Source organism: Mobula hypostoma, chromosome 31 (genome assembly GCF_963921235.1).
Source record: "Mobula hypostoma chromosome 31, sMobHyp1.1, whole genome shotgun sequence".
NCBI classification, from domain to species: Eukaryota; Metazoa; Chordata; class Chondrichthyes; order Myliobatiformes; family Myliobatidae; genus Mobula; species Mobula hypostoma.
Window position 1 is genome coordinate 6,640,905 of NC_086127.1, and position 65,000 is coordinate 6,705,904.

The 65,000-nt window shown below is 56.6% G+C and overlaps 2 protein-coding genes across 2 annotated transcripts in view; one reads left to right on the top strand and one right to left on the bottom strand.

The window, feature by feature from the left end:
- The window catches only part of LOC134339928 (uncharacterized), a 67,071-nt gene extending 53,951 nt beyond the window's left edge, over window positions 1-13,120 (bottom strand). The window contains exon 1 of the mRNA XM_063036715.1: window positions 12,802-13,120. Within this exon, the coding sequence (XP_062892785.1) occupies window positions 12,802-13,120 (319 nt within the window). The remainder of the gene's footprint in view (window positions 1-12,801) is intronic.
- A 7,037-nt stretch (window positions 13,121-20,157) lies between these two features.
- On the top strand, window positions 20,158-52,580 carry p3h3 (prolyl 3-hydroxylase 3). Its single transcript, XM_063036677.1, has 15 exons — window positions 20,158-21,012; window positions 21,737-21,889; window positions 23,021-23,210; window positions 23,790-23,912; window positions 28,420-28,559; window positions 29,296-29,385; window positions 31,536-31,588; window positions 32,078-32,169; window positions 32,519-32,646; window positions 32,989-33,063; window positions 38,884-39,034; window positions 44,549-44,651; window positions 48,325-48,400; window positions 50,516-50,656; window positions 52,362-52,580. The coding sequence occupies exons 1-15, from the start codon at window positions 20,359-20,361 to the stop codon at window positions 52,521-52,523; spliced, it is 2,331 nt and encodes a 776-aa protein (XP_062892747.1). The 5' UTR covers window positions 20,158-20,358; the 3' UTR covers window positions 52,524-52,580.
- Window positions 52,581-65,000: the final 12,420 nt, after the last annotated feature.

Genomic DNA, 65,000 nt, shown 5'->3' on the forward strand with positions numbered 1-65,000 from the left:
ACGTCTCTACCCCTCCGTTCCCTATGTATCCAACCCCCCCCGTACTCCACGTCTCTACCCCTCCGTTCCCTATGTATCCAACAACCCCCCCCCCGTACTCCACGTCTCTACCCCTCCGTTCCCTATGTATCCAACAACCCCCCCCGTACTCCACGTCTCTACCCCTCCATTCCCTATGTATCCAACAACCCCCCCCCGTACTCCACGTCTCTACCCCTCCGTTCCCTATGTATCCAACCACCCCCCCGTACTCCACGTCTCTACCCTCCATTCCCTATGTATCCAACCACCCCCCCCCGTACTCCACGTCTCTACCCCTCCGTTCCCTATGTATCCAACAACCCCCCCGTACTCCACGTCTCTACCCCTCCGTTCCCTATGTATCCAACCACCCCCCCCGTACTCCACGTCTCTACCCCTCCGTTCCCTATGTATCCAACAACCCCCCCCCGTACTCCACGTCTCTACCCCTCCATTCCCTATGTATCCAACAACAACCCCCCCGTACTCCACGTCTCTACCCCTCCGTTCCCTATGTATCCAACAACAACCCCCCCGTACTCCACGTCTCTACCCCTCCGTTCCCTATGTATCCAACAACCCCCCCGTACTCCACGTCTCTACCCCTCCGTTCCCTATGTATCCAACAACCCCCCCCGTACTCCACGTCTCTACCCCTCCGTTCCCTATGTATCCAACAACCCCCCCCGTACTCCACGTCTCTACCCCTCCGTTCCCTATGTATCCAACAACCCCCCCCGTACTCCACGTCTCTACCCCTCCGTTCCCTATGTATCCAACAACCCCCCCGTACTCCACGTCTCTACCCCTCCGTTCCCTATGTATCCAACCCCCCCCGTACTCCACGTCTCTACCCCTCCGTTCCCTATGTATCCAACACCCCCCGTACTCCACGTCTCTACCCCTCCGTTCCCTATGTATCCAACCCCCCCCCGTACTCCACGTCTCTACCCCTCCGTTCCCTATGTATCCAACAACCCCCCCGTACTCCACGTCTCTACCCCTCCGTTCCCTATGTATCCAACAACCCCCCCGTACTCCACGTCTCTACCCCTCCGTTCCCTATGTATCCAACCCCCCCCCGTACTCCACGTCTCTACCCCTCCGTTCCCTATGTATCCAACAACCCCCCCCGTACTCCACGTCTCTACCCCTCCGTTCCCTATGTATCCAACAACAACCCCCCCGTACTCCACGTCTCTACCCCTCCGTTCCCTATGTATCCAACAACCCCCCCCCGTACTCCACGTCTCTACCCCTCCATTCCCTATGTATCCAACAACCCCCCCCCGTACTCCACGTCTCTACCCCTCCGTTCCCTATGTATCCAACAACCCCCCCGTACTCCACGTCTCTACCCCTCCGTTCCCTATGTATCCAACAACCCCCCCGTACTCCACGTCTCTACCCCTCCGTTCCCTATGTATCCAACAACCCCCCCGTACTCCACGTCTCTACCCCTCCGTTCCCTATGTATCCAACAACCCCCCCGTACTCCACGTCTCTACCCCTCCGTTCCCTATGTATCCAACAACCCCCCCCGTACTCCACGTCTCTACCCCTCCGTTCCCTATGTATCCAACAACAACCCCCCCGTACTCCACGTCTCTACCCCTCCGTTCCCTATGTATCCAACAACAACCCCCCCGTACTCCACGTCTCTACCCCTCCGTTCCCTATGTATCCAACCCCCCCCCGTACTCCACGTCTCTACCCCTCCGTTCCCTATGTATCCAACAACAACCCCCCGTACTCCACGTCTCTACCCCTCCATTCCCTATGTATCCAACAACCCCCCCGTACTCCACGTCTCTACCCCTCCGTTCCCTATGTATCCAACCCCCCCCCGTACTCCACGTCTCTACCCCTCCGTTCCCTATGTATCCAACCCCCCCCCGTACTCCACGTCTCTACCCCTCCGTTCCCTATGTATCCAACAACCCCCCCCGTACTCCACGTCTCTACCCCTCCGTTCCCTATGTATCCAACAACAACCCCCCCGTACTCCACGTCTCTACCCCTCCGTTCCCTATGTATCCAACAACAACCCCCCCGTACTCCACGTCTCTACCCCTCCATTCCCTATGTATCCAACAACCCCCCCGTACTCCACGTCTCTACCCCTCCGTTCCCTATGTATCCAACAACCCCCCCGTACTCCACGTCTCTACCCCTCCGTTCCCTATGTATCCAACCACCCCCCCGTACTCCACGTCTCTACCCCTCCGTTCCCTATGTATCCAACAACCCCCCCCGTACTCCACGTCTCTACCCCTCCGTTCCCTATGTATCCAACAACCCCCCCGTACTCCACGTCTCTACCCCTCCATTCCCTATGTATCCAACAACCCCCCCCGTACTCCACGTCTCTACCCCTCCATTCCCTATGTATCCAACAACAACCCCCCCGTACTCCACGTCTCTACCCCTCCGTTCCCTATGTATCCAACAACCCCCCCGTACTCCACGTCTCTACCCCTCCGTTCCCTATGTATCCAACAACACCCCCCCGTACTCCACGTCTCTACCCCTCCGTTCCCTATGTATCCAACAACCCCCCCCCGTACTCCACGTCTCTACCCCTCCGTTCCCTATGTATCCAACAACAACCCCCCCGTACTCCACGTCTCTACCCCTCCGTTCCCTATGTATCCAACAACCCCCCCGTACTCCACGTCTCTACCCCTCCATTCCCTATGTATCCAACAACAACCCCCCGTACTCCACGTCTCTACCCCTCCGTTCCCTATGTATCCAACCCCCCCCCGTACTCCACGTCTCTACCCCTCCGTTCCCTATGTATCCAACAACCCCCCCGTACTCCACGTCTCTACCCCTCCGTTCCCTATGTATCCAACAACCCCCCCGTACTCCACGTCTCTACCCCTCCGTTCCCTATGTATCCAACCCCCCCCCGTACTCCACGTCTCTACCCCTCCGTTCCCTATGTATCCAACCCCCCCCCCGTACTCCACGTCTCTACCCCTCCGTTCCCTATGTATCCAACACCCCCCCGTACTCCACGTCTCTACCCCTCCCCCTATGTATCCAACCCCCCCCGTACTCCACCTCTACCCCTCCGTTCCCTATGTATCCAACAACCCCCCCGTACTCCACGTCTCTACCCCTCCGTTCCCTATGTATCCAACCCCCCCCCGTACTCCACGTCTCTACCCCTCCGTTCCCTATGTATCCAACCACCCCCCCCGTACTCCACATCTCTACCCCTCCGTTCCCTATGTATCCAACAACCCCCCCGTACTCCACGTCTCTACCCCTCCGTTCCCTATGTATCCAACAACCCCCCCCGTACTCCACGTCTCTACCCCTCCATTCCCTATGTATCCAACAACCCCCCCCGTACTCCACGTCTCTACCCCTCCGTTCCCTATGTATCCAACAACCCCCCCGTACTCCACGTCTCTACCCCTCCGTTCCCTATGTATCCAACAACACCCCCCGTACTCCACGTCTCTACCCCTCCGTTCCCTATGTATCCAACAACCCCCCCGTACTCCACGTCTCTACCCCTCCGTTCCCTATGTATCCAACCCCCCCCGTACTCCACGTCTCTACCCCTCCGTTCCCTATGTATCCAACCCCCCCCGTACTCCACGTCTCTACCCCTCCGTTCCCTATGTATCCAACAACCCCCCGTACTCCACGTCTCTACCCCTCCATTCCCTATGTATCCAACAACCCCCCCCGTACTCCACGTCTCTACCCCTCCGTTCCCTATGTATCCAACACCCCCCCGTACTCCACGTCTCTACCCCTCCGTTCCCTATGTATCCAACAACCCCCCCGTACTCCACGTCTCTACCCCACCGTTCCCTATGTATCCAACAACCCCCCCCGTACTCCACGTCTCTACCCCTCCGTTCCCTATGTATCCAACAACCCCCCCGTACTCCACGTCTCTACCCCTCCATTCCCTATGTATCCAACAACCCCCCCGTACTCCACGTCTCTACCCCTCCGTTCCCTATGTATCCAACAACCCCCCCGTACTCCACGTCTCTACCCCTCCGTTCCCTATGTATCCAACAACCCCCCCCGTACTCCACGTCTCTACCCCTCCGTTCCCTATGTATCCAACAACCCCCCCGTACTCCACGTCTCTACCCCTCCGTTCCCTATGTATCCAACCCCCCCCGTACTCCACGTCTCTACCCCTCCGTTCCCTATGTATCCAACAACCCCCCCGTACTCCACGTCTCTACCCCTCCGTTCCCTATGTATCCAACAACCCCCCCCGTACTCCACGTCTCTACCCCTCCGTTCCCTATGTATCCAACAACCCCCCCGTACTCCACGTCTCTACCCCTCCGTTCCCTATGTATCCAACCCCCCCGTACTCCACGTCTCTACCCCTCCGTTCCCTATGTATCCAACAACCCCCCCCGTACTCCACGTCTCTACCCCTCCGTTCCCTATGTATCCAACCCCCCCGTACTCCACGTCTCTACCCCTCCGTTCCCTATGTATCCAACAACCCCCCCCGTACTCCACGTCTCTACCCCTCCGTTCCCTATGTATCCAACAACCCCCCCGTACTCCACGTCTCTACCCCTCCGTTCCCTATGTATCCAACAACAACCCCCCCGTACTCCACGTCTCTACCCCTCCGTTCCCTATGTATCCAACAACCCCCCCCGTACTCCACGTCTCTACCCCTCCGTTCCCTATGTATCCAACAACCCCCCCCCGTACTCCACGTCTCTACCCCTCCATTCCCTATGTATCCAACAACCCCCCCCCGTACTCCACGTCTCTACCCCTCCGTTCCCTATGTATCCAACAACCCCCCCGTACTCCACGTCTCTACCCCTCCATTCCCTATGTATCCAACCACCCCCCCGTACTCCACGTCTCTACCCCTCCGTTCCCTATGTATCCAACAACCCCCCCCGTACTCCACGTCTCTACCCCTCCGTTCCCTATGTATCCAACCCCCCCCCCGTACTCCACGTCTCTACCCCTCCGTTCCCTATGTATCCAACAACCCCCCCGTACTCCACGTCTCTACCCCTCCGTTCCCTATGTATCCAACAACAACCCCCCCGTACTCCACGTCTCTACCCCTCCGTTCCCTATGTATCCAACCCCCCCCCGTACTCCACGTCTCTACCCCTCCATTCCCTATGTATCCACCACCCCCCCGTACTCCACGTCTCTACCCCTCCGTTCCCTATGTATCCAACAACCCCCCCGTACTCCACGTCTCTACCCCTCCGTTCCCTATGTATCCAACCCCCCCCGTACTCCACGTCTCTACCCCTCCGTTCCCTATGTATCCAACCCCCCCCCGTACTCCACGTCTCTACCCCTCCGTTCCCTATGTATCCAACCCCCCCCGTACTCCACGTCTCTACCCCTCCGTTCCCTATGTATCCAACCCCCCCCCGTACTCCACGTCTCTACCCCTCCGTTCCCTATGTATCCAACCCCCCCCGTACTCCACGTCTCTACCCCTCCGTTCCCTATGTATCCAACAACCCCCCCCGTACTCCACGTCTCTACCCCTCCATTCCCTATGTATCCAACAACCCCCCCGTACTCCACGTCTCTACCCCTCCGTTCCCTATGTATCCAACAACAACCCCCCCGTACTCCACGTCTCTACCCCTCCGTTCCCTATGTATCCAACAACCCCCCCCCCGTACTCCACGTCTCTACCCCTCCATTCCCTATGTATCCAACAACCCCCCCCGTACTCCACGTCTCTACCCCTCCGTTCCCTATGTATCCAACCCCCCCCGTACTCCACGTCTCTACCCCTCCGTTCCCTATGTATCCAACAACCCCCCCCGTACTCCACGTCTCTACCCCTCCGTTCCCTATGTATCCAACACCCCCCCCGTACTCCACGTCTCTACCCCTCCGTTCCCTATGTATCCAACAACCCCCCCCGTACTCCACGTCTCTACCCCTCCGTTCCCTATGTATCCAACAACAACCCCCCGTACTCCACGTCTCTACCCCTCCGTTCCCTATGTATCCAACCCCCCCCGTACTCCACGTCTCTACCCCTCCGTTCCCTATGTATCCAACCCCCCCCCCGTACTCCACGTCTCTACCCCTCCGTTCCCTATGTATCCAACAACCCCCCCCGTACTCCACGTCTCTACCCCTCCGTTCCCTATGTATCCAACAACCCCCCCGTACTCCACGTCTCTACCCCTCCGTTCCCTATGTATCCAACAACCCCCCCGTACTCCACGTCTCTACCCCTCCGTTCCCTATGTATCCAACACCCCCCCGTACTCCACCTCTACCCCTCCGTACTCCACGTCTCTACCCCTCCGTTCCCTATGTATCCAACCACCCCCCCGTACTCCACGTCTCTACCCCTCCGTTCCCTATGTATCCAACAACCCCCCCCGTACTCCACGTCTCTACCCCTCCGTTCCCTATGTATCCAACACCCCCCCGTACTCCACGTCTCTACCCCTCCGTTCCCTATGTATCCAACCCCCCCCGTACTCCACGTCTCTACCCCTCCGTTCCCTATGTATCCAACAACCCCCCCGTACTCCACGTCTCTACCCCTCCGTTCCCTATGTATCCAACAACCCCCCCCGTACTCCACGTCTCTACCCCTCCGTTCCCTATGTATCCAACCCCCCCCGTACTCCACGTCTCTACCCCTCCGTTCCCTATGTATCCAACCCCCCCGTACTCCACGTCTCTACCCCTCCGTTCCCTATGTATCCAACCCCCCCCCGTACTCCACGTCTCTACCCCTCCGTTCCCTATGTATCCAACAACCCCCCCGTACTCCACGTCTCTACCCCTCCGTTCCCTATGTATCCAACCCCCCCGTACTCCACGTCTCTACCCCTCCGTTCCCTATGTATCCAACCACCCCCCCGTACTCCACGTCTCTACCCCTCCGTTCCCTATGTATCCAACACCCCCCCGTACTCCACGTCTCTACCCCTCCGTTCCCTATGTATCCAACAACCCCCCCGTACTCCACGTCTCTACCCCGTACTACTCCACGTCTCTACCCCTCCGTTCCCTATGTATCCAACAACCCCCCCGTACTCCACGTCTCTACCCCTCCGTTCCCTATGTATCCAACAACCCCCCCGTACTCCACGTCTCTACCCCTCCGTTCCCTATGTATCCAACACCCCCCCGTACTCCACGTCTCTACCCCTCCGTTCCCTATGTATCCAACAACCCCCCCGTACTCCACGTCATCTACCCCTCCTTCCCTATGTATCCAACCCCCCCGTACTCACTACCCCTCCTTCCCTATGTATCCAACCACCCCCGTACTCCACGTCTCTACCCCTCCGTTCCCTATGTATCCAACCCCCCCCGTACTCCACGTCTCTACCCCTCCGTTCCCTATGTATCCAACCCCCCCCGTACTCCACGTCTCTACCCCTCCGTTCCCTATGTATCCAACAACCCCCCCGTACTCCACGTCTCTACCCCTCCATTCCCTATGTATCCAACAACCCCCCCGTACTCCACGTCTCTACCCCTCCATTCCCTATGTATCCAACAACCCCCCCGTACTCCACGTCTCTACCCCTCCGTTCCCTATGTATCCAACAACCCCCCCCGTACTCCACGTCTCTACCCCTCCGTTCCCTATGTATCCAACCCCCCCCGTACTCCACGTCTCTACCCCTCCGTTCCCTATGTATCCAACAACCCCCCCGTACTCCACGTCTCTACCCCTCCGTTCCCTATGTATCCAACCAACCCCCCCCGTACTCCACGTCTCTACCCCTCCGTTCCCTATGTATCCAACAACAACCCCCCCGTACTCCACGTCTCTACCCCTCCGTTCCCTATGTATCCAACAACAACCCCCCCGTACTCCACGTCTCTACCCCTCCCTTCCCTATGTATCCAACAACAACCCCCCCGTACTCCACGTCTCTACCCCTCCATTCCCTATGTATCCAACAACCCCCCCGTACTCCACGTCTCTACCCCTCCGTTCCCTATGTATCCAACAACCCCCCCCGTACTCCACGTCTCTACCCCTCCGTTCCCTATGTATCCAACCCCCCCGTACTCCACGTCTCTACCCCTCCGTTCCCTATGTATCCAACAACAACCCCCCCGTACTCCACGTCTCTACCCCTCCGTTCCCTATGTATCCAACCCCCCCCCGTACTCCACGTCTCTACCCCTCCGTTCCCTATGTATCCAACAACCCCCCCCGTACTCCACGTCTCTACCCCTCTGTTCCCTATGTATCCAACAACCCCCCCGTACTCCACGTCTCTACCCCTCCGTTCCCTATGTATCCAACCCCCCCCCGTACTCCACGTCTCTACCCCTCCGTTCCCTATGTATCCAACCCCCCCCGTACTCCACGTCTCTACCCCTCCATTCCCTATGTATCCAACCCCCCCCGTACTCCACGTCTCTACCCCTCCGTTCCCTATGTATCCAACAACCCCCCGTACTCCACGTCTCTACCCCTCCATTCCCTATGTATCCAACAACAACCCCCCGTACTCCACGTCTCTACCCCTCCGTTCCCTATGTATCCAACAACCCCCCCCGTACTCCACGTCTCTACCCCTCCGTTCCCTATGTATCCAACAACCCCCCCCCGTACTCCACGTCTCTACCCCTCCGTTCCCTATGTATCCAACCCCCCCCCCGTACTCCACGTCTCTACCCCTCCGTTCCCTATGTATCCAACCCCCCCGTACTCCACGTCTCTACCCCTCCGTTCCCTATGTATCCAACAACCCCCCCGTACTCCACGTCTCTACCCCTCCGTTCCCTATGTATCCAACAACACCCCCCCGTACTCCACGTCTCTACCCCTCCGTTCCCTATGTATCCAACAACCCCCCCGTACTCCACGTCTCTACCCCTCCATTCCCTATGTATCCAACCCCCCCGTACTCCACGTCTCTACCCCTCTGTTCCCCATGTATCCAACAACAACCCCCCCGTACTCCACGTCTCTACCCCTCCATTCCCTATGTATCCAACAACCCCCCCGTACTCCACGTCTCTACCCCTCCATTCCCTATGTATCCAACAACAACCCCCCCGTACTCCACGTCTCTACCCCTCTGTTCCCTATGTATCCAACAACAACCCCCCCGTACTCCACGTCTCTACCCCTCCGTTCCCTATGTATCCAACAACCCCCCCGTACTCCACATCTCTACCCCTCCGTTCCCTATGTATCCAACAACCCCCCCGTACTCCACGTCTCTACCCCTCCGTTCCCTATGTATCCAACAACTCCCCCCCGTACTCCACGTCTCTACCCCTCCGTTCCCTATGTATCCAACAACCCCCCGTACTCCACGTCTCTACCCCTCCGTTCCCTATGTATCCAACAACTCCCCCCCGTACTCCACGTCTCTACCCCTCCATTCCCTATGTATCCAACAACCCCCCCCGTACTCCATGTCTCTACCCCTCCATTCCCTATGTATCCAACAACAACCCCCCCGTACTCCACGTCTCTACCCCTCTGTTCCCTATGTATCCAACCACCCCCCCGTACTCCACGTCTCTACCCCTCCGTTCCCTATGTATCCAACAACAACCCCCCCGTACTCCACGTCTCTACCCCTCCGTTCCCTATGTATCCAACCACCCCCCCCGTACTCCACGTCTCTACCCCTCCGTTCCCTATGTATCCAACAACAACCCCCCCGTACTCCACGTCTCTACCCCTCCGTTCCCTATGTATCCAACAACAACCCCCCCGTACTCCACGTCTCTACCCCGCCGTTCCCTATGTATCCAACAACAACCCCCCCGTACTCCACGTCTCTACCCCTCCGTTCCCTATGTATCCAACCCCCCCGTACTCCACGTCTCTACCCCTCCGTTCCCTATGTATCCAACCCCCCCGTACTCCACGTCTCTACCCCTCCGTTCCCTATGTATCCAACAACAACCCCCCCGTACTCCACGTCTCTACCCCTCCGTTCCCTATGTATCCAACCCCCCCGTACTCCACGTCTCTACCCCTCCGTTCCCTATGTATCCAACAACCCCCCCGTACTCCACGTCTCTACCCCTCCATTCCCTATGTATCCAACAACCCCCCCGTACTCCACGTCTCTACCCCTCCGTTCCCTATGTATCCAACCCCCCCGTACTCCACGTCTCTACCCCTCCGTTCCCTATGTATCCAACCCCCCCGTACTCCACGTCTCTACCCCTCCATTCCCTATGTATCCAACCCCCCCGTACTCCACGTCTCTACCCCTCCGTTCCCTATGTATCCAACAACCCCCCCGTACTCCACGTCTCTACCCCTCCGTTCCCTATGTATCCAACCCCCCCGTACTCCACGTCTCTACCCCTCCATTCCCTATGTATCCAACAACCCCCCCGTACTCCACGTCTCTACCCCTCCGTTCCCTATGTATCCAACCACCCCCCCCCGTACTCCACGTCTCTACCCCTCCGTTCCCTATGTATCCAACAACAACCCCCCCGTACTCCACGTCTCTACCCCTCCGTTCCCTATGTATCCAACAACAACCCCCCCGTACTCCACGTCTCTACCCCTCCGTTCCCTATGTATCCAACAACCCCCCCCCGTACTCCACGTCTCTACCCCTCTGTTCCCTATGTATCCAACAACCCCCCCCGTACTCCACGTCTCTACCCCTCTGTTCCCTATGTATCCAACAACAACCCCCCCGTACTCCACGTCTCTACCCCTCCATTCCCTATGTATCCAACACCCCCCCCGTACTCCACGTCTCTACCCCTCCGTTCCCTATGTATCCACCACCCCCCACTGTACTCCACATCTCTACCCCTCCGTTCCCTATGTATCCAACCCCCCCCCGTACTCCACGTCTCTACCCCTCCATTCCCTATGTATCCAACAACCCCCCCCGTACTCCACGTCTCTACCCCTCCGTTCCCTATGTATCCAACCCCCCGTACTCCACGTCTCTACCCCTCCATTCCCTATCTATCCAACAACCCCCCCCGTACTCCACGTCTCTACCCCTCCATTCCCTATGTATCCAACAACCCCCCCCGTACTCCACATCTCTACCCCTCCGTTCCCTATGTATCCACCCCCCCCCGTACTCCACGTCTCTACCCCTCCATTCCCTATGTATCCAACCCCCCCCCGTACTCCACGTCTCTACCCCTCCATTCCCTATGTATCCAACAACAACCCCGCGTACTCCACATCTCTACCCCTCTGTTCCCTATGTATCCACCCCCCCGTACTCCACATCTCTACCCCTCTGTTCCCTATGTATCCAACAACCCCCCCCGTACTCCACGTCTCTACCCCTCCGTTCCCTATGTATCCACCCCCCCCGTACTCCACATCTCTACCCCTCCGTTCCCTATGTATCCAACAACCCCCCCCGTACTCCACGTCTCTACCCCTCCATTCCCTATGTATCCACCCCCCCGTACTCCACGTCTCTACCCTCCGCACTCCGTGTAGATTTGCAATACAGCCAGCACTCTGCCTTGTTTGTTTCCTTTGACCGAGGCGCGTCGGGCAACGCTTCTTCTTGCCGCTTCCCCTGCCGAGCCTCCAGCCCTTGTGCTCCCTGGAATCCACTCGTTGGTCTGGCGAAACAGGGCGGAATAGGCCCTTCGATTCGCGCCAACTGGTTATGCCTTGATTTAACCCCAGCCTAATCACAGGCCGATTGATCAACTGACCTAGCAACCGGCACGCCTTTGGACTGTGGGAGGAAACCGGAGCACCCGGACGAAACCCAGGCGGTCACGGGGAGAGAACGTACCAACTCCTCACAGGCAGGGACGGAAACTGAACCCGGGTCGCTGCGACTGTAGAGCGTTGTGCTCACCGTTGCAATGCCACCACAATGTATTTATCTACATACATAAATCTGGCCCAATAACAGCCTCCGCCATCCTCTGTGGCAACAAATGTCACAACTTAACCATCCGTTAGCGAAAGAGGGCGTCGGGGTGCAGATACGTCCTTACCAAAGCAGGTGTGAGGTGCTCCTTCCCTCCACGAGCCTGCAGACCACCCTCGGGCAAGGTATAGCATCTACTTAACCCCGCTCCCCCCACCCCCACGGTCAAGGTCACGTGAAACCATGGGATCAGGTGGTGGATTGTCACATGAGCAGCCTGTGCAGATCACAGGTCCTTGTGCAGTTGAAACACTGCAACAGGAAGCCAGGGACACACGCTCAGTGGCCACTTTATCACCTACAGGAGGTACCTGGTAAAGTAGCTACTGAGTGCACCCTCCGTGTCCTTTCTGTCGAGGCTATTTAGTACTTGGAAGGTTTTAAATAAGATCCCGGCCATGCTTCAGAACTCCACCTCCGTTGATCAGAGCACAGAGCCATCAATCACTCCGCTTACACAAAACACATCGTCACGAGATTATTCTTGTGCACCACGATAAGAAACACCAATCTAACAATGATAATTCCAGCAGTACGTGACTATACTGAGCAGGTTTCTATGGGAAATCCTGTTTGCAGAACTAAATGGCCTATTGCAGCGCTCTTTCCCAATCCATTTGCTTGCATTCACAAAAGTTGCATACCCTGCACCCAGCTCCTCCTCCCAATCACTAATGTGGAAAATAAATCCTTAATACACAGAGCATATATTATTAAATTATACATTAATAAATATAGAGCGTAACTCATCGATGCTCGGAAAGTTACATTCTTTCAGGGAAATCAGCCACACATTTATCCTGAGGGAAGGAGGGAAAAAAATTAAAGGCGCGCCATCTTAAAGTGGAAGGTGGCTCGGAATTTATTGTTGTTGCCGATTGATGGCGACCGGACTTACCCAGATGCCCCCGGGCAAGGGGGAACGCCCTATTGCGGTCGCGGGGATGGGGTTCCGAGCATGCGTGGTGAGCGGCCGGTTCCCGACTCCCCCACCGGCCTCCGGTCACGGGAACTCGGCAGGCGGTCGCCAAGGGCCCGCCAGCTCCTCGCGCTGCATTCTGGGCGGCGAAGGGGGGCGCGTGGGGGGTCGTTGTACGCATGCGTTGGCTCATCCTCGTCCGGCCGATGGGGCACTTTCCACGGCGCGGAGGGTCCTGGGTGGGGATCACTACCATTGGGAGGCTGTTGGGAGCCGTTTGCAAACGGCCAATTATCATCCGACTGTCGAAATGATTTAATGGGCCGTTATATTAAACGTCGTTACTTCTTGTTGCAAACAGGAAGCGGGGTGTTGGGAGGAAGGCAGCTAACTTTATAATATGGCGTTAGAATTGGTATTGTTTTAATTGTCAAGTGTACCGAAGCCTTTCTGCTCGCTTCGGCAGCACATATACTAAAATTCTGTATATTGTTCACAATCTGCCGATGTTGGCCATCTACACGCAAAATGCAGGAGGAACGTAGCAGGTCAGGCAACCCTCACAACCATTGATGAAAGGTTGCCGTAGAAAAGCAGCATCCACCAGCAAAGATCCTCACCACCCAGGCCATGCTCTTTTCTCACTGTTGCCATCAGATAGAAGGTACAAGAGCCTCAGGACTCGCACCACCAGGTTCAAGAACAGTTACTACAGCTGAACCGTCAGACTCTTGAACAAAACTATACCCATTTAAGGACTCTGTTCTGTTGTTATTTCATGCTTTCGTTATTTCTTGCTATTTATTTATATTTGCATTTACACAGTTTGTTGTTCATCGATCCTGTTTACGGTTACTGTTCTGTAGATTTGCTAAGTATACCCGCAAGGAAGGAATCTCAGGGTTGTACGTCGTGGCACGTATGTAGTCTGATAAATTTTCTTTTGAACTTCTATGGAGGGTAATAGTCGACTTTTCGAACTGAGACCTTTCCAGATCTGGGAAGGAAGGAGCGGAAGTCTGAATAAGAAGGAGGAGGGAAGGCTGGCATAGATAAGAGAGATCAGGCAAGTGGGTAGCTGGGTGGTGTCAGGGGGAAATGGACCGCTTATTTTCCTCCATAGATAGTGGTTTACTTTGGGTTGGTCAACAGCTCTGCCCATGACTTCAAGAAACTGCAAATTCGTGCACCCGGCTCAGTAAGTCACCGGAAGCCAGACACTCCTCCGTGGACTTTTCCCGCTGGCTCAGTAAAGCAGCCGGCCTCAGCCACCTCAGGCGTTCGTTCTTCTTCCCTCCCACCATCGGATAGAAGATACAAAAGCCTGTACCAGCAGGCTTGACCAAATGTCAGCCCCACACCAGAGGCGGGGCTTCACCACCTATCCACGACCAGCTGACAGTGATTCGTCGGGGAGTCCCAGCTTTGCCCCCTGCCATATATCAAAGTTCAAAGTCAAGTTTATTATCACGGTACATACGTGTCACCACATGCAATCCTGAGATTCATGTTCCTGCGGGCGTACTTGGCAAATCTACAGAACAGTAAGTGTGAGACCGTCGGTTATTGGAACACCAGAAACAGAATGAGGGCATCCGGGACGACACCAGCCAAGTGGTCGGCGCAGATCCTCCGGACTTGGCTACGTACATCCGGGGCGGGGTTTCACCAGATGTCAGTCACAGATTAGTTGTGTACTTTCGCCATGTGAGAGTTGCTCGTGAGGGGCGGGGCCCTTCACCGGTCAATTATACATTAGGGGCGGGGACCTTCACCTGTCAATTATACATTAGGGGCGGGGCCCTTCACCTGTCAATTATACATTAGGGGCGGGGCCCTTCACCTGTCAATTATACATTAGGGGCGGGGCCCTTCACCTGTCAATTATACACTGGGGCGGGGCCCTTCACCTGTCAATTATACATTAGGGGCGGGGCCCTTCACCTGTCAATTATACACTGGGGCGGGGCCCTTCACCTGTCAATTATACATTAGGGGCGGGGACCTTCACCTGTCAATTATACATTAGGGGCGGGGCCCTTCACCTGTCAATTATACATTAGGGGCGGGGCCCTTCACCTGTCAATTATACACTGGGGCGGGGCCCTTCACCTGTCAATTATACATTAGGGGCGGGGCCCTTCACCTGTCAATTATACACTGGGGCGGGGCCCTTCACCTGTCAATTATACATTAGGGGCGGGGACCTTCACCTGTCAATTATACATTGGGGCGGGGCCCTTCACCTGTCAATTATACATTAGGGGCGGGGCCCTTCTATTTGTCAATTATACATTAGGGGCGGGGCCCTAGTAGTTGTCAATTATACATTAGGGGCGGGGACCTTCACCTGTCAATTATACATTGGGGCGGGGCCCTTCACCTGTCAATTATACATTGGGGCGGGGACCTTCACCTGTCAATTATACATTGGGGCGGGGCCCTTCACCTGTCAATTATACATTAGGGGCGGGGCCCTTCACCTGTCAATTATACATTAGGTGCGCGGCCCTTCACCTGTCAATTATACATTAGGGGCGGGGTCCTTCACCTGTCAATTATACATTAGGGGCGGGGCCCTTCTATTTGTCAATTATACATTAGGGGCGGGGCCCTTCACCTGTCAATTATACATTAGGGGCGGGGCCCTTCACCTGTCAATATACATTAGGGGCGGGGCCCTTCACCTGTCAATTATACATTAGGGGCGGGGCCCTTCACCTGTCAATATACATTAGGGGCGGGGACCTTCACCTGTCAATTATACATTAGGGGCGGGGCCCTTCACCTGTCAATTATACATTGGGGCGGGGCCCTTCACCTGTCAATTATACATTAGGGGCGGGGCCCTTCTATTTGTCAATTATACATTAGGGGCGGGGCCCTAGTAGTTGTCAATTATACATTAGGGGCGGGGCCCTTCACCTGTCAATTATACATTAGGGGCGGGGCCCTTCACCTGTCAATTATACATTAGGTGCGCGGCCCTTCACCTGTCAATTATACATTAGGGGCGGGGTCCTTCACCTGTCAATTATACATTAGGGGCGGGGCCCTTCACCTGTCAATTATACATTAGGGGCGGGGCCCTTCACCTGTCAATATACATTAGGGGCGGGGCCCTTCACCTGTCAATTATACATTAGGGGCGGGGCCCTTCACCTGTCAATATACATTAGGGGCGGGGCCCTTCACCTGTCAATTATACATTGGGGCGGGGCCCTTCTATTTGTCAATTATACATTAGGGGCGGGGCCCTAGTAGTTGTCAATTGTACATTAAGGGCGGGACTCTTCACCTGTCAATTATACATTAGGGGCGGGACCCTTCACCTGTCAATTATATATTAGGGGCGGGGTCCTTCTATTTGTCAATATACATTAGGGGCGGGGCCCTTCACCTGTCAATTATATATTAGGGGCGGGGTCCTTCTATTTGTCAATATACATTAGGGGCGGGGCCCTTCACCTGTCAATTATACATTAGGGGCGGTGCCCTTCTATTTGTCAATTATACATTAGGGGCGGGGCCCTTCACCTGTCAATTATACATTAGGGGCGGGGCCCTTCACCTGTCAATTATACATTAGGGGCGGTGCCCTTCTATTTGTCAATTATACATTAGGGGCGGGGCCCTTCACCTGTCAATTATACATTGGGGCGGGGCCCTTCTATTTGTCAATTATACATTAGGGGCGGGGCCCTAGTAGTTGTCAATTGTACATTAGGGGCGGGGCCCTTCACCTGTCAATTATATATTAGGGGCGGGGTCCTTCTATTTGTCAATATACATTAGGGGCGGGGCCCTTCTATTTGTCAATTATACATTAGGGGCGGGGCCCTTCACCTGTCAATTATACATTAGGGGCGGGGCCCTTCTATTTGTCAATTATACATTAGGGGCGGGGCCCTTCAGCTGTTAATTATATATTAGGGGCGGGGCCCTTCACCTGTCAATTATACATTAGGGGCGGGACCCTTCACCTGTCAATTATATATTAGGGGCGGGGCCCTTCAGCTGTTAATTATACATTAGGGGCGGGGCCCTTCACCTGTCCATTATATATTAGGGGCGGGGCCCTTCTATTTGTCAATATACATTAGGGGCGGGGCCCTTCTATTTGTCAATTCTACATTAGGGGCGGGGCCCTTCAGCTGTTAATTATACATTAGGGGCGGGGCTCTTCATCTGTCAATTATATATTAGGGGTGGGGACCTTCTATTTGTCAATATACATTAGGGGCGGGGCCCTTCACCTGTCAATTATATATTAGGGGCGGGGCCCTTCACCTGTCAATTATACATTAGGGGCGGGGCCCTTCTATTTGTCAATTATACATTAGGGGCGGGGCCCTTCACCTGTCAATTATACATTAGGGGCGGGGCCCTAGTAGTTGTCAATTATACATTAGGGGCGGGGCCCTTCACCTGTCAATTATACATTAGGGGCGGGGCCCTTCACCTGTCAATTATACATTAGGGGCGGGGCCCTAGTAGTTGTCAATTATACATTAGGGGCGGGGCCCTTCACCTGTCAATTATATATTAGGGGCGGGACCCTTCACCTGTCAATTATACATTAGGGGCGGGGCCCTTCACCTGTCAATTATATATTAGGGGCGGGGTCCTTCTATTTGTCAATATACATTAGGGGCGGGGCCCTTCACCTGTCAATTATATATTAGGGGCGGGGTCCTTCTATTTGTCAATATACATTAGGGGCGGGGCCCTTCTATTTGTCAATTATACATTAGGGGCGGGGCCCTTCACCTGTCAATTATACATTAGGGGCGGGGCCCTTCAGCTGTTAATTATACATTAGGGGCGGGGCTCTTCTATTTGTCAATTGTACATTAGGGGCGGGGCCCTTCACCTGTCAATATACATTAGGGGCTGGGCCCTTCAGCTGTTAATTATACATTAGGGGCGGGGCCCTTCACCTGTCAATTATATATTAGGGGCGGGGCCCTTCTATTTGTCAATATACATTAGGGGCGGGGCCCTTCACCTGTCAATTATACATTAGGGGCGGGGCCCTTCACCTGTCAGTTATACATTAGGGGCGGGGCCCTTCACCTGTCAATTATACATTAGGGGCGGGGCCCTTCACCTGTCAGTTATACATTAGGGGCGGGGCCCTTCTATTTGTCAATTATACATTAGGGGCGGGGCCCTTCTATTTGTCAATTATACATTAGGGGCGGGGCCCTAGTAGTTGTCAATTATACATTAGGGGCGGGGCCCTTCACCTGTCAATTGTACATTAGGGGCGGGGCCCTTCACCTGTCAATTATACATTAGGGGCGGGGCCCTTCTATTTGTCAATTATACATTAGGGGCGGGGCCCTTCACCTGTCAATTATACATTAGGGGCGGGGCCCTTCACCTGTCAATATACATTAGGGGCGGGGCCCTTCTATTTGTCAATTATACATTAGGGGCGGGGCCCTCATTGAACAGACGTTGGGGGCGGTGTTTCGCCATATGTCTGTCCACGCATCGGGGCGGTGTATCACGGCTGCTCGTCACGTCGGGCTCTGGGCTTTGCTTGCGGTCCTGCAACGTCGGCGGGATTGCGTGATGGAAAAACAATTTATATTCTCTACGCTACGGCAAAGTTAAAGTCAAAGCCGGTGACAAATCTGCATACCTTCAGGAGATTGAATATCTGGTTGAATGGCGCCACCGCACCCACTTCAGTAATATTAAAAAGGCTGATTATCGACTCCCCCTGAGCCAGTCCTCGTCAGGGGGTCAGTACCTTGAAATTCCTCGGTGTTATCATTTCGGAGGATCTGTCGTGAGGTATTCACGGAAGAGCCTTGACAAAAAACACACCACAGCGCCTCTACATTCTGAAAACACTTGCGCAGACTCGGCATGTTATCTGAAACTTTGACAAACTTCTCCTGATGTACAGTGGAGCCCGAATCAGACTCCGGTGTAACCACCAGTAGACGCCATGAAATGCGCCGGCGGTATATTGCAATATGGGCTAATAAACATCCGTAAACCGCTGCAAGAAGTTTATTTACATTATCAAGAGTTAAATTAAATCAGTAGCGCAAAGTCAAACGGCACAAGCAGAATAAAATGTTCGAGGGAGGGGAGAGTGTGGGGGAGGGGAGTAGAGGGAAAGGAGAGGGGAGTAGGGGGAAGGGAGAGGGTGGGAGGGGAAGGGAGAAGGTGGGAGGGGGAGGGGAAGGGAGAAGGTGGGAGGGGGAGGGGAGAGGGTTGGGGGAGAGTGTTTGGAGGGGAGGGTGGGGAGGGGGGGAGAGTGTTTGGAGGGGAGGGTGGGGAGGGGGGGAGAGGGTTTGGAGGGGAGGGTGGGGAGGGGAGAGGAGGGGGAGGGGAGAGGAGGGGGTGGGGAGAGGAGGGGGTGGGGAGGGGAGAGGAGGGGGTGGGGAGGGGAGAGGAGGGGGTGGGGAGGGGAGAGGAGGGGGAGGGTGGAGAGAGGAGGGGGAGGGTGCAGAGGGGAGGGGAGAGGAGGGGGAGGGTGTAGAGGGGAGGGGAGAGTGTAGAGGGGAGAGGAGGGGGAGGGTGTAGAGGGGAGAGGAGGGGAGGGTGTAGAGGGGAGAGGAGGGGAGGGTGTAGAGGGGAGAGGAGGGGAGAGGAGGGGAGGGTGTAGAGGGGAGGTGAGAGGAGGGGGAGGGTGTAGAGGGGAGGGGGAGGGTGGGGAGGGGAGAGGAGGGGGAGGGTGGGGAGGGGAGAGGAGGGGGAGGGTGGGGAGGGGAGAGGAGGGGGAGGGTGTAGAGGGGAGAGGAAAGGAGGGGAGGGTGTGGGGGAGGGGGAGGGTGTAGAGGGGAGGGGAGAGGAGGGGGAGGGTGTGGGGGAGGGGGAGGGTGTGGAGAGGAGGGGAGGGGGAGGGGGAGGTAGAGGGGGAGAGGGGGAGGATGTAGAGGGGAGGGTGTAGAGGGGAGGGGAGGGTGTAGAGGGGAGAGGAGGGGGGAGGGGGCGGAGAGGAGGGGAGAGGAGGGGGGAAGGGGCGGAGAGGAGGGGGGAGGGGGAGGGGGGAGGGGGAGGGGGAGGGGGAGGGTGGGGAGGGTGTAGAGGGGAGAGGAGGGGGAGGGTGTAGGGGGGAGGGGAGGGTGTAGAGGGGAGGGGAGGGTGGGGAGGGGAGAGGAGGGGGAGGGTGGGGAGGGGGAGGGTGGGGAGGGGGAGGCTGTAGAGGGGAGAGGAGGGGGAGGGTGTAGAGGGGAGAGGAGGGGAGGGTGTGGAGGGGAGGGGAGGTGGAGGGTTGGGAGGGGTGTGGAGGGCCAGTCAGACACCTTTCCCTGTTCCTTAACCACTCCCTACCCCCTCTGCCCTTACTCCCAGCTGCATCTGCCCCTCCCCTTCTCCCTTATCTCTCCCTCTCGCTGACCATTCCCCACTCCTGCTCTCTGCTTCCCTCTCACATCCCTCTCTCCACCCTCTCCCGCACTTCCCGCTGCTTCACAGACTCAGCCCCACAGTTCCCCTTCCCACCTTCTCCCTCCCCTTCCTTTTCTCCCCCTCCCATTTTCTCCGACGTGTCCGTCTCTGCATCTCCCGGCGATGCCTCGCTCACTCGCCGCCTCCCTCCGTTCCCTCTCCCTCTACCTCTCCCTTCTCCTCTGCCTCCCGCTGCCCCCGCTGCCGGGCGCCCAGCCGTCCGGCACCCCCGACCCGCTGCTCCAGCTGCCCTACGACCAGCTGTGGGCGGACGGCCTGCAGAGTTACGAGGCGGGCCGCTGGGGTGAGGCGGCGCGGCTGATAGAGCGCTCGCTGCTCGGCCGCTCGGCGCTGCAGCGGCTGCGGGCCGCCTGCTCGGGGCAGTGCGCTCCGGACCTTCTCGGGGAGACCCTCCGGGACGCAGAGATCCCAGAGCCGTCCCCGGACCCCACCGGCGACCCCCGCCCCCCAGAGCTCCGGGACCCCCTCGGCCCGCCCGGGGACCTCCCCCCGTCCAGTCAGCCCCGCGATGGGGCCGCCCCGTCTGGGGACCCGTCACCCCAGGCCGGCGAGGCACGGGAGCCCCTCGGCGCCCTCGCCAGCCTGTCGCAGTTGGACTTCTTCGGGCGCCAGCTCCGCCGCGCTGCCTGCCTCCGCCGCTGCCTGACGACCGGGCTGGGCCGGGGGGACGGATCCCGCCACCGGGTCACGGCCGAGGTCAGCGCCGCTTTTCGCCGCCGCGTCCCTTACAACTACCTCCAGATCTGTTACTACAAGGTATGGAGGGGCAGAGCGGGAGAGAGGGAGGGCTTGGTGGAGGGTTTTGGGGGGCGGGGGCTGCCGAGTGGAGGAGGGAGAGGCCACGGGGTGAGGGGTGGGGAACTGAGTGGATGTTGGAGGGAGGTAGGGAGGGGGAGGAGAGGAGGTTGTAGGGAGGTTGGAGGGAGGGCGAGGAGAGGAGGTTGCAGGAAGGGGGAGGGGGAGGAGAGGAGGTTAGAGGGAGGAGGAGAGGAGGTTGGAGGGAAGGGGAGGTGGAGGAGAGGAGGTTGGGGGAGGGGGAGGAGAGGAGGTTGGAGGTGGGGGAGGGGGAGAGGAGGTTGGAGGTGGAGGGGGAGGAGAGGAGGTTGGAGGTGGGGTTGGGAGGGTGGAGTGGAAAAAGGGAAGGTTTGGTGAGAGAGGGTAAGGGTACGGAATGAGGGAGGGGTGTAGGAGAAGTGTTAGCACTCAGTATCAGAGTGGGGGAGTCGGGTCAGGGGGTGATACAGGAGTGAGGGGTTGAGAGGAAGAGTGGACCGAGATGGAAGGGGAGTTTTGGAGGAATGATGGAGGGGTTGAGGGTGGGAAGAGAGGGAGGAGTGAAGTGGAAGGGTGGGGAGAGAGGGCGGAGAGAGAACTTGTGGGTCGTGTCCTTAGCTCCCTACACACGCCGGGGTCATCTGCCTCTCCCCGCATACGGCCCTGTACTGCGCACCTCCTCCGCGCTCACTCCCTGTCCACACAGACGGGGCAGCTGGACAAGGCGGCCGCCGCGGCCCAGACGTTCCTGGAGGCCAATCCGGACCACGAGGAGATGCTGGAGAACATGGAGATGTACCAGAGGATGGAGGGAGTCACGGCCGAGGACTTCAGGGACATGGAGCCTCAGGAGCACTGGGTGAGGGAGCAGAAGGGAGAGGGTGGGGGGACTAATCCTGCGTTAGAGAGGTACCCAGTCCCTGTCCCACTGTTCCCTGGGTTAGGGAGAGCAAGAGAGTGGTGTGGGGAGGAAGGAATGGATCACCCACTGGGTTCCACCGGCCGATCTCTGTCCCGCGGACCCCTGGATAAGCGGGGTGGGTTTGGTGGGTGGGGGGTGCTTGTGGGGTGCAATTCGCTGCATCATGTCCCGGGTCCCGGTCCGCTGTTTGGCAAAGTTAAACACCGGCCCGGGTGGGTTGGAGGCTCCTGTCTCCGCGACGTTGGAGCTGTGAGACTGACCCCCCCCCACCACACTCCCCCTCTCCCCCCCGGCTCCACTGTGCTCCATGTCTGTGACTCTGCGGCGATCTCCCCCTCCGGTGTGAGGAAATGAATCCCGGGGCTCTGGGAATTCGGACCCAAGCACTGGTTCCAAATGCTGTCCCATTGCTCGCGTCTCTTCTTTGCGTGATTTGTTTTGTTCCCGCCCCCCCTTCTCTGTGCGTTGGGGGTTGGTTTTTATTTATTTTTTTAAATTGGTTTTCTTTCGGGTTTCTTGTCCGTCAGCAGGTGAATCTCAAGGTTGTATAATTTATGCATTCTTTGATAATAAATGAACTCTGAACTTGGGTTCCTGCTCCCAATCCCTGTCGCACTGACCACTGGGTTAGGGAGAGCAAGGGTGAATTGTGTGTCTCGTGGACGGAAGAGATTTGTTGCCATATACCAACTCTCTCTCTCCCTCCCCCATCCCCATCTCTCCCTCCCCCATCTCTCCCTCCCCCATCTCTCCCTCCCCCATCTCTCCCTCCCCCATCTCTCCCTCCCCCATCTCTCCCTCCCCCATCTCTCCCTCCCCCATCTCTCCCTCCCCCATCTCTCCCTCCCCCATCTCTCCCCATCCCCCATCTCTCCCTCCCCCATCTCTCCCCATCCCCCATCTCTCCCCTCCCCCATCTCTCCCTCTCTCCCCCATCTCTCCCTCCCTCCCTCCCTCACTCCATTTTCTCTCCCTTCTCCATCACGTCTTCTGCTCTCCATCTCACGCCTCCTTCCTACTCCCCACATCCCTCGGCTCTCACTCACTGGCAACCCCTCCCCCCCACAGGAGTGCTACAAGAGGGGGAGTGCCCTGTACGAGGGGGGCCGGTTTGCAGAGAGCGCGGTGGAGCTGGAAGCTGCGGTGGGACACTACCTATCAGCCCTGGACCACTGTCGGGCCCAGTGCGAGGGGCCAATCCACCTCCAGGATCGCAGCTCCCTCGGGTATCCCCCTCACCTGCACGAGGCCGTCACAGGTAGGTGGAGGGGCGCGGACGGGGCCTAGAGAGGGAGGGGGGAGTGGTAATTGGAGTATGAGGGAGGAAAGGGAGAAAATAGAGAATGGCAGGGGGAGGGCAACATGGAGAGAGAGGGGGTGAGAGGGAACGTGAGGAGAGGGGAAGGTTTGTGAGGGAGTGAGCGAGGGGATGGAAGGGGAAGAGTGAGAGATGGGGGAGGAAATCACGGGGTGCAGGAGGGCAGAGTACGAGGGAGCAGAGGGCGAGGGGAGGACAGGCGGAGAGAAGAATGGGTGGGAGGGTGGAGTGGGGTGGACGTGTGAGGGGTTAACTGTGAGGGTGGGGGTGTTGGAGAGTGGCCGGTCGTGGGGGACGATGAATTGAGGGGGTTCGAGAGGGTGAAGAAGTTGAGTTGAGTTAAGAGGAAGGGAGGGGGAGTGAGGGAGATCGGTGAGGGGGTGGGGCAATTGAGTGTGGGTGCTCTCACTGCTCAGATGGGTGCTGGGGGAAGCTGGTGTTAACATCAAATGTGAACCTGGGCTGACAGTCTGCTGGTTTCATCCTCTCCCCTCCTCGCCCCTCTGCCCCCCCCCCAAGATCACTTTGTGCAAGTCCTCAAGTGTCGCCAGGAATGCGTGAGGGAGCTGGGTGCCCAGCGGGGGCCCCCCCGAGACCTGCTCCCCTCCGCCCTCGACCTGCTGCGGTATGCCTACCACCGAGGTGAGTGGCTTCCCGGGTCTCTCCCCGTCCCCCATCCCGTGGCTGAGCGTTCAGCCGAGCCTGCCGACCCGCTTGCGAGCTTCCGGCCCCCTCTCAGCTCACCCCCCTCCCCGGCAGCCCCAACCCTCGGAGGGATAGCCCAGCACAGCTGAGGGACTGGCCCTACGGTCCGCCCTGCCGTGCCGAAGTCGTGAAACAATCTCCTTCCTTCAGTTGTACATGGGACATCCCCCCCACCCCCCCCGCCGGTTTCTCCGTATTTGCCTCCCGTCGCCATCTCTGGCAGCACGGTTGAGACGCTCGCTGTCTGGTGGAACCTCCCCAGCAAAAATTCAAATTAAAATCAGTCTGTATGCACGTCACCGCACGCAACCCTGAGACTGATGTTCCTGCGGGCATACTCAAAAAATCCGCGGGATAATAACCACGATAAGAGTCAATGAAAGACTGCACCAAATTGGGCGTTGAACCAGAGTGCCAAAGGCAAGAAAAACTGTGCAACTACAAAAAGAAACACTGATATTAAATAAATAAGCAATAAAATATCGAGAACATGAGATGAAGAGTCCTTGAAAGTGAGTCCATGGGTTGTAGGAGCATTTCACTGATGGGGCCGAGTGAAGTTGAGTGAAATTATTCCCCTTGGCCTGATGATTGAGGTGTAATAACGGTTTCGGAAGCTGGTGGTGTGAGTCCTGAAACTCCTGTACCTTCTTCCCGATGGCGGCAGCGAGAGGAGAGCATGTCCTGGGTGGCGGGGTCCCTGATGGCAGGTTCTGCTTTCTTGCAACGGTATTCCACGTTGATGTGCTCAGAGTCGGGGAGCGCTTGGCCTGTGATGGATTGGGCTGTATCCACCACTTCTTGTCGGAGTTTCTGCTGAAGGGCCTTGGTGTTTCCAGACCAGGGTGTGATGGCAGCCAAAGCTCTGTTTACTGTCAAAGCCCTCTTGTCCTAGACTCCCCCACCACGGGAAACATCCTTTGCTGCCTTCTGCACTCGGGTTGAACGCCCGATTGCTGTGGCCTTTCATTGATTCGATGATGGTCATTTATTGAGTATGCCCGCAAGAAAGTGAATCTCTGGGTTGTTTATGATACGGGTCGATAACCCCACGGCCTTGTGAGCAGCCTCAGGAGAGACAGAGATTACGGGAGTGAACCCAGACAGCAGATCCGGAGTGGAGCCCCTGAGGCGGCCGGACGTCATTGAACATCCTCCCGGCAGCTCCTGCAGCCAATCTGGTGCCAAACGTATTGCTTCATAAGCTTTCCTTTGGACTACGCCGGTGAGGCCGAGAGGGGAATCTTGACGACTGGACATCTGAGGATCTCCATACCTTCCACCCAGGCTGGTGATCATCATCACCCACTGTCCTTCGAGACAGACGGACGCCAACCGTCAGGGTTATTGTTCGACAGATTTATAGCGTATGCCCGCAAGAAGATGAATCTCGGGGTTGTACGTGGTGACATAGGTGTACTGTGGTAGTTAATTTACTTTGAACTTTGAGGAACTCAGCAGGTCAGGCAGCGCCCGTGCTGGGGAATAAAGGACGTTTCAAGGGAGACCTTTCGTCAGGGGGGTTGGAGGTCAGAATAAAATAAAGGGGTGTGGTGGGGGGGAGAGAGGGAGGAACATTCATGCAAACGATGTTGTTTGAAGTGCCTTACAGTGGGATAGAGAGAGAACACGAAAATAGAAGAGGTAATGTTGTACCTATATAGGACTCTGGTCAGACCCCACTTGGAGTACTGTGCTTAGTTCTGGTCGCCTCACTACAGGAAGGACGTGGAAACCATAGAAAGGGTGCAGGGGAGATTTACAAGGATGTTGCCTCTGGATTGGGGAGCATGCCTTATGAGAATAGGTTGAGTGAACTTGGCCTTTTCTCCTTGGAGCGACGGAGGATGAGAGGTGACCTGATAGAGGTGTACAAGATAATGAGAGGCATTGATCGTGTGGATAATCAGAGGCTTTTTCCCAGGGATGAAATGGCTAACACAAGAGGGCACAGTTTTAAGGTGCTGGGGAGTAGGTACAGAGGAGATGTTGAGCTAAGTATTTTACGCAGAGAGTGTTGAGTGCGTGGAATGGGCTGCCGGCAGTGGTGGTGGAGGTGAATACGATAGGGTCTTTTAAGAGACTCAGATAGGTACATGGAGCTTAGAAAAACAGAGGGTTATGGGTAACCCAAGGTAATTTGTAAGGTGAGGACATGTTTGGCACAGCTTTGTGGGCCGAAGGGCCCGTATTGTGCTGTAAAAGACAAAAAGGCATTAGTTAAATGCAAGGTGGAATAAATGGAGTTCTGAGCCGGCGTGTAGAAGTCACAACGGAGTCTGCATCCCCTAGGTATTGCGTTCCATGGTGTAGGAACCCAATAAAACTGAGCTGCCAGTTGTCATCTGAGGACGACAAGAGGCCAGCGGGAGAAGAGCCGAGCGCTCGGGCACGATTGTACAACAGAGGCCGGTTCTGTGATCTTCCCTGGCCCCAGAGCACAGAGCTTTGCAAGCGAGGGAGGGAACTGTAAGCTGCAAGCGGTACCGCAGATGCTGGGGGTCGAGGGCGACACACACAGGGTGCTAGAGGAGCTCGGCAAATGGTCCGAGACCCTGGTCTCGGCCTGAAACGTCGACCGTTTACTCACATCCATGGCTGCTGCCTGACCTGCCGAGCTCCTGCAGCACATTGTCTGTATTGCTAGGGGGACTTTAAAACCAGATCTGAAAGCCATTTCCCTCCCCCTCTCATCTTCTACTCCCCACTTTGGCCTCTTACCTCTTCCCACCTGTCTATCCCCTCCTCCCTCACCCACCACCTTCCAGCCAACCTCTCTCCCCTCCCCCTTCCTTTTTATTCTGGCATCTCTCCCCGCCCCCGCTTCGTTTCCAGTGCTGATCGAGGGTCTGGGCCCGAAACGTCGAGCGGTGCTGCCCGGTCTGCTGAGATCCCCCCTGCGGTCTGTGTGAACTGCTAGGACCGGAGCGATACACTCCCTCATCCTGGTTTTAAATGACACCGAGCAGCGCTGTTCTGCACGAGTTGCTGTCGGTCGATAGATTACTTCTCGAGAACACAGTATTAATCAGAAAAACGAGGCAATCTGCAGATGCTGGAAATCCAGAGCAACACACACAAAATACTGAAGGAACTCAGCAGGCAGGGCAGTGTCTGTGGAAATTAGTACAGTTTTGGGCCGAGACCCCTCTTTAGGACTGAGAGGGCAGGAGGAAGATGCCAGAACAAAGGCTGGGGGAGCAGAGGGGTTAGCTGGAAGGTGACAGGTGAAGCCAGGTGGGTGGGAAGGTCAAGGGATGGAGAAGAAAGAAACTGATAGGAGAGGGGAGTGAATACAGCTGGAGAAACGGAAAGAGGAGGAGACCCAGGGGGAAGTTTAAAGCAAGTAAGAAATAAAAGATCAGAATGGGAATATAGGAAGGGAGTGGAGTAAATCTTGTTGACCGGAAAGTGAAATCGATATTCATACCATCAGGTTGGAGGGTACCCAGATGGAATATGAGGTGTTGTTCCTCCACCTCGAGGGTGGCCCTCATCTTGGCACAAGAGGAGGCCAACGATCAACACATCGGAACGGGAATGGGAATTAAATTGTTTGGCCACTGGGAAATCTTAACTAAATTAAGCTCTGTTTGACATTCATTAACCCGTCTGCTCCAGTTTGCCCGCCCATCCTGAGACAGGCACGGAGTGAGCGCAGGGAGTGGGTGACAGGGACCTGGCGTGGGGAGGTGACGCTGGGGTGGAGGAGGGGAGGGGGGCCAGCACAGGCACGCTGGGCCCGAGGCTGTGCATCCTCTGTGCCTGCATCGCTCTGCACGTGCCCCCAGGGGTGGTCCATCTGGGGGGCGGGGGTGGGCAGCTGTACTTTGGTCCCTGACATTCAGCAGGCTGAACACTCAGACAGGCAAACACACCCACTGACACAGAAATCGACAGACCGACAGACAGACACAGACATACTGACAACAACACACACACACACACACTCTCACAGACACACACACACACTCTCTCACACACACACACACACACTCACTCACTCACTCACTCTCACTCACTCACTCACTCACTCACACACACTCACTCTCTCATACTCACTGTCTCACACAGACACACACACACTCACAGACTCTTGCACACATGCACCTACACACATATGCACACACACACTCACTCACACACTCACAGACTTTCACTCTTTCTCTCTCTCACACACACACACACACACACACACACACACACACTCACAGACTTTCACTCTTTCTCTCTCATACACACACACACACACACTTTCTCTCTCTCTCTCACACACACACACACTTTCTCTCTCTCTCTCTCTCTCACACACACACACACACACTTTCTCTCTCTCTCTCTCTCTCTCTCTCTCACACACACACACAGTGTGTGAGGGATGTGTGGGGGGAGGAACAGAAGGGGGTTCCGGATCACTGACTGCCCCCCACCCCTCTCCCTACAGTGGGTGACTACGACCAGGCTGTGCGGTGTTCCCGGGCCTTCCTGCTGTTCCGGCCCGCAGACCCGACTGTGCGGCAGGACCTGGACTTCTACCGTTCCCGGCTGGGCACCGAGCGGGCCGACCAGCTGGGGCCTCACGAGGTGAGTGACCCAGCCCTCGTCCCCTCCCCAGGGCACGGTCTCCCCTCCCCGGGGTACTGTCTGCCCCCTCCCCAGGGCCCTGTGTCCATCTTCCTCCTCACTGGGACTGTCCCTCCCCTCAATGGGACCCTGTGTTAACCTCCCCAGCTCCCTGTCCAGAACCTCTCCCTCCCTGGGCCCCCCTTCTGCCCACCACAGACTCTGTGCCTCCCTTCCCTCTTCCTGGGACCCTATACCCCTCCACTCCACCACGCTCCTCCTCCTCCCGCCCTCAGCCTCCTCACCCACTGACCCCTCAAAGTACCCCTGTCTCCCCCCGATCCCCACCTCCTTCCTTACCCCCTCCTCATCTCAGCCTCCTCTGACACCTGGGAGCTCTCCTCCAGTCCCCTCTGATTTTTTTCCTCCGGCCTTGCCCTCTGACCCTTCGGCCTTGCCTGCCAACTTCCCTTGTCCCAGCCCTTTCACCTCCTGCCCTCTGACCTACCCCTCCTTTCATTGCCCTTTTAACCCTTGTCCTCTGACCCCTGAAACCATCCAAGCCCTCTCCCACCCCACTGTCCTCTCCCTCTGCTTCAGCCCCTTTGGACCCTTTCCCCTTGACCTTTCACCCTGACCCTTTCCCAAGCCCCTCGGTTGAGCCCTCGACCCTCGGGAAGGTGGGGGGGGTGATGGCGCGGGGGGAGACCAATGGTGAGCAGCTGCACTGACGTGGTGCCTGGTTCGTCCCTGGCAGGAGGTGAGGGCGCACGTGGAGCAGTCACTGCTGGAGAAGCAGCTGTTGTACCGGGCCGTGGAGGAGCTAGGAGCCACCTTCCAGGACCCGGTGAGGTTCCCCACCACCCCGTCCAGCCTTTCCCTCCTCCCCTGTCCCCTGTTTTCACCTTCCTGCCAACACCCCCTGGTCCCTGAATCCCCCTCCTCCTCCCTATCCTCCCTCCCCACTGCCTTCATTGTCTTCCTATCTATCCACCCCATCCCTAATTTGTCCCTATGTCCCATCCCCACCTCTTCCCTTCCCCCCCCGTCCCCATCTCCCCCTCCTCGGTAACAACCACCCTTTCTCCCTGTTTCCCGTACTCTCCTCCCTCGCCCATCTACCCACTCCCCACTCCACCCTGTACAATCCTGACCCTCCTCTCACCCTGTTCCGCCTCCCCCTGCACTAGGGTTGCCAACTTTCTCACTCCCAAATCAGGGACAAAAGTAGCAGTCAAATACCGGACACTTGTGTTTACCCCGAGAAAGACGGCCATGACCATGAAGCCTTGTGTGGGCACCTGTGTGTGCATGCGTGTACGTGCCGATTTTTCAGTTTTGGCTTAATCTTCCCAATTCTGATACACTGTTCGTATATTATTTCTACTTTATATAGGCTGTGTATTTATCATAACATTCCTGCTTTTACTATATGTTGGTGTTATTTTCGGTTTTATGTGTTATTTGGTATGATTTGGTAGATTGTTTCTGGGAACGCTCAAAAATTTTCCCATATAGATTAATGGTAATTGCTTCTTCACTTCACGCCATTTCGGCACGAAAGGTTTCATAGGAACGCTCTACCTTAGCGGGGGGAATTTGGGGACAAGGGTAGTCCCGTGTGGGACAAACCAATTTAGCCCAATATACGGGATGTCCCAGCTAATATGGGACAGTTGGCAACCCTACCCTGCACCCACTCCTTCACCTTCCCGTCCCTACCCCGGTCCCTCCCGCTTCCCCTGCACCCGCCCCCCCCCCCCCGGTCTCCCTGCAGCTCTCCCCGTTTCGCGGCCTGCAGGCACTCGGAAGTCCCCATTCCAGCGTCACATTGTTCAGGGCACCGGTGTCGGGGGCCTGCGTAAGGCACCCTGCACCACCATTCCTGCAGAGCCTATCAGTAGAGGTGACCGGGAGGACTGACTGGGGAGGGGTGGTAGATGTTGTCTACCTGGATTCAGGACGGTCTTTGACAAGGAACCGTCTGTCGGGCAGGGCCAGGAGGTCAGATCGCCCGGGATGCCTGGAGAGCTGGCTTCCCGGATAAACGATCGGCCCTGGGTCGGGGTCAGAGGTGGGCCGAGCCGCCGACCAGCGGCTGGGTTCCCCTTTGTTTGGCATCTGTCCGAACCGAACGGAGGCGGTGGGATTAGCCGGAGTCGGGGTTGCTGTCACCGGCGTGCTCATTGCTCTGAGGCAACACGGTTCCAAGGCTAACAGTGCGACAGAGCGATCCTGGGGTCGCTGCCCATTCCGACATCTGATGGAGGGCTACACCCAACATCTAAGATGTCGGGTGTAGCTCTCCAGGCCGAATGGCCTCTTTCCCTGCTGGGTTATTCTATGTGGCCCCACTGAAGTTTTTCGTTTCGAGGTCAAGTTTAATTCTCATTCGACCATGAGTATAGCCAAGCGAAACAGTATTTCTCTGGTGCCAAGGAGTGAAACATAGTACTGATAGTCACACACAGCACAAGGCACGTATAGCTCCTGGAAGATATCAGTAAAATACAGTCACACACAGAAACAAAGAGAGTCCCAGTCCCTGAGTCGCTGAACGTTGCAGCAGTCTGCAGTCGAACACAATTTGTCCTGTCTTCTGCCGAGCGAACACTGGCGGGCAGCAACGACTCTGGTCTGGACTCCGCACCACACCGCCCCCTGCTGGCACACGACGTCTCCCGGTGCCTCTCTCCTGGGCGACTGTAAACAAGCGACTCGCTGCTTGAGGCCCAGTCCGGGCAGCTCCCCCACCATCCGTCGGTGAATCAGACTTTGATTTTGTGCCTTCATCCCCTGCTCTGGTATCCCGACCAGTGTCCCATTGACCTCTTCACCACCTGCTCGACTTTCTACAGGCACCCCCAGTCTAAGGTATGGGGTCCTTCCCTTCTCCCCCCCCCCAGCTCTCCCCAGGGTGAATATCCCTCGCACCGCGTACCCTCAGGGTGGAGAGTGGTGGGTGAGGAGAGATTGAACGCTCCCTCCTGTGCGCAGGATTCCTGGACCCCTCCAGAGCTCGTTCCCGAGTCGGTGAAGGCCAAGCACAGGTGAGTAGGATCTACTGCCTCAACTCTTCTCCCTTCACTGCCCCCTCCCTACTTCCCATTCCTCCTCACTGCCCCTCCCTCTTCGTCTTTCTCCCTCCTCGCCATCCCTCCAATCTTGCTACCACACCCTTCTCACTATCTCTCCCACCTTGCACACGCCCCTCCCTTCTCTCCCTCCTTAACCCTCCTTCCTCGCTGCCCCTTCTCCATCACTGTCCTGGCCCCTTCACTGCCCCTCCCTCTTCGTCTTCCTCCCTGCTCCCCTCTCCTCCCTCCTCACCATCCCTCCCATCTTGCTCTCACACTCTCCTCACCATGTCTCCCACCTTACCAAACTCCTCTCCCTTCTCTCTGTCCTTAACCCTCGCTGCCTCTCCCCCTGTCGCCGCCCCTAACCCATCGCGGCCCCCCATCCTGAGCTCTCTCCCCGCCCCCCCAGCCGTCCGGCCTGAGGCCCGCCTGCGCTGACCTCCGCCTGCCCTGTCACAGAGCCGCGGCCAAAGACACCCAGACGTCTGCCCCTCGGAATGCAACGACCAGGCAGAAGCTGGAGCCCAGACGGGGGCTGGACATCCTGAAAGGTCAGTCTGTGATCTGTCTGGGAGGGTGGGGGGGGGCTTGGGTTCGTCGGACTCACAGACGGTGGGTCTCGGTCCCTCTATCTGCCAGACAGGTCTGTTTGAATCTATCAGTCCTGCAGACAGTGGGTACGGGGTGGGGGGGGGGTGGTGTCTGGGTCGGTCGGTCTGTCTGTCTGTCTAACAGAGGGTGTGTCTGGGATCGCCTGTCCACCAGCACCCCCTCCCAGGTGGGGTGGGGTGTGTGTGTGTGTGTGTGTGTGTGTGTGTGTGTGTGTGTGTGTTGGGAGGGGCGCAGTGTCTGGATCGTGCCTCACTCTCCCTCCCTCTGTTCCACTCCCCCCTCCCTCAGCCTCCTTGCCTCCCTTCGCCTCGCTCTCGCTGGTGATGGAGGGTGGGGAGCCGGACGGTGACCGGCGAGCGCTGATAGATGGGGTCCTGAGCCACGCGGACTGCGTACGTCTCCGGCGCCTGGCCAACGTGAGTCCCAGACCAGGGGTGCAGGGGGGTGGGGGAGGGAATGGAGGGAGGGAGGGAGGGGAAGAGGAGTGAAGGAGCGAGTGGAGAAGAGGTGGGGGACGGTTGGGGAGGAAAGGGGGGTGAGGGACAAACAGAGGTGGGAAGGAGGGTGGGAGGAGTGAGTGGAGAGAGGAGAGAGGGAGGGAGAACAGAGGGGTAGGGGAGGGGTGTGGGGGGGCGAGAGCAGGGAGAACGAGACGAGACAGGGCGAGGTGTCAGGGACGAGGGGAGGGGTGGATGGTTGAGGGGGAGGGAGGAGACCCTCACGATCTAACCCCCTCCCCCCCACTCCCGCCCCCACAGGCTGCGGAGGCGCTGACGGAGACACCGGGAGACAAGCCTGTGAGCCGAGGTCTGGCAGTCCTGGAGGCGATGAAGGTGAAGGGGAAGGGGAGGCACGGCATGGGGAAACGGGCGAGGGGGGTTCGCGAGGGCGTCCACTCGCCTGGCAGGAGGGTGGGGACACACAGCTCAGGAAACAGGCCCTCTCTGCCCACAATGTTGTACTAAGCCAGTTAGACTAGCAATTAAACGCCTGACTGAACTAGCCCCCTCTGCGTCCACAATGTGCCTATCCCTCCGCTCTCTGTCCATTCAAGTGCCTGTCTGGGACACCTCGATCGTATCTGCCTCCTCTGGATCACAGGCACCCACCCCTCTCTCTCTCTCTGTGGAGAGACCTGCCCCTCACATCTCCCGTCCATTTGCCCCCCTCTCACCTAAGTGTCTGCCCTCTGGTATTACACAGTGTGACCCTGGTTAAAAAGAAAAAAGCCACCTCTCATAATCTTGTCAACCTCTATCTGATCTCCCCTCCACTTCCGACGCTCCAGAGAAAACGACCCAGGTTTATCCGGTCTCTCCTGATAGCACAGGCCCTCTAAACCAGGCAATATCCGGGCAAAAATGTACCGCACCCGCTCCAAATACCCCCATCTTTCCAGTAATGGGGCAAACTGAACTGAAAGAAGGGTGAGATGAAGGAACACATACGAATCCTCATAGAGGGATCAGAAGTGGAGAGAGTGAGCAGTTCCTGAGTGTCAAGATCTCTGAGGATCTCACCTGGTCCCAACATACTGATGTAGTTATAAAGAAGGCAAGACAGCAACTATACTCCATTCGGAGTTTGAAGAGATTTGGTTGTCAACAAATACACTCAAAAACTTCTCTACTTGTACCATGGAGAGCACTCTGACAGGCTGATCACTGTCTGGTATGGAGGGGCTACTGTACAGGACCGAAAGAAGCTGCAGAAGGTTGTAAATCTAGTCAGCTCCATCTTGGGCACTAGCCTACAAAGTGCCCAGGACATCTTCAAGGAGCGGTGTCTCAGAAAGGCAGCGTCCATTATTAAGGACCTCCAGCACCCTGGGCATGTCCTTTTCTCACTGTGACCATCAGGTAGGAGGTACAGAAGCCTGAAGGCACACACTCAGCGATTCAGGAACAGCTTCTTCCTCTCTGCCATCCGATTCCTGAATGGACATTGAACCCTTGGACACTACCTCACTTCTTTTTTAATATATTATTTCTGTTTTTATGCATGATTTTTAATCTATTCAATATACGTATACTGTAATTGATTTACTTATTTTTTTTTCTATATTTTGTGTTGCATGGAACTGCTAAGTTAACAAATTTCATGTCACATGCCGGTGATAATAAAGCTGATTCTGATTCTGCGGCAGAACCCCAGAAAGCTGGGATTTTAATAAAGCTGTAACGTAACGCTCTGACTGTGGAACTCAGTGCCTTGATAACAAAGGCAGGCATCCCGTATGCCTCCCTTACCACCCTGTCGATGTGTGCAGCCGTTCTCAGGGAGCTGTACACTTGATACACTGATGCTGTTAACGGCCGTGTGAATAACGCCGGGGAAGGATGGGGGTGGGCACGGTGGTGGGGGGATCTCACTGAAATCTCTCACATTTAGAAAGGCCTGGATAGAGTGGATGTGGAGAGGATGTTTCTTCTGATGGGTGGGGGGAGTCTAGGACCAGAGGGCACAGCCTCAGAATAGAGGGACGTTCCTTTAAGACAGAGATGAGGAGGAATTTGTTTAGCCAGGGGGTGGTGAATCTGTGGAATTCATTGCCAGAGAAGGCTGTGGAAGCCAAGCCATTGGGTATATTTAAAGTGCAGGTCCTTGATTAGTCAGGGTGTCAAAGGTAGGGAGAATGGGGTTGAGTGGGATAATAAATCAGCCACGATGGAACAGCAGAGCAGACTGATGGGCTGAATGGCCCAATTCTGGTCCTGCCATTTCCTAATAGGGAGAGAACTCTGTTGTTGATCGTATAGATCAAAGGTTTGGGTGAGAGCGGACAAGGGGAGGTGAGTAAGGCCGCACGTGATGTCAGAGACGGCGAAGGTGGTTGTCAGGATTTGCGAACAGCCGGGGGCGTGGGCCGAGGAATGGCAAACGCAGTTTAATTGGATGGATGCCAGGTGTGGCATTCTGGGAAGGCGAGCCATGGGGGTGGGTCGGAATCGGGTTTAATGTCACTGGCACATCCTGCAGTTTGCTGCTTTAGGACTTCCACAAGGGGCCCTGGGAGGTGTCACGGAACAGGGGGACGTGCTTCACTGAAGCTGGCACCTCAGGTAGACAGGATAGTGAAGGAGGCGGTCAGGGCATGGAGTACAGGGGTTGGGAGGTCACGGTGGGGTTCTACGAGACACTGGAGGGGCCGCGCTTGACAGAATTACGTTCAGTTTCGGACGCCCCGCGCTGGGAAAGATGCCTTTAAGCTGGAAAGTGCGTAGCGGAGATTTATCAGGACTTTAAAAAAAAATTAACCAGAATCAGGTTTAATATCACCGGTATACGTCGCAAAATTTGTTCTTTATGCAAGTAGTACAGTGATAAATACAGTGATACAGAGGAGAAAAAAACTGACCTACAGTAAGGATGTCTATTAAATAGTTAAGATAAAATAAGTAATGAAAAAAAAAGCAGAAATAAAACAGTAGTGAGGTAGTGTTCATGGGTTCAATGTCCATTTGAAATCAGATGGCAGAGGGGAAGCTGTTCCTGAATCACTGAGTGAGTGTCTTCAGGCTTCTGTATCTCCTTCCCTACAGTAACAATGAGAAGAGGACACGTCCTGGGTGGTGAGGATCCACAATGATGGACGCTGCCTTCCTAAGGTATCACTCCTTCAAGCTTGCAGCTTGGATACTACGGAGACTCGCACTATGGACCAAATTGACAAATCTTACAAGTATCTGCAGCTTCTTTCCATCCAGTGCAGTAGCCCCCAGCCCCATACCAGAACAGTGATGCAGCCCGTCAGAATGCTCTCCCCACTGTATATTTGTATAAGTTTTCGAGTGTTTTAGTTGACAATCCAGATACCTTCAGACTCCTAATGCAACTTAGCAGCTGTCTTGCCTTCCAGGAATGAGAGGGCTACTGTATGAGGAATGTCCGGCAGCTCCTGGGATGTATTCCCTGGAGTTCAGGAGAATCAGCGGGGATCTCACAGAAACATCCCGAAGGTTAAAAGGCCTGAAGAGATTAGACATGGCAAAGTTATTTCCCATGGTAGGGGAGTCTAGGACAAGAGGGCACGACTTCAGGGTTGAAGGACGTCCACTGAGATGTGGAGAAATTACTTTAGTCAGAGGCTGGTAAATCTGTGGAATTTGTTGCCACAAGCAGCTGTGGAGGCCAAGTCATTGGGTGTATTTAAGGCAGAGGTAGACAGGTTCTTGATTAGCCAGGGCATCCAAGGATATGGGGTGAAAGCAGGGGGGTGGGGATGACTGGAAGAATTGGATCAGCCCATGATTGAATGGTGGAGCAGACTCAATGGGCCAAATGGCCTCCCTCTGCTCCTGTATCTTATGGTTTTTGTAGCTGCATCGATATATTGGGTCCAGGTCGGGTCCAGGTCAGGTCCCCGGAGATCTTCACACCCAGGAAGAGGAAATATTGTTAGAGGCTTGGCCCATTACACCTGTGTGACCAGGTCACCTACTGACCCTCACGTCTCTGGAAGGGACCGGAGCACCCCGAGCTCACAGGGAGAAGATACAAGGACCCCGGGGTGTCCAGGGAGGGGCGGCAGGCTAGTCGTGCTCTGCCCTGGGGCAGCTCGCCCACCGGCTACCCAGCTGTTGCCTGTGGCTCCAAGCAGCTGCACACGACAGGCGGGCTGAATCCGGGCAGGGCAGCCAGGAGCCTCCAGCCCCGGCGAGGTGGGGATTTTCCTGCCCCAGCATGCAAAGCTAGTTCCACCGGACTGAGTAGGTGAGATCAGCCACCGGATCCACCAGCCAAGAAGGTGGCACCACGCTTCGTGGAACGTGAAGGGCGCGGAAGGTGTCGTTGGCCGTCAGCTGCGGGCCGAGGAGGTCTGCGGCCGTGGGGCCCCGAGATCTTCAAGGCCGAGGGAGTGGGGACCACCCCAGCGCCGAAGGTTTTTCACCGTTAAACTCCACCCCCGTACCGGGTTTCTCCGTGCAGCTCTTCACCCAGTCGCACAATCGGTGAGCTGCACTGACCTGCTCGGAAACGATGGACAGCCAGCACGAGGGCCCTCACAGACGGCAGCAGGGCTGAACCTGCTTTCCTGGCAGGGTAATCGCGTGACTGTGACCGCCACACCTCCCCGTGAAAAGCCGCTAGGGATCCTGCAGTCTTCTAAGGCAGCCGGGATTCAACAGGGAGAACTTCACTGGGTTGGGGCTTCTCTCATTGGAGCACAGGAGACTGGGAGGTGATCATATAGACAGACGGTTTAAAAGATGTATCTTTATACCTTTGGCCATTGGGGTGGAGATTTGTCCCTACCCAAGGAGGTGCAAGGTGCTCCTTCCCTCTACTAGCCTGCAGGTCACCCTCGGGCAAGGTGTAGCACCAGCTCAGCCCCCCCCCCCCCCCGATCAGGGTCACGTGAAACCGTGGGAGCAGGTGGCGGATGGTCGTACAAGCAGCCGGTGCAGATCACAAGTCCTGGTTATGCCACCACTGGCGCCAGGCAGACCATCTCTGAAGAGTATATCGATAATGGCTGGGGTCACCCGTCTTGTGAAGACACTGCCCAGAAGAAGCCGATGGCAAACCAGTTCTGTGGAAAGATTTGCCAAGAACCATCATGGTCACGAGATCCTGTTCGCCCACGTCGTAACGACATGACGCAGGACGATGACGTCATAGGGCACGGCCCATAATGATGACGTCACAGGACCTGGCACCTGGTGATGGTGAAGGGACACGGTGTAAACTGGTTCATGGCATCGTTAGGGTGATTGCACTCGCTCTGTTTCCCAGGGACAGGGAGCCGAGAGCCAGAGGGCACAGGTTAAAGGTGAGGGGGGACATTTAATAGGATCTCAGGGGCAACTGTCCCACCCAGTATACAGTCCTGCGCAAAAGTTCTGTGTATTGTATCGTATATATTGTATTGTATATATATATATATAGATATATATATAGATATATAGATATATAGATATAGATATATATAGATATATAGATATATATATAGATATATAGATAGCTTGGGCCTCAGACTATTGCCCAGTGCTGTATTTGTCAACGTGGAGAGGGGGATTTGTAAATCTGGCAGGAGCAAAGGACGTTGGGAGTGGCGAGGGTGGAGCGCCACAGGAGGGGTGCCAGGGACAGGTGCAGACGCCCCCACCCCTGAGACACCAGGCAAGGCCATTTGAATGCAAACCATCGGTTTATTGATCATCACAGAACGTCTCTCGGGTGCTACCCGCTCCCTCCCCTCTCCCTTCCCCTTTGTCCCAATCATGACTCCCCTCTCCCTGCCCCCTCCCCACTCTCAGTCCACAATAGAGACCCACATCAGAATCGGGTTTATCATCACTCACGTGTGTCATGATTTGTTGTTTTATTTGTGGCAGCAGTACGGTGCAATACACAGAATCACAACAGCACGGTGCAGATGTCTTAGGCACCCTGCTATACATAAGACTGTTGCACAGTTCTGCACGGAAAGAGCTGTCAGAGGAAGTGACTGAGCCAGGTGCATTGACAGGGAAAGGTTTCAAGGAATATGGGCCAGACATGGATGGGGACGTGGGTTAGCATGGACAGATTGGGCCGAAGGATCTGCACCTGTGCCGTACAACAGGGCACGACCAGAGGGAGGGTCGGGAGGGGCAGGCGGGGGATCTGTACTCTGGCCGCGCGCCTCACCTCCTGCCCTGTGTCCACAGCTGTCCAGGGAGAAGAAGGTTGACCAGGAGGAGGCTCGCCTCTACCTGCAGGTGACGGAGAGAGTTGGCTTGATCCTCGACCACTACTTCCAGCCCAGCAGCTCCCTCTACCTCTCCTTCTCCCACCTGGCCTGCCGCTCGTCTTCCCAAGGTGAGTGAGACGTCTGTGGTTGTCGGAAATGGTGAACCGAGATACAGTGACAATCTTGCCTTGTGTGTCGTTCACACAGATCACATCACTACACAGTGATTTGAGGTAGAACAAGGTCGAACAGTAACAGAATGCAGAATGGAGTGTCACAGCCACAGAGAAAGAGCAGAGCAGGCAGGCAGTGAGGTGCAAGATCGTAACAAGGTAGAGTGTGAAGTCAAGAGTCCATATGGTACGAGGGAACCGTTCAATAGTCTGATGCAGTGGGGTAGAAGCTATCCGTGAGCTTGGCGGTATGTTGCTCCAGCGGGATGGGAGAGGGAAGAATGTCGGGGGTGGCTGGCCCCTTTGATTATACCGAGTCAGCGGGAAGTGTAGATGGGGTCTGCGGAGGGGAGGCGGGTTTCCATGACGCGCTGACCCGTGTCCACGACTGTCTGCAGTTCCTTGCGGTCACGTGCGGAACAGTCACTGTGCCAAGCCGAGATAGGATGATGCATCAGTAAGGGTTGACGGGGACGGTTCGAATGTCTTCACCCTCCTGGGGAAGCAGGGGTGTTTGGACCGGGACAGCTCTCAACCCGCTGAACCCGGGCACGGTTGACGGGGACAGGAGCGTGTTCCCCGCCCTCCTTTTGGCAGCCGACGGCCAGCTCCTTTGGCGGGAAGGCTGTTGTCACGGCAACCTGTTGCAGCCCGCGACTGCACAGCTCCACCTTGCAGGCAGAGCGAGAGCTGATTCTGGTCAGGGAGCCACTGAGCACACAGAGGGAGAGTCGAGGGCCGAAGATCTGGTCTCGCAGGGCATCTCCTTGGGAATTAAAGCATCGAAGACAGAGATGTACTCAATAGACCAATGGAGTCTTTACACCCCAGGTGGGTATCGGCCCAGGGAGTTGGCATCCCCCAAAGGCCTACTTCCTTTGTAGGTGACTGAGATGCAAAGAACATTTAATCCGAGCAACACAGATAAAGCGCTGGGGGAAATCAGCAGCATGCGTGGAAAAGAGTAAACGGTCGATGTTTCGGGCCCTGACTCTTCAGCAGGGCACTAAAATGGACGTTCGCTATCGAAGTCTGCGTGCAGACTACAACTCTGAGATCGGTCTTCCTGCAAGCAGCCATGAGACAAAAGAAACACCATGGGACCCGTTTGTCAGGGAAGTTAGCTTGCCAAGGAATTTCAATTCAAGTTGGTCACGAGTAAGGTGGACACGGACTTCGAGGTGGCTGGAGAATGCTGGATTCATGAACGTGGGAAGAGTGACTCACTAACCGTGCGGTCGTCAAATCCTCCGAAGAGCGATAGTCACAGCACACAGAAAGTCAATGACATCAGTCAGAGTTTAAAAATGTCAATCCTGTGTGTCTCATCAATTCCCACAAAAATGCCAGAGACAGTCTCCTTCCTGCACACAACACACAGACAGTTCCTCAGGACATCCCTTAAGACTAAGATAGATGATTGCAAGAGTTCTGAGAACCCAGGCCGAATGGCGAGTCTTTATTCATGGTACAAAGGAGGTTCATTACATCCTTCGCTCCAGTAAGTCATTAAAGTACTGAAGTATGATTAGTTTTATATGTTTCAGACAGGTGAAGGAAAACCATACACACAGTTCAATTGTCAGACACTTGACAGCCCACAGGGTTCTCCCTCCAGTTCATGCCCTTCGCCGTCTCCATCTTGTCCACACCGCTGTGTTGTGCACCAAGATCAGCGCTAGGCACATTGCTATTTATTTTTTATTGAAGTTCATCATCAAACAAACATTTCCATAAGATGTATTTCAGATACTGCTAATTAAAGGAAGGTGCAGGGTATGAACAACTCGGATATTTTAATTTTTTCAGAATTTTCTTCCACAGTTGGGTCATGTGGCCTTGTGGTGTAAAGGAGTAGGGTAGAGTCAGTACCACGTAGTCCTGTGTTTTCAGCAGTAGGGTAGAGGGCAGCACCAAGACTCTCTGTTGGTCCAGGCATTAAGCAATACAGATACACAATTCTATAGTCTCACAAAGGAACTTACCCGACACAGTCGGGTAAAATCATCCACACCATTCACGGAAACGTCAGGCACACAGAGGCGCGGAAAACAGGGAACATGTTGCGCAAACAGCACAAAGCGAGTGAACGACACACGGAATGTCAAAGGTCAAACCTGCAATCGTCACTTTAGTTCGATGCAGGGCCACTGTATGCCGAATCGCCCCGGTCCGCATCGATCACCCCAATCATAGCACTCAAATCAGCAAAAGCAAACTGAGAGTAACCAGAATCCAGGAATGGATGCAACGTGAACCTCAGAGTCCCCCAAAACGAGTGCACAGCCTCACCGATCAATCCTGGCAACCTGGTTCCCAAGGCTCCCGCACTCTCCTCCGACAGCAGCTGGCAAGGGGGCGAGGAAGAGCAGTCAAAAGCAGGCCGAAGGCACCGGGTACCCGCCCGCCCGCCATCGACTTCAACCGTGCTGGATGCCCTCAGTTGGAGAGGGGCAACGGAGACGATCGCGGACTTGAAGCCAAATACTCCGCTCCAAACCTCTCTGAGCCCCCTCGGAGACAGCAAAGCGCTGGGCTTTGGTGAACTGTCTGCACGATGTCGCCGCTGGCCAGGCGGGGCCGTGTGCTAGCACCCTCTGGAGGCCAGCGAATGCCACGGTGTGGGTTGGAGCTCCTGCAGGCCCTGACCGGCCCCTGGGAACACCTGACTGGGAGTGGATGTCGGACCCACAGAGCAACACCCGTCACCTCGGTGTTCCTCGGTACTGGGGGGATAGTGGGCCTCCGAAAGCGGGCGGGGACTCTGATCTCAACGAAGCAAACATAGAAACATATAAAATAGGTGCAGGAGTAGGCCATTCGGCCCTTCGAGCCTGCACCGCCATTTATTATGATCATGGCTGATCATCCAACTCAGAACCCCGCACCAGTCTTCCCTCCATACCCCCTGATCCCTGTAGCCACAAGGGCCATATCTAACTCCCTCTTAAATAGAGCCAATGAACTGGCCTCAATTGTTTCCTGTGGCAGAGAATTCCACAGATTCACCACTCTCTGTGTGAAGAAGTTTTTCCTAATCTCGGTCCTAAAAGGCTTCTCCTTTATCCTCAAACTGTGACCCCTCGTTCTGGACTTCCCCAACATCGGGAACAATCTGCCTGCATCTAGCCTGTCCAATCCCTTTAGGATCTTATACGTTTCAATCAGATCCCCCCTCAATCTTCTAAATTCCAACGAGTACAAGCCCAATTCATCCAGTCTTTCTTCATATGAAAGTCCTGCCATCCCAGGAATCAATCTGGTGAACCTTCTTTGTACTCCCTCTATGGCAAAGATGTCTTTCCTCAGATTAGGGGACCAAAACTGCACACAATACTCCAGGTGTGGTCTCACCAAGGCCTTGTACAACTGCAGTAGTACCTCCCTGCTCCTGTACTCGAATCCTCTCGCTATAAATGCCAGCATACCGTTCGCCTTTTTCACCGCCTGCTGTACCTGCATGCCCACTTTCAATGACTGGTGTATAATGACACCCAGGTCTCGTTGCACCTCCCCTTTTCCTAATCGGCCACCATTCAAATAATAATCTGTTTTCCTATTTTTGCCACCAAAGTGGATAACTTCTCATTTATCCACATTAAATTGCATCTGCCATGAATTTGCCCACTCACCCAACCTATCCAAGTCACCCTGCATCTTCTTAGCATCCTCCTCACAGCTAACACTGCCGTCCAGCTTCGTGTCATCCGCAAACTTGGAGATGCTGCATTTAATTCCCTCATCCAAGTCATTAATATATATTGTAACGTCTCAGCCAGGGGTCCCGCGGTTTCTTCTCTGGCTTCCCGCCATGTTCAGATAACAGCCAGATCAGTGTGAGGTGGTTCATTTTGGTTGGTCAAGTATGATGGCAGAATGTAGTATTAATAGTATGACTCTTGGCAGTGTGTTCTCTCGCTCTCTGCCCCCCCTTCTCGCTCTCTGCCCCCCCTTCTCGCTCTCTGCCCCCCCTTCTCGCTCTCTGCCCCCCCTTCTCGCTCTCTGCCCCCCCTTCTCGCTCTCTGCCCCCCCTTCTCGCTCTCTGCCCCCCTTTCTCGCTCTCTGCCCCCCTTTCTCTCGCTCTCTGCCCCCCTTTCTCTCGCTCTCTACCTCTCTCTCGCTCTCTACCTCTCTCTCGCTCTCTACCCCTCTCTCGCTCTCTACCCCTCTCTCGCTCTCTACCCCTCTCTCGCTCTCTACCCCTCTCTCGCTCTCTACCCCTCTCTCGCTCTCTACCTCTCTCTCGCTCTCTACCTCTCTCTCGCTCTCTACCTCTCTCTCGCTCTCTACCTCTCTCTCGCTCTCTACCTCTCTCTCGCTCTCTACCTCCATCTTTTTCTACCTCTTTCTCTCTTTCTCTCTATCTCTCTACATCTCCCCCTCTCTTTACCTCTCTCTCTCTCTCTCTCTCTCTCTCTCACACCCGATCTGTGTCTCTCTCTGTCTCTATCTTTATCATTCTCTCTATTTCTCCCTACTTCTGTATTTCTCTCTCGCTCCCTCCCTTGAAACCGTCTCCCCCTCCCTCTGAACGTCAGTCAGATTTCGGGTTTGGGTTTATTTATCTCGGAACGTACAGTGAACTGTGTCGTTTGCGTTAGCGACCCACGCACCCGAGGGTGTCACGCCACAATCCTGCACCGACAGAGCCTGCCCGCTTGCATTGCTGTCGGTCGCCACCCCGCCTGACCGATGATCCAATTCACAGAAAGAATGCCCCCTCCCTTTTAACACCCTGCAAAAGCCCCTTACCCTCGTACCTTCCTGCAGCCTGATACCTGTGCAAACGTTTACCCTGTTCCCTGTCCGGGCCTGTCCCTCACCTTTACTGAATCTTACAGCTGTCGACTGGTACTCGTGTCAGTTCCCAAAACTGGTTTCACTGTGACCGATTTTCCCCTTTGCCTTTTGCATTCCAGACCAATCCCGACTTGTCTGGCAGATCGCGTCGTCTGCTTTGGGGCCGGCCAAGGAGGACTCCCGACGTGACTCCTGACAAAGTTTAACTCTTTCCTTGCTGCCCCTCCTGTTCCCCTGTCTGAATACTGGACGGAGACACTGACGCTCCACCAGGGAGTCCCCTGATGCCCCTCGTACCCCCGCACACCACCCCCCGGGTTCTGTGGCTCACTCGTACACTGGACAGATCCCCGCTTCAAACTTTTGGGGTCCCGTCACCCGGCCCCTGACCCTGCCGTGCCCCATCCCTGCCCCGTGTACCCAAGACTCGACTCAGGTCCAGATTTATTCACGTAACAGTGAAGAGCGCCGTTCGGGTTCACAAGCATCACACCTGAGGGTGCGCTGGTGGCAGCCCGCAAAGGGTCGTCACACCGTTCCGGCCCCAGAACGCCTGGCAGAGTACCCATCTTTGCGCGCCAGAACCCCCAACACCACGCCCCCCCCCCGGCGCCCCCCCCGGCGCCCCGAGGTCTGATGGCACTGAACCTCTCTCCTCCTGCCCCTCAGGTAGCCAGACAGAGGTCCCGCCTCCGTCCCGGGATTGCCTGGAGGACCCCGAGAGCAGCGGCTGCAGCAGCCGGGGCGCGGCGGAGGGAGCTCGCAACTTCAGGTAGAGCACGTCACTGTTGGCTGGTCATGGTCGCCCGTGCCCGCGGTACGGTGACAATCTTGTCTTGTGTATCGTTCGCACAGATCATGTCTTTACACAGTGTGTTGAGGTAGAACAAGGTCAAACAGTAACAGAGAGTGTCACAGTCACAGAGAATGTGCAGAGCAGGCAGACAAGTGAGGTGTGAGATCGTAACAAGGTAGAGTGTGAGGTCAGGAGTCCATCTTGTTGTACGAGGGAATCGTTCAGTGGTCTTATAACACCGGGGGAACAGACTGTGGGACGTGCTTTCAGGTTGTTGTATCGTCTGTCGGATTCGAGGGGAGATCGAAGATTGTCAGGGATGGGATCTTTGATTGCACTGTCTGCTTTACAGAGGCAGCAGGAAGTGTGGATAGAGTCGACGGAGGGGAGGCTGGTTTTGCTGCGGCGAGCTGGGCTGTGTCAGCAACTCTCTGTGGTGTCTCGCGGTCACGGGCGGAGAAGTTGCCGTCCCAAGGGGCAGAGGATCTGCACGGGATGCTTTCTGCGATGTATCGATTTTAATAAATCAGTGAGGGTCAACGGGGGCGTGCTGGATTTCTGTAGCCCCTGAGGAAGCAGGCCTCCTCGACCCAGTTTGGACCAGGACAGCGACAGGCCCACTCCTGGGGGCTCGAAGCTCTCGACCGCAGCTCCACTGATGCAGACAGGACCCTGTGAGCCGCCCTCCCCTTTCCCCAAACCGTGCAAGGAAACAGGCCTTTCGGCCCATCTAGTCCATGCCCACTGCAATTCCCATTTCAAAGAGTCTCACTTGGCCCGTATCCTTCTAAACCTTTCCGATCCAAAATGGCCACTCTTACCTCTTCTCACCTGCCTATCTTTCCCCGATGGTCCACTCTCCACTCCTCACAGATTCCTCCCTCTCCAGCCCTTTATGTTTCCCACCCAGCTGGCTTCACCTGTCATCTTCCAGCTGCTCCTCCTTCCCCTCTCACCACCCTCAACTTTTTATTTTGATCTCTTCCCCCCTCCCTTTCCTGAGGGAGGGTCTTGGCCCAGAATGCTGGCCGTTTATTCGTTCCTATGGATGCTGCCTGACCTGCGGTGTATCTCCCCTCTCCACGTCACTGATGGAGTCCAAAGGAAGGACAAGCACTGATCCAGCTTGGCACCAGTGCCGTCGCAGAGGTTGCCAGAGTGAAGTTGTAAACAACATCAAACTGCCTCAGGGACCCCCAGCTCCGGATTTCTTCCTCAGGGTTTACCCCCCGAAGCCCTCCCCTCTCCCACGAGTGGGTGTGGCCGCAAGACAGCGGAGGTTTGAGATCAGAGTTTTGCTTCTCCCAGGTGAGCTGCCAACCACGGCTGACGAGCCCCGTCTGCCCGAAGCGACTGGTTTTGAGGAACCAGTAACCCTCCTTTGCCCCCTGTCCTGTCAGTAGAAATGGTTCCGCCGGGCTTAGTAGCTGAGCCACACGTGAAGGCCGGGAGATGGAGATGGTTGTCAGAGGCTGTCAGAGACGCACGCCATTTGGAGCATTTCATAGATAGTGGGGCTTATCCCCTCTACAAACCCCCAGGCTATGACGAACCTACCCTGTCTCTACCCCTCATAAGCTTGTTCTACCGCTGTCAAATTTCCCCTCAGTCTTCCACGTTCCAAGGAATGGAGACAGAGTGGTTAAACGAGGTGTTTGGCAGGCTGGCCTTCAGTCAGGGTGCTGAGTGCAAGAATTGACCCTTCACTTTGCACTTGGGGAAGGAGAAGGGGTGTGGGACTTCCTCAGGGAACGGGAGGGCCCCGGGGAGGATCGTTGGAATGGAGGGTGCTTGTTCTCTGCAAGCCGATGGGCCTTCGGTGATGCACTTCACAGCCCCGTGGCGGGGGTCCCGATCCCACCGCTGTGTCGGGGGTTCGTACCCTCTCCCCGGGACTGCGTGGGTTTCCTCTGGGTGCTCCGCTTTACTCCCACGTTCCAGCGACACACGGGTTCGGGTCCGCGAGCCGTGGGCCAGCCACATCAGTGACATTCGTGGGCTGCCCCCCCCCCCCCCCAGCGCAGTACACAGGCAGCGCTGGCCATCGGCACACTCCACCATTTCGGCAAGTAGAGCTAGTTTCCATCTCTGCAGGAGTTGGTATGTCATGCTGCACCTGTAGGGGGCGCCAGCAACCATGCAAAGCTGACAACACATCAAAGTTGCTGGTGAACGCAGCAGGCCAGGCAGCATCTCTAGGAAGAGGTACAGTCGACGTTTCAGGCCGAGACCCTTCGTCAGGACTAACTGAAGGAAGAGCTAGTAAGAGATTTGAAAGTGGGAGGGGGAGGGTCAAAACACTTCTTGGATTCCAGACCTAATCAGTTCCCCTCTACCAAAGGTACTATATCCAAAAGAATCTAATTAAATTAGTTCAGAAAGATAGCAAAAAATAGTGAGGTAATGTTCATGGGTTCACTGTCCATTCAGAAATCTGATGGTGGAGGGGAAGAAGCTGTTCCTGAAATGCTCAGTGTGTGTCTTCAGGCTCCTGTTCCTCCTCTCTGATGGTGGTAATGAGAAGAGGACATGTCCTGGTGGTGGGGGCCCTGACTGATGGATACTGCTATTTTCAGGCATTGCATTTTGAGGATGACTTCTCCAACCCTGGGCAGCGGCCACTCCGCGCCAGATGGTGACACAACCAGTCGGAATGCCCCCCGCGCGGGACATTTCCGACGTGCGCGGGGTCTGGGGTCCGGGAGACGGAGGCTCGGCTGGCGCAGACAGCCGTAAACAACCTTGCCGGGGCCGAGCGGCCTGAAACCAGGGGGGCGGAGGAGCACGCTTGGAATGCAGGAGAAACTCGGTTGGCCAGGCGGCATCCACGGACAGGAATAAACAGCCAGCCGAGACACTCTATCGGGACCGGGAAGGGAGCGGGCAGAAGCCAGAATGAAGGTGGTGGGGGAGAGTGGTAAGACTACAAGCTGGCAGGGGGTTGGTGGACCAGGTGAAGGCTGAAGAAAAAGGAGGAATGTGATAGGAGAGGAGAGTGGACCCTGGGAGGAGCAGGGGCACCAGGAGAAATGGACAGATGGTTGAGTTCAGAGGAAGGAGACATTGGAGGGTTCAGTGAGGAAGAGAGAGGCCAACAGCAGGAAGGTGCTGTCATAGGAGATGGTGGAATTGCTGACACCCCTCCCACACCCCCTGCTTTAGGGGCTGGGAACCTGCTTCCCTCTACTGTCCTGCAGATTGGCAAAGAGACTCGGTTGTGGGTGGTGACGTGTACGTACTCTGATGATAAATTTTACTTTGAACTTCTCTGTCCCATCCCGGCAGTTTTAACCTACCCTCCTGCTCTTCTCCCTCCCCGCCTCGATCCCCCCTCCTCTCCTCGATCCCCCCCTCCCCTCGTCGTTCCTCCTCCCCCATCAACACCCATACCCTCATAAATCCCCTCCTCATACCCCCATTCATCCCCTCCCCATCTTCAAACACCCCTCCCCATTATCGATTCCCCTCCCCCTCATCAAACCTCCCTGTCCCTCAATCCCCCTCTACCAATCAAACCCCTTTGACCCCTGGTGTGCTCTCCCCGTCGATACCCCTTACCCCTTCTCAATCTCTCCATCCCTGCTCTCGCATCCAATGCCCGCTTCCCCACCCTCCCAGATCAGTCTGACACCCTCGCTCCTCCCCACAGCGTTCACCTCTACCTGAATGAGGAGTTCGAAGGAGGGGAGTTCTTCTTGATAGACCCCAAGACCCAGAGTATCACGGTGAGTGTGACCTCGTGTGGAGGGAGCTTCACTCTGTGTCTGACCCCGGGAGTATGCGATGAGACGGTGCGGAGGGAGATTCACTCTGTGTCTGACCCCGGTAGTGTCTGATGGGACGGTGTGGGGGGAGTTTCACTCTGTGTCTGACCACGGGAGTGTGCGATAGGACGGTGTGGAGGGAGATTCACTCTGTGTCTGACCCCGGGAGTGTGTGATGGGACGGTGCGGAGGGAGCTTCACTCTGTCTGATCCCGGGAGTGTGTGATGGGACGGTGCGGTGGGAGATTCACTCTGTGTCTGACCCCGGGAGTGTGTGATGGGACGGTTGGGGAGGAGATTCACTCTGTGTCTGACCCCGGGAGTGTGTGATGGGACGGTGCGGAGGGAGCTTCACTCTGTGTCTGACCACGGGAGTGTGCGATAGGACGGTGTGGAGGGAGATTCACTCTGTGTCTGACCCCGGGAGTGTGTGATGGGACGGTGCGGAGGGAGCTTCACTCTGTCTGATCCCGGGAGTGTGTGATGGGACGGTGCGGAGGGAGATTCACTCTGTGTCTGACCCCGGGAATGTGTGATGGGACGGTGCGGAGGGAGATTCACTCTGTGTCTGACCCCGAGAGTGTGTGATGGGACGGTTGGGGAGGAGATTCACTCTGTGTTTGACCCCGGGAGTGTGTGATGGGACGGTGTGGAGGGAGATTCACTCTGTGTCTGACCCCGGGAGTGTGTGATGGGACGGTGCGGAGGGAGATTCACTCTGTGTCTGACCCTGGGAGTGTGTGATGGAACGGTGCGGAGGGAGCTTCACTCTGTGTCTGACCTCGGGAGTGTGTGATGGGACGGTGCGGAGGGAGCTTCACTCTGTGTCTGACCCTGGGAGTGTGTGATGGGACGGTGCGGAGGGAGATTCACTCTGTGTCTGACCCCGGGAGTGTGTGATGGGACGGTGTGGAGGGAGTTTCACTCTGTGTCTGACCCCGGGAGTGTGTGATGGGACGGTGCGGAGGGAGCTTCACTCTGTGTCTGACCTCGGGAGTGTGTGATGGGACGGTGCGGAGGGAGCTTCACTCTGTGTCTGACCCCGGGAGTGTGTGATGGGACGGTGCGGAGGGAGCTTCACTCTGTGTCTGACCCCGGGAGTGTGTGATGGGACGGTGCGGAGGGAGCTTCACTCTGTGTCTGACCCCGGGAGTGTGTGATGGGACGGTGTGGGGGGAGATTCACTCTGTGTCTGACCCCGGGAGTGTGTGATGGGACGGTGTGGAGGGAGTTTCACTCTGTGTCTGATCCCAGGAGTGTGTGATGGGACGGTGCGGAGGGAGTTTCACTCTGTGTCTGACCCCGGGAGTGGGTGATGGGATAGGGTTGGGGAACTTCACTCTGTGTCTGACGGAGAGAGTGTGTGATGGGACGGTGTGGAGGGAGCTTCACTCTGTGTCTGATCCCGGGAGTGTGTGATGGGACGGTGTGGAGGGAGTTTCACTCTGTGTCTGACCCCGGGAGTGTGTGCTGGGACGGTGTGGAGGGAGTTTCACTCTGTGTCTGACCCCGGGAGTGGGTGATGGGATGGGGTTGGGGAACTTCACTCTGTGTCTGACGGAGAGAGTGTGTGATGGGACGGTGTGGAGGGAGATTCACTCTGTGTTTGACCCCGGGAGTGTGTGATGGGACGGTGCGGAGGGAGCTTCACTCTGTGTTTGACCCTGGGAGTGTGTGATGGGACGGTGCGGAGGGAGATTCACTCTGTGTCTGACCTCGGGAGTGTGTGATGGGACGGTGCGGAGGGAGCTTCACTCTGTGTCTGACCCCGGGAGTGTGTGATGGGACGGTGCGGAGGGAGATTCACTCTGTGTCTGACCCCGGGAGTGTGTGATTGTACGGTGCGGAGGGAGATTCACTCTGTGTCTGACCCCGGGAGTGTGTGATGGGTCGGTGTGGAGGGAGTTTCACTCTGTGTCTGACCCCGGGAGTGTGTGATGGGTCGGTGTGGAGGGAGTTTCGCTCTGTGTCTGATCCCGGGAGTGTGTGATGGGACGGTGTTGGGGGAGTTCCAGTCCGTGTGCGATCGTGCTGTTTACTTGAGGAACGATCTCTCAGTTCCGTTCTACTCCTCAGGCTGAGATATCCCCGAGATGTGGGCGCCTGTTGACGTTCCGGTGGGGAGACCGGACGTCCCATCGGGTGTCTGAGGTCAGGCAGGGTCAGCGCTGCGTCCTCTCGCTCTGGTTCAGCCTCGACCGGAAGCATCGCATCAAGGTGAGGGACTGTTTGCCTTCCCACACCCCTTCACCATCTGTCCCTCTGTCCATCCGGCCTGCCCTTGCCCTCCTCCATCGACGTCTCGCCACCCCGCCCGGCCCTCCCTCCTCCATCCGCCCGTCCCTCCCTCCTCCGTCCTCCCGGCCCTCCCTCCTCCACCCCACCCGGCCCTCCCTCCTCCACCCGCCCGGCCCTCCCTCCTCCATCCGCCCGGCCCTCCCTCCTCCATCCGCCCGGCCCTCCCTCCTCCACCCGCCCGGCCCTCCCTCCTCCACCCGCCCGCCCCTCCCTCCTCCACCCGCCCGTCCCTCCCTCCTCCACCCGCCCGTCCCTCCCTCCTCCACCCGCCCGTCCCTCCCTCCTCCACCCGCCCGTCCCTCCCTCCTCCACCCCACCCGGCCCTCCCTCCTCCACCCGCCCGCCCCTCCCTCCTCCACCTGCCCGCCCCTCCCTCCTCCATCCGCCCGCCCCTCCCTCCTCCATCCGCCCAGCCTGCCCTCCTCCATCCGCCCGTCCCTCCCTCCTCCACCCCACCCGGCCCTCCCTCCTCCACCCGCCCAGCCCTCCCTCCTCCACCCGCCCGGCCCTCCCTCCTCCACCCCACCCGTCCCTCCCTCCTCCACCCCACCCAGCCCTCCCTCCTCCACCCCGCCCGCCCCTCCCTCCTCTATCCTCCCGCCCCTCCCTCCTCCACCCCACCCAACCCTCCCTCCTCCATCCGCCCGTCCCTCCCTCCTCCATCCGCCCGCCCCTCCCTCCTCCATCCTCCCGTCCCTCCCTCCTCCACCCCACCCAACCCTCCCTCCTCCATCCTCCCGTCCCTCCCTCCTCCATCCTCCCGTCCCTCCCTCCTCCATCCTCCCGTTCCTCCCTCCTCCATCCTCCCGTCCCCCCCTCCTCCATCCTCCCGTCCCCCCCTCCTCCATCCTCCCGTCCCCCCCCTCCTCCATCCTCCCGTCCCCCCTCCTCCACCCCGCCCGACCCTCCCTCCCTCCCTCCCTCCACCCCGCCCGACCCTCCCTCCCTCCACCCCGCCTGTCCCTCCCTCCCTCCCTCCACCCCGCCTGTCCCTCCCTCCCTCCCTACCTCCCTCCACCCCGCCCGTCCCTCCCTCCCTCCCTCCCTCCACCCCCCCGTCCCTCCCTCCACCCCGCCCGTCCCTCCCTCCCTCCACCCCGCCCGTCCCTCCCTCCCTCCACCCCGCCCGTCCCTCCCGCCCTCCATCCGCCCGCCCCTCCCTCCTCCATCCGCCGTCCCTCCCTCCTCCCTCCTCCATCCGCCGTCCCTCCCTCCTCCCTCCTCCATCCGCCGTCCCTCCCTCCTCCCTCCTCCATCCGCCGTCCCTCCCTCCTCCCTCCTCCATCCGCCCGTCCCTCCCTCCTCCATCCGCCCGTCCCTCCCTTCCATCCTCCCGTCCCTCCCTCCTCCATCCCACCCGACCCTCCCTCCTCCGTTCTCCCGTCCCTCCCTCCTCCATCCACCCAACCCTCCCTCTCCCACCGTCGCCCACCAACCCCATCGTCCCCCACCATTACTTAAAATCTCCCCTTCATCTCACCATCTACCCTCTGTCTCCCCACCATCTCCCCACTCTCCACCCCTCACACCCTCTTTCCTGCCCCTCATGGTCCCTCTTTCTCACTCATTCACTCCTTCTCCGTCTCTTCCCCCTATCTTTCTCTCTGACTCCCTCTCATTTCAGAAGCTGGACCGGGCTCAGGCCGAGACCCTCCCTGTGAAAGCCACCAGGGCCCGGGGATCAGACGGCCCCGAGGCCAAGTCTTTGAGAGGCGAGACCCAGCGGCGTGGGCGGGCTGCAGGGGCGCCCAGCGGGAGGCGGGCGTCTCGGAGGGACGAGCTTTGAGGGAGGGTGGGTAATGGTGAAGATGGGTGAGGTGTCTGCAGGGAAGTGGGGGAGTGGGGATGGTGAGGGTGTCTGTGTGGGGCAGGGGCACGCCAGGCCTGTTGGAAAGGAGGAACGGAGGCAGGGGGCAGGGGAAGAGGGCATGGACACAGGGGTGTTCCAAGGTTAACCCTTCACACTCCACCCTGCCACGGGGATGTACATCCAACCCAACGAGGGGAAGAGGAGTGAGGGATTGGAGAAAGAGAGGGGGGAAGGAGATTGAGGGATTGGGGAGAGAGAGGGGAAGGGGAGAGAGGGACTGCGGAGATAGGGGAATGGGAGAGAAGAATTGAGGGGAATGAGAGAAGAATTGGGGAGAGAGGGGAAGGGGAGTGGGGATTGGGGAGAGGGGAAGGGGAGAGAAGGATTGGGAAAAGAGGGGAAGGGGAGAGAAGGATTGGGGAAAGAGGGGAAGGGGAGAGAAGGATTGGGGAGAGGGGAAGGGGAGTGAGGGATTGAGGAGAGAGGGGAGGGGGAGTGAGGGATTGGGGAAAGAGGGGAAGGGGAGAAGGATTGGGGAAAGAGAGGGGAAGGGGAGAGAAGGATTGGGGAAAGAGAGGGGAAGGGGAGAGAAGGATTGGGGAAAGGGGAAGGGGAGAGAAGGATTAGGGAGAGAGGGGAAGGGGAGAAGGATTGGGGAAAGAGGGGAAGGGAAAAGAAGGATTGGGGAGAGGGGAAGGGGAGAGAAGGATTGGGGAGAGGGGAACGGAGGTGAGGGATTGGGGAGAGAGGGGAAGGGGAGTGAGGGATTGGGGAAAGGGGGAGGGGGAGTGAGGGATTGGGGAAAGAGGGGAAGGGGAGAGAAGGATTAGGGAAAGAGAGGGGAAGGGGAGAGAAGGATTGGGGAAAGGGGAAGGGGAGAGAAGGATTGGGGAGAGAGGGGAAGGGGAGAGAAGGATTGGGGAAAGGGGAAGGGGAGAGAAGGATTGGGGAGAGAGGGGGAAGGGGAGAGAAGGATTGGGGAAAGGGGAAGGGGAGAGAAGGATTGGGGAGAGAGGGGAAGGGGAGAGAAGGATTGGGGAGAGAGGGGAAGGGGAGAGAAGGATTGGGGAAAGGGGAAGGGGAGAGAAGGATTGGGGAGAGAGGGGAAGGGGAGAGAAGGATTGGGGAGAGAGGGGGAAGGGCAGAGAAGGATTGGGCAGAGAGAGGGGAAGGGGAGAGAAAGATTGGGGAAAGAGGGGAAGGGGAGTGAGGGATTGGGGAAAGAGGGGAAGGGGAGAGAAGGATTGGGGAGAGGGGAAGGGAGAGAAGGATTGGGGAGAGAAGGATTGGGGAGAGAGGGGAAGGGGAGAGAGGGGAAGGAGAGAGGGGAAGGGGAGAGTAGGATTGGAGAAAGGGGAGAAGGGGAGAGAAGGATTGGGGAAAGGGGGAAGGGGAGAGAAGGATTGGGGAGAGGGGGAAGGGCAGAGAAGGATTGGGGAGAGAGAGGGGAAGGGGAGAGAAGGATTGGGGAAGGGGGAAGGGGAAAAAAGGATGGGGAAAGAGGGGGAAGGGGAGAGAAAGATTGGGGAAAGAGGAAGGGGAGAGAAAGATTGGGGAAAGAGGAAGGGGAGAGAAGGATTGGGGAAAGAGGGGGAAGGGGAGAGAAGGATTGGGGAGAGAGGGGAAGGGCAGTGGGGAGAGGGGAAGGGGAGAGAAGGATTGGGAAAAGAGGGGAAGGGGAGTGAGGGGAAGGGGAGAGAAGGATTGGGGAAAGAGGGGAAAGGGAGAGAAGGATTGGGGAGAGAGGGGAAGGGGAGTGAGGGATTGGGGAGAGGGGAAGGGGAGTGAGGGATTGGGGAAAGAGGGGAGGGGGAGTGAGGGATTGGGGAAAGAGGGGAGGGGGAGTGAGGGATTGGGGAAAGAGGGGAAGGGGAGTGAGGGATTGGGGAAAGAGGGGAAGGGGAGAGAAGGATTGGGGAAAGAGGGGAAGGGGAGAGAAGGATTGGGGAAAGAGGGGAAGGGGAGAGAAGGATTGGGGAAATGGGGGAAGGGGAGAGAAGGATTGGGGAAAGGGGAAGGGGAGAGAAGGATTGGGGAGAGGGGAAGAGGAGAGAAGGATTGGGGAAAGAGGAAGGGGAGAGAGGGGAAGGGGAGAGAAGGATTGGGGAGAGAGGGGAAGGGGAGAGAAGGATTGGGGAAAGGGGAAGGGGAGAGAAGGATTGGGGAGAGAGGGGAAGGGGAGAGAAGGATTGGGGAAAGAGGGGAAGGGGAGAGAAGGATTGGGGAAATGGGGGAAGGGGAGAGAAGGATTGGGGAAAGGGGAAGGGGAGAGAAGGATTGGGGAGAGAGGGGAAGGGGAGAGAAGGATTGGGGAAAGAGGAAGGGGAGAGAGGGGAAGGGAAAAGAAGGATTGGGGAGAGAGGGGGAAGGGGAGTGAGGGATTGGGGAAAGAGGGGAAGGGGAGAGAAGGATTGGGGAAAGGGGAAGGGGAGAGAAGGATTGGGGAGAGAGGGGAAGGGGAGAGAAGGATTGGGGAAAGGGGAAGGGGAGTGAGGGATTGGGGAGAGAGGGGAAGGGGGAGTGAAGGATTGGGGAGAGAGGGGAAGGGGAGAGAAGGATTGGGGAAAGAGGGGAAGGGGAGAGAAGGATTGGGGAAAGAGGGGAAGGGGAGAGAAGGATTGGGGAAAGAGGGGAAGGGGAGAGAAGGATTGGGGAGAGAGGGGAAGGGGAGAGAAGGATTGGGGAAAGAGGGGAAGGGGAGAGAAGGATTGGGGAAAGAGGGGAAGGGGAGAGAAGGATTGGGGAAAGAGGAGAAGGGGAGAGAAGGATTGGGGAAAGAGGGGAAGGGGAGAGAAGGATTGGGGAAATGGGGGAAGGGGAGAGAAGGATTGGGGAAAGGGGAAGGGGAGAGAAGGATTGGGGAGAGAGGGGAAGGGGAGAGAAGGATTGGGGAAAGAGGAAGGGGAGAGAGGGGAAGGGGAGAGAAGGATTGGGGAGAGAGGGGTAGGGGAGAGAAGGATTGGGGAAAGGGGAAGGGGAGAGAAGGATTGGGGAGAGAGGGGAAGGGGAGAGAAGGATTGGGGAAAGAGGGGAAGGGGAGAGAAGGATTGGGGAAATGGGGGAAGGGGAGAGAAGGATTGGGGAAAGGGGAAGGGGAGAGAAGGATTGGGGAGAGAGGGGAAGGGGAGAGAAGGATTGGGGAAAGAGGGAAGGGGAGAGAAGGATTGGGGAAAGGGGAAGGGGAGTGAGGGATTGGGGAGAGAGGGGAAGGGGAGTGAAGGATTGGGGAGAGAGGGGAAGGGGAGAGAAGGATTGGGGAAAGAGGGGAAGGGGAGAGAAGGATTGGGGAAAGAGGGGAAGGGGAGAGAAGGATTGGGGAGAGAGGGGAAGGGGAGAGAAGGATTGGGGAAAGAGGGGAAGGGGAGAGAAGGATTGGGGAAAGAGGGGAAGGGGAGAGAAGGATTGGGGAAAGAGGGGAAGGGGAGAGAAGGATTGGGGAAAGAGGGGAAGGGGAGAGAAGGATTGGGGAAATGGGGGAAGGGGAGAGAAGGATTGGGGAAAGGGGAAGGGGAGAGAAGGATTGGGGAGAGAGGGGAAGGGGAGAGAAGGATTGGGGAAAGAGGAAGGGGAGAGAGGGGAAGGGGAGAGAAGGATTGGGGAGAGAGGGGAAGGGGAGAGAAGGATTGGGGAAAGGGGAAGGGGAGAGAAGGATTGGGGAGAGAGGGGAAGGGGAGAGAAGGATTGGGGAAAGAGGGGAAGGGGAGAGAAGGATTGGGGAAATGGGGGAAGGGGAGAGAAGGATTGGGGAAAGGGGAAGGGGAGAGAAGGATTGGGGAGAGAGGGGAAGGGGAGAGAAGGATTGGGGAAAGAGGAAGGGGAGAGAGGGGAAGGGAAAAGAAGGATTGGGGAGAGAGGGGGAAGGGGAGTGAGGGATTGGGGAAAGAGGGGAAGGGGAGAGAAGGATTGGGGAAAGGGGAAGGGGAGAGAAGGATTGGGGAGAGAGGGGAAGGGGAGAGAAGGATTGGGGAAAGGGGAAGGGGAGTGAGGGATTGGGGAGAGAGGGGAAGGGGAGTGAAGGATTGGGGAGAGAGGGGAAGGGGAGAGAAGGATTGGGGAAAGAGGGGAAGGGGAGAGAAGGATTGGGGAAAGAGGGGAAGGGGAGAGAAGGATTGGGGAGAGAGGGGAAGGGGAGAGAAGGATTGGGGAAAGAGGGGAAGGGGAGAGAAGGATTGGGGAAAGGGGAAGGGGAGAGAAGGATTGGGGAGAGAGGGGAAGGGGAGAGAAGGATTGGGGAAAGGGGAAGGGGAGTGAGGGATTGGGGAGAGAGGGGAAGGGGAGTGAAGGATTGGGGAGAGAGGGGAAGGGGAGAGAAGGATTGGGGAGAGAGGGGAAGGGGAGAGAAGGATTGGGGAAAGAGGGAAGGGGAGAGAAGGATTGGGGAAAGGGGAAGGGGAGTGAGGGATTGGGGAGAGAGGGGAAGGGGAGAGAAGGATTGGGGAGAGGGGAAGGGGAGAGCAGGATTGGGGAGAGGGGAAAGGGAGAGCAGGATTGGGGAGAGGGGAAGGGGAGAGCAGGATTGGGGAGAGGGGAAGGGGAGAGAAGGATTGGGGAGAGGGGAAGGGGAGAGAAGGATTGGGGAGTGAGGGGAAGGGGAGTGAGGGGAAGGGGAGAGAGGGGAAGGGGAGAGAGGGGAAGGGGAGTGAGGGGAAGGGGAGTGAGGGGAAGGGGAGAGAAGGATTGGGGAGAGGGGAAGGGGAGAGAAGGATTGGGGAGAGAGGGGAAGGGGAGAGAAGGATTGGGGAGAGGGGAAGGGGAGAGAAGGATTGGGGAGAGAAGGATTGGGGAAAGGGGAAGGGGAGAGAAGGATTGGGGAGAGGGGAAGGGGAGTGAGGGATTGGGGAAAGAGAGGGGAAGGGGAGTGAGGGATTGGGGAAAGAGAGGGGAAGGGGAGAGAAGGATTGGGGAGAGAGGGGAAGGGGAGAGAAGGATTGGGGAGAGAGGGGAAGGGGAGAGAAGGATTGGGGAAAGAGGGAAGGGGAGAGAAGGATTGGGGAGAGAGGGGAAGGGGAGAGAAGGATTGGGGAAAGAGGGGGAAGGGGAGTGAGGGATTGGGGAGAGGGGAAGGGGAGTGAGGGATTGGGGAGAGGGGAAGGGGAGAGAAGGATTGGGGAGAGGGGAATGGGAGAGAAGGATTGGGGAGAGGGGAAGGGGAGTGAGGGATTGGGGAGAGAGGGGAAGGGGAGAGAAGGATTGGGGAGAGGGGAAGGGGAGTGAGGGAGAGGGGAAGGGGAGTGAGGGATTGGGGAGAGAGGGGAAGGGGAGTGAGGGATTGGGGAGAGGGGAATGGGAGAGAAGGATTGGGGAGGGGAAGGGTAGAGAAGGATAGGGGAGAGAAGGATTGGGGAGAGAGGGGAAGGAGAGAGAAGGATTGGGGAGAGAGGGGAAGGGGAGAGAAGGATTGGGGAAAGGGGGGAAGGGGAGAGAAGGATTGGGGAAAGGGGGAAGGGGAGAGAAGGATTGGGGAGAGAGGGGAAGGGGAGAGAAGGATTGGGGAGAGAGGGGAAGGGGAGAGAAGGATTGGGGAGAGAGGGGAAGGGGAGAGAAGGATTGGGGAGAGAGGGGAAGGGGAGAGAAGGATTGGGGAGAGAGAGGGGAAGGGGAGAGAAGGATTGGGGAGAGAGGGGAAGGGGAGAGAAGGATTGGGGAGAGAGGGGAAGGGGAGAGAAGGATTGGGGAAAGGGGAAGGGGAGAGAAAATTTGGGGAAAGAGGAAGGGGAGAGAAGGATTGGGGAAAGAGGAAGGGAGAGAAGGATTGGGGAAAGAGGAAGGGAGAGAAGGATTGGGGAAAGAGGAAGGGAGAGAAGGATTGGGGAAAGAGGAAGGGAGAGAAGGATTGGGGAAAGAGGAAGGGAGAGAAGGATTGGGGAAAGGGGAAGGGGAGAGAATGATTGGGGAAAGGGGAAGGGGAGAGAAGGATTGGGGAAAGGGGGAAGTGGAGTGAGGGATTGGGGAAAGGGGAAGGGGAGAGGAGGATTGGGGAAAGAGGGGAAGGGGAGAGAAGGATTGGGGAAAGAGGGAAGGGGAGAGAAGGATTGGGGAAAGAGGAGGGGGGAGAGAAGGATTGGGGAAAGGGGAAGGGGAGAGAAGGATTGGGGAAGGGGAGAGGAGGATTGGGGAAAGGGGAAGGGGAGAGAAGGATTGGGGAAAGAGGAGAGGGGGAGAGAAGGATTGGGGAAACGGGAAGGGGAGAGGAGGATTGGGGAAAGAGAGGGGAAGGGGAGAGAAGGATTGGGGAAAGAGGAGAGGGGGAGAGAAGGATTGGGGAAAGGGGAAGGGGATTGAGGGATTGGGGAAAGAGAGGGGAAGGGGAGAGAAGGATTTGGGGGTGTGTGGGACTGGGGGAAGGGGAGAGAAGGATTGGCGAGAGGGGAAGGGGAGTGAGGGATTGGAGAGAGAGGGGGAAGGGGAGAGAAGGATTGTGGAAAGAGGGGAAGGGGAGAGAAGGATTTGTGGGAGAGAGGGGGAAGGGGAGAGAAGAATTCGGGGAGAGACAGGGAAGGGGAGTGAGGGACTGGGGAAAGAGAGGGGGAAGGGGAGAGAAGGATTGGGGAAAGGCAGAAGGTAAGGGGAGCAAATAGGGGAGGGGGAGAGAGCAGAGAGGGGATGTGAGGGATCGAGGAGAAAGGGGGAGGGGAAGGGAAGAGAGGCTAGAGATGGGAAGGGGTGAGAGGGTTTGGGTAGAGGTGGGGCAAGTATAGGAGGGAGAGAGGGGAAAGGAGGAGGCAGTGGAAACGGTGAAGAGGGGGAATAGGTGGCAAAGGGAGGAGAGGGTGAGGAGTGAGAAGGGGAGAGAGGAGGAGGGGTAAGAGGGGAGGTGAGGGAAGGAGCAGATGCGGAAAGCAAAGAGGAGGAAGTAGAGGGAGTGGGGACGTTGTTTGCCCCAGGGGCCCCGAGAAACCCCATCCACACCAACACAGACCCCCTCCCCCATCGCCCGCGCCCCTAGCGCCAGTCAGCTGGACTGACAGGGACAATGAGGGGTGGGAGGGAAGGGGAGGGGATAGACCCTCACCCCAACCCAGGGACCAGGGCATCTCTGTGATATACTGTATGGAGGGCGTACTGATCTTCAGGTTATTAAACACCGGGTGACTGAAGTGACTCCATGTCTCTCCGATGCACAGTCGACATCCCCACCCCACCCCACCGTCACCCTCTGTCACCCCTTCTGTTCCACACCCCCTCTCCCTCCCTCCCCCTCCACTCTCCCTCCATGTTCCCTCCCTCCATTCTCTCTCTCCCCCACTCTCTCAATCTCACTTGTTAAATTAAACTGCAGTTTGGTTGAAGCTGGGCCCCCGCCTGTCACTGATCTGCGTCTCCCTGTGTCCGTGACACGGCACCCCCTCGTGTTGTGCACAGTCTCACCACCCCACCCAGCCCGTCTCCATCTGCCACCACTTCGCTCCGGATTTCCATCCATTAGTGAATTAGTGGTGTAACCCGGCTCAGCGGGATTATCCTCCAGCATGGGCCATTAACCGAATTACCACAGCTGGGCTGGGTGTGGGGGGTCCGAGAGGGGCTGCCGGGGGAGGGGAGGGTGGTAGAGCACACAGAGAGAGAGAGAGAGAGGCAGGCAGAATGGGGGCTGCAGAGAAAGAAGAAATAATACAAAACAGAACGTGAGATGGATGGGGGGAGCGAGGAAATGAAAAGCAGTAAACCAGAGAGAGGAGAAAATGAGAGAAGGGACAAGGAAACGAGAGGGGATATCCCACACAGCTCCTCTCACCTCCCCATCTATCTCCCTATTCTCTCTCTCCCTCCCATCTCACCTCTCCCATTCTGTTCTCATACCCTCCCCTCTTCCTAGTCTCTTTTCCTCTTCCCCCCTCTCTCTTCCCCCCTCTCTCTTCCCCCCTCTCTCTTCCCCCCTCTCTCTTCCCCCCTCTCTCTTCCCCCCTCTCTCTTCCCCCCTCTCTCTCCCCCTCTCTTCCCCCTCTCTCTTCCCCCTCTCTCTTCCCCCTCTCTCTTCCCCCCTCTCTCTTCCCCCTCTCTCTTCCCCCTCTCTTCCCCCTCTCTCTTCCCCCTCTCTCTTCCCCCTCTCTCTTTCCCCCTCTCTCTTTCCCCCTCTCTCTTTCCCCCTCTCTCTTTCCCCCTCTCTCTTTCCCCCTCTCTCTTTCCCCCTCTATCTTTCCCCCTCTCTCTTTCCCCCTCTCTCTTTCCCCCTCTCTCTTTCCCCCTCTCTCTTTCCCCCTCTCTTTCCCCCTCTCTTTCCCCCTCTCTTCCCCCCTCTCTTCCCCCCTCTCTTCCCCCCTCTCTTCCCCCCTCTCTTCCCCCTCTCTTCCCCCTCTCTTCCCCCTCTCTTCCCCCTCTCTCCCCTTCCCCCTCTCTTCCCCCTCTCTCTTCCCCCCTCTCTCCCCCTCTCCCCCCCTCTCTTCCCCCCTCTCTTCCCCCCTCTCTTCCCCCCTCTCTTCCCCCCTCTCTTCCCCCCTCTCTTCCCCCCTCTCTTCCCCCCTCTCTTCCCCCTCTCTCCCCTCTCTTCCCCCTCTCTTCCCCCTCTCTTCCCCCCTCTCTTCCCCCTCTCTTCCCCCCTCTCTTCCCCCCTCTCTTCCCCCTCTCTTCCCCCCTCTTCCCCCCCTCTTCCCCCCCTCTTCCCCCCTCTCTTCCCCCCCTCTCTTCCCCCCTCTCTTCCCCCCCTCTCTTCCCCCCCTCTCTTCCCCCCCTCTCTTCCCCCCCTCTCCCCCCCTCTCCCCCCCTCTTCCCCCCCTCTCTTCCCCCCCCTCTCTCCCCCCCTCTCTTCCCCCCCCTCTCTTCCCCCTCTCTCTTCCCCCCTCTCTCTCTTCCCCCCCTCTCTCTCTTCCCCCCCTCTCTCTCTTCCCCCCTCTCTCTCTTCCCCCCCCTCTCTCTTTCCCCCCTCCCTTTTCTTTTTCATTTAGAGGAACAAATTTGTAGAGAGATCACAGACTGTTGTAAGAAGCCCAAGGTTGTGATAGTAGGTGATGTTAACTTTCCCCATACTGCCCGGGACTCCCACACTGTAAAAGGACGAGATGGGATCAAGTTTGTCAAATGTGTTCAGGAAAGTTTCCTTCATCAGTGCACAGAAGTCCCAATAAATGAGTGTGCGATATTTAATCTGCTCTCCGGGAATGAGGCAGGGGAGGTGACCGAAGTTTGTGTCGGGGGACACTTCGCATCAGCTGATCGCAATGCCATCGGTTTCAAAGTAACTGCAAAATGAGAGGTCTGGTCCGCGGGTTGAGATGCTGAACTAGAGATAGGCCAGTTTTGATGGCATCAGAAATGATCTGGAAACTGTGGATCATTGGGACGGGCTGTTCTCTGGCAATGGTGTACTTGGTAAGCGGGAGGTGTTCAAAGGGGAAACTTTGAGAGCACAAAACTTGAATGTGTCTGTCAGAATAAAGGTGCAGGGAACCTTGGTTTTCAAGAGATATTGAGGCCCCGGTTAAGAGAGAAAGGGAGGTGCACCGCAGGTATAGACAGGTGGGAACAAATGGGGTGCTTATGGAGTATGGGAAATGCAAGAGAACACTTAAGAAAGAAATCAGGACAGTGAGAAGGCATGAGGCTGCTTGAACAGACAAGGTGAAAGAGAATCCTAACGGATTGTACAAATAGGTTAAGAGCAAAGGGATTGTGAGGGACAAAACTGGTCCTCTGGAAGATCAGAATGGTGATCCATGTGTGGAGCCAAAGGAGATGGGGAGATCTTAAGTGTACTTTTTTGCATCAGTATTTACTCAGGAGATGGATACATCGTCTCTAGAAGTGGGGCAAAACAACATCAACATCATGGACCCTACACAGATTACAGAGGAGGAGGTGTTTTCTTCCCTGAGCCAAATCAGGGTGCATAAATCCCCTGAGCCTGACAAGGTGTTCCCTCAGACCCTGTGGGAGGCAACTACAGAAATTGCTGGAGCCCAAGTAGAGATATTCAAATCATCCTTAGCGACAGGAGAGGTACCACAGGATTGGAAGATAGCCAATATTGCTCCAATATTTAAGAAAGGCTCTAAACGTAAACCAGGAAATTATAGGCTGGTGAGCCTGACACCAGTAGTGGGTTAAGTTATGGGAAGGTATTCTAAGGGACTGGATATATGAGTATTTGGACAGACAGTGGCTGATTAAGAATAGTCAGCATGGCTTTGTGAATGGTAGGTCATGTCTAACCAATCTTATAGAGTTTTTCGAGGAAGTTACTGAGAAAGTCGTTGAAGGCAAGGCAGTGGATGTTATTTAAAGCATTTGACAATGTCCTGAATGGGAGGTTGGTCAATAAGATTCAGTCGCTCAGCATTCAAGATGAGGTAGTAAATTGGACGAGACATTGACTTGGTGGAGGAGTCAGACTGGTACTAAATGGTTGCCTCTCTGACTGGAGACCTGCGACTAGTGGAGTGCTGTGTCCATTGCTGTTTGTCATCTGTATCAATGATCTGGATGATAATGTGGTTAGCAGGATCAGCAAATTTATGGATGACTCCCAGGACTGGGAGTACAGTGGACAGTAAGGAAGGCTGTCATGGCTTGCAGGGGAATCTGATCCAGTTGGGAAAAGGGGCTGAGAAATGGCCGAAGGGATTTGATACAGAAGTGTGAGGTGTTGCACTTTGGTAGGACCAACCAGGGTAGGCCTTACACAGTGAACGGTGGGACACTGAGGAGTGTGGTAGAGCGAAGGGATCTGGGAATACAGATCCATTTTGTTGAAAGTGGCATCACAGGTAGATAGAAAACTTTTGGCACATTGGCCTTCGTAAGTCAAAGAATTGAGCACAGGAGATGGGATGTTATATTGAAGTTGTTGAAGACATTGGAGAGGCTTAATTTGGAGTATTGTGTGCAGTTTTGGTCACTTACCTGCAGGAAAGATGTAAATAAGGTTGAAAGAGTGCGGAGAAAACTTACAAGGATGTTGCTGGGTCTGGAGGACCTGAGTTAGAAAAAAAGATTGAATAAGTTAGGACTTTTTTTTTCCTTAGAATGTCGAAGATTGAGAGGAGATTTGATATAGGAATGCAAAATTAGGAGGGGTATAGATATGGTAAATGCAAGCAGGCTTTTTCCGCTGAGGTTGGGTGGGATGACAGCCAGAGGTCATGGGTTAAGGGTGAAAGGTGAAAAGTTTAAGGGGAACATGAGGGGAAGCTTCTTCACTCAGAGGGTCGTGAGAGTGTGGAACGAGCTGCCAGTACAAATGGTGGCACGCGAGCTCAATATTGAAATTTAAAGAAGGTTAGATAGGTACATGGATGGTAGGTTTTAGCATGGACCATGAAGGGTCTATCCTGTGCTATACTCTTTTATGACTTCTCGTCCCCCCTCTCCCTCTCCCTCACCCCCTTCTCTTTCCCTTCTTTCTCTCTTCCCACCTCTCCCCCCACCCCCGCCACCCTCTCATTTCTACATGGATTTCAGTAAGGCGATTGACAAAGTCCCTCATGGGGGGCTAATCCAGAAGATTTAGATGCATTGGGGTCTGTGTCAAACTGGCTGTTTGGATTCAGAGATGGCCTGTGCATCGAAGATAGAGGGTAGTGAAGGAAGGGACTCGTACAATCTGGAGGTCTGTAATTAGTGGTGTTCTGCAGGGATCTGTGCTGGGATGTATATAAAAAAACCTGGATGAAAACGTAACTGGGTGTGTCCATAAGTTTGCGGATGATACCAAGATTGGTGAAGTTGTGGATAATGTGGAAGACTGGCAAAGAATACAGCACAACATAGATCAGTTGCAGATGTGTGCTGAGAAGTGGTAGATGGAGCTTAACCCAGATAAATGTGAGGTGTTGCACCTTGACAGGGAAAATGCAAGGAGACAGTACATTGCTAAGGCCAAGATCCTTAGTAGTGTTGCTGAGCGGAGAGATCTTTGGATGCAAGTTCAGAACTCCTTGAAAGTGGCTCAGAGTTCAGTAAGGTGGTTCAGAAGGCTTATGGAATGCTGACGTTGTTGGTCGAGGCATTGAGGTCAAAAGTCAAGAGGTTGTGTTACAACTTTGTATAACTGTGGTTAGGCCACGTCTGGGGTATTGCAGACATTGTGGTCACCCCACTATAGGAAGGATGTTGAGGCTTTGGAAAGGGTGCAGAAGAGGTTTACCAGGATGCTGTCTGGTTTAGAGGGCATGTGCTGTTTGTGATCTCTCTCTCCTGTTCACGTGCTCTCACGCCGCATGCCCTTTCTGTCACCCCGAGCTCCCGTACCCTCTGTGTCGCCCCACGCGCACCCTCTCTCTCTCTGTCACTCCTTGCTCTCTGTCAACCCCGCACGTGCTCTCTAGCTCTTCCCCTCCTTCCCCCTCCCCCTTCCCCAATCTCTGCCCCCCGTCTTGCTCTGTCTCCCACTGTCCCTCCCTCCCACCCCTACAGAAGCCTGGATTTCTGTGGAACATTGGTGTTAAGGCTGGAGTGACAGCACTCTCTCCATGATCTGACAGTCTGTCTGCCCGCTCCCTCATCATTCCAGAAACACGG

Bases quoted from the DNA above. Each gene is read 5' to 3' on its own strand.
- p3h3 (XM_063036677.1), top strand. From the start codon at position 20,359: ATGCCTCGCTCACTCGCCGCCTCCCTCCGTTCCCTCTCCCTCTACCTC. The intron at 23,913-28,419 runs GTGAGTGGCTTC...CTCTCCCTACAG, and splicing joins GCGGTATGCCTACCACCGAG to TGGGTGACTACGACCAGGCT. The intron at 50,657-52,361 runs GTGAGGGACTGT...CTCTCATTTCAG, and splicing joins ACCGGAAGCATCGCATCAAG to AAGCTGGACCGGGCTCAGGC.